Genomic DNA, 72,089 nt, shown 5'->3' on the forward strand with positions numbered 1-72,089 from the left:
TGTGAGCATAAAATAGAAGAATATATGTAAGTGACCAAGTACAGTGTCCACCCCGTCCATGCTCTCTGCTCAACAGCCTCACCATTATTATTACTGTTACTCTGACTCCTGCCTTGTGCCCCTCCTTGTGCAGGGCACGGAGCTAAGCATTGTGGAAAGAAGCATGAAAGACCGTCCAGGGCCTACCCCTGGGAGAGATCAGTGGAGTATGTGGAAGGAGGGATCTCAAATCCAGGGTGGGAAGGTGAGCCTGGAAGCCTGCCCTGGGGACGAGGAATCAGAGGAAGCCTCCTGGTGGGGGAGGGGCTGGGCCTTCGTCCTTCTCTTCCAGGAGCCAATGGTGGGCTGGGCTTGGCTGGGGGTGCCAAAAGGTGGCCTTGTGGGTAAGTCCTTCCAGCTGCGGACAGGTAATCCTGGGCCTTGGAGCCGGAGAGATGATACCCCCCAAGGGCCAGGCCTGGTCCCGCTCAGGATGCTTGCCCTGTGAAAATGCTCAGCAGTCCTTGCGTTTAGGAGTGCTCGGGTCCAGCATGAATCATTCCTTTTTGAACTTGTCTAAATGTGTTTATAAAATAAAGCTGCGGCCCAGGGCTGCTCCGGGCGGAGCGGGAAGGTAATATGTTTTTAATTGGAGAGATTGGGGGAAGGAGGCAGCGGGCCAGAGTGAGCTCACCCCACATGAATGCGGCTGGGCGGAGAACAATGTACGTGCACATTCCTGGACTACAGCAGGACCCGCTCGGTGGGCAATCCTCGGTTGAGTGGCGGCCTCCACCAACGCAGGCAGTCTGAGGTTAGCCAGGAGCCTGCATCCTGGGCGGGGGGGGGGGGGGGAGGGGAGTGGGGGGGGGGGGGGGGGCAGTCAGAAACCCTGGATCTGATGTCAGCAGGGGTCGGAGCCGGGGCTGCAAACTCCAGTGCTCCCAGGAGCCAGGCAGGAACTGGCACCTTGCACACACCCACTGTCGACCTGGTGGATTGGAGGTGTGTGGCCATCGCCACTCCTACGGGCCCAGCCCCATCATCAGATCTAATGATTTCTCAAGAGAAACCAGAAATGTGGACATGAAATCTCATTCTCAATGTTGGCTTTATTTGATTTTATCCCATTTTCTTTCTTCAGCTATGTGGGCCAAATCAAACAGATGTGCAAACCATATTCAGCCGTGCAGCTGCCCCCTGAAACTCATCTTTGAGACGGTGGTGTGGACCTCACTTTGTCATTTACTAGCTATCATGACTTGAAGCAAGTTAATCAGTTTCTCTGGGCTTTGGTTTCCTCTACTAGGAATCTGGTATTTTAATGCTATTTTTGCTGATGTTTCCCATGGCTTCCAGTTGAGGATAAAGGAGGGAGCAGAGAAGGTAATATTCATGGGGCATTTGCTATGTGCGAGGCATGGTGCCAAGACTCATATGTTGTTGTTGTTTTGTTTTGTATTATTCTTTCAATCATCACAATGATTCTCCCAGCTAGATATTATTCCCCTTCTGAAGATGAGAGGACAGAAGCTTGGAGAGCTAACCTGGATTTTTAACCAGTATTTCCAACTCTTAGAACTTGGAAAATTCTCTGACCCTGTCATGGTAAGGATGGGGAAACTGAGTCAAAAGTTAATGTGACACAGCCACGCCTAGTAAAGACACTAGCTATTTTAGATTCTTGGTCAGTAATAACAATTCACTTATTTAATTAGCAACATTTTTTTTTTTACAATGCAAAATAGGCAGAGGGTTCGAGGGCATAGCAAGGGGGCTACTTGCCCACACTGCTCCCATTACAAAGTGCCAACGGACAACGTGGCAATACATAGTAAAAGATCCATACACTTTCAGCCTGTAACTCATCTTGAAGGACTCAGTCCTAAAGAAATCATAGAGCTGGGGCACCTGGGTGGCTCAGTCGTTAAGCATCTGCCTTCGGCTCCGGTCATGATCCCAGGGTCCTGGGATCGAGCCCCGCATCGGGCTCCCTGCTCCACGGGAACCCTGCTTCTCCCTCTCCCACCCCCCCTGCTTGTGTTCCCTCTCTAGCTGTCTCTCTCTCTCTGTCAAATAAATAAATAAATAATCTTAAAAAAAATCATAGAGCTGTGGGCAAGGATTTTAGAAAAAAAAGGACTCACAGAAAATCAAATGTTCATCATAAACGAAATCGTTATATAAGTTCTGTAATAGCCATACCAAGAAATATTAAGATAAATGTTTAGGAAGCATATACAATAACATGAGAAAAGGCTTATGATATAATGTTAAGAAAATAGAATGCAACGTTAGGTAAAAAAAAATCTATATTATACTTAAAGAAATGCAAAGAAAGAAGAGAAAAAGGAGATCCACCCCAATGTTAATTCTCCATATGGTAGGATTTTAATTTTCTTCATCCTTTTTTGGGGGAAATTGTTTTTGATTTTCCCTAATGAGCATATTGTATTTTATAGTTGGAAAGGTATATATTTGCAGGAGGTAATGGCCCTCATCTCAGCCAGTCTGAGAAGGGGAGAGATCTGGAGCCAGGTATCACATTTATTTTAAAAATAAAAGGCCAGAAAGAAACTCTAGAGAGAAAAATACCACAATGTAAAGTGGTTATTACTGGATGATAGGATTATGGGTGATTTTTTTTTTCCTGCTACTTCTTTATACTACTATGTGTTTTTCAAACTTTCTACATCAAGATTTCTTTGAAATTGGCCAACAAACAGACAAACAATAAAACACTCCCTTGCATTTCCAGCTGTTCCAGGCAGGGAGATATTCTTGGCAGTAGAGTTGTACCAGAATCCAGGCTTCCTTCGCTCACTGCTCTCTGTCCACTCGGTTTTGTACCTATGCCCTCAACCACCACCATCACCAATTCTGAAGGTTTTAATAACACTTGAATCCATTGAAACCTAAAGAAACATGGAATTAGGATTCTTTTTTAGTTGGTGGAAGAATGACTTGGCTCAGTTTGTTCTTGAAACCTGTTTTCTACCACCCTGCCAAGTGAATATGGCCTCTTGTTGAGTATATTTCATTGAGGCAAACATGCCTGTAATCAGGACATGACTGACCTAGAAGGCATATGTCCCTGACACAGCTTCAAGATCTGAACTGTGTTCTCACCTCCTATGCTTACCCTTTCGTGGAGCTGGTCCCTCTTCTGTCTCGGAAGGCCAGAACTTCTCTCCAAGTGTCCTTGCTGAGAGTGAAGGCCTCGTATCCTGTGGTCAGAGCTGCTTGAGGTCCTTTGTGGGATTCACCACCTGACGGAGTTTCGTCCCTGTCCAAGTCATCATCTTGCTAGTCCCCCCCTGCCCTGGGTCCCCGAGATCCACCAGTCTCTGGAGTCCGAAGACCTGGAACTGACCGATGTGGACTTGAGCCAATCACTGCCCTCCTCCTAGCCTTCCTTCCATGTCTGCAGAGGGAAGGTAGCAGCAACCAGGCCTCTTTAATCAGAGCATTAAAATAAGGCACCTTGTGATATAAAGCCTTGAACACAATATAGATGAACTTTCTTCTTCCCTGTCTAGCATCTAGCGTCTTCCCTCTTTCCTGATCCAAGAGCCTTTTCTAGTCTGCTTTCGAGCATGCACTTTGGCCCATTTCAGTGGGTCTCCAAACCCTCATTGGCCTTTCCTCATAGGACTACCATGGGAGTTCCCAGCAAGAACGCCGAGTGCACTCCTACTGGGGCCAGGCGCAGGGCATGCTTTTGTTCCATTTTACGTGGTCCTCACCATGGGGACTTCTGTGAATGGGACACAACCATCAGTCCCATTGTACAGGACACTGGGGCACAGACAGGTGATGTGACAGATGGAAGTCTGTTTATGGGGTTTTGTGTTTCTTTACGTTTTCCCACCTCCATTCTGTTCAGTCTTCCTTTCCCTCCCTTCACTGAAGACTCTTCCAAGTTCACAAAAATGGAAACCTTCCTAAAAGAAGAAGGCAAACAATTGAGAAACCGCATTCTGGCCCAAATCTCTGGCTATCACCCCACTTATTTAGACCCTAGTGAGTTTCTGAATACTGTGCCTAGAGTCAATTCCTCCAAAACCCAGTTAAGGTAAAGTGCATGTTTACCAGGGTAACAGTGGTTCTTGATCAATGGGATGGTGTCAACTCTTTTGGAAGTTTCTAGATCCTCTTTAATATCTTTTTCTGCTTGGGGAACTCTGGGACATTTTAATATTTTTCAAAGTTTTGCATTTGTTTTGTTAGTGTTTTTAAACTAATTCACCTGTCATTCTACCTTAATTTCAAGAAAACAAGCGCATTTTAAGTTAATAACTAGGAGGCGAAGTGATGAATAACCACGGGAAGTGAGGCTCCTGGGGAAAAATGACAACCACCCTAGTGTATGACCTTGGGCAAGTTTTTGCTTAAGCCTCAGTTTCCCTCATCTGTAAAATAGGGGTAATAATTTCAAACTCATGAAGAAGTCTGATGACTAACTTCAGTGACACAATTTGTGCAAAGCACAGGGAACTCTAGTATGTAGTAAATGTTCAATTATACAACAATGAGAATCTCTTTCATTAGGAGAAAACGATCACAGCCTGGTACGTTTTACTGCCACTTCTGGTATCTTTGCTTCTGTTTGGCCTGGAGAAGAGAAAAGAAGCTCAGAATGGGGAGTGAAGGGAACTTGGACGTGTAAATGAGGCCCCTCCTTCCACAAATTACAAACCTGCAGTTGGACCCTTCCGTATCATTCCGTGCATTGTAATGCATTCCAGATGCACTGAGGAATTGAACATTTTTAAAAATTCAAACCATAGAGGGAGAAAGACTTGAATATTTATCAGACCTCTGGGGAGAAAATGCTGGTTAAACTTAGAAGCATAAGAAAACATCACAAAGAGATGGACAGAATTGACTACAGAAAATTTAGCACATTTGAACATTAAAAAAGAAAGGGGAATGTATGTCGCAACAGCCAAATGACAGGCAAAGGCATCGTATCTTTATTATAGAGATTGTCGCGTGCACATGCACATATATATGAAAAGGGATGAGAACATTATCCAGACCCTTCTCGATCGATGAACAAAGAGGCAAATAAATAATTCACAAACAAATAAATATATTTGGGGAGAAAAAGGGAGAAAGCAATCTCATTGGCAATCTGAGAAATGAGTTACCATTTTCCTACCATCAGATAGTACTGATTTTCAAAATAATAAAACCTAGTGCTAAAGAGGGTGAGGTGAAATAGGCACACTCGTACACTCGTAGTAGGGATGTAAGTCAGCCTCTTTGGAAAAAAAAAAATTATAACATCAGGTGTTGTAAAAAAAATTCTCTAGTATATGGTTTGGGGGAAACTGGAGAAAAATAAAACTGGACCCCCACCTTAAAGCATACCCAAAGGTGGACTTCAAGTGGATTACACACCTACACATAAAAGATGAAGTATAAAGCTAATTACAGAAGATGTAGGAGATATTCTCACCCTGACGTTTATTAGCCGTGTGGCCTTGGCAGGACATTTTACGCCTCTGAGCCTCCGTTTTCTTGTCTGTGAAATTAAATATTTAAGACCCACCTTACAAGGTAATGTATATAAAACACCAGGCACAGGTAGGTGTCTTTGACAAAGGTCACTGATCATTCCTTACCGCCAGGTACACGGCTTGATCACCACTCCTGGCCTCTCTTGTGCTGGAATGGCCATGTGAGTGAGCTCTGGGTGCTGGAAAGCTAGTAAAAGTAATGAGTGCACTTCTAGGCCTCCCATGCATAATCCCATATTCACTTTCCCCATCCACTGGCTAAATAGGGAGAATCTGGGGCCATAGAAGAGGGTAGTGTATCAGGATGAAAGGAACCCGGGTCCCTGAATCACCACTAAGATGGCTGCTTGGCCAAAGACCCCGGATGAAACCTTATGCATAAGATACCAACTTCCATCAGGTTAAGCCACTGCAACTTGAAGATTCTCCATTAGAACAGCTAGCAATACCTATCATAACTAACAGGGTGCCGATAATTATTATGCGGTTTGACCAACAAATTCCACTTCTGGGAATCTAATGATTGGGGTTCATTAAATCTGGTTCCTGCTGTAGCCCCAGGTGGGCAGCAGTGGATTTCCTTAATCCAGTCACTAATCAAAAGTGCACATTGGAAGATTTCCAGAGAAGTGGCTAATAGAAAAATGGATTCTGTTGGTTGACTTAAGGTTTTGTTCTAAATTGTTAAAGTTGGATTTTGCCCGTTCTGAGGTTGGGATTGGCGAGAATGTTTTGACTAGACTAGACTAGAGCTCAAAAAATAGTCAAAGGATAAGCCAAAAGAAAAGTAGAAAGGGGAAAATATGGAAGTAATCAGATTGTCTGTATCAGCTGATAATAGTCTGTCCCTGGGCACAAAGCCAGCCAACGTTAACCTTGGCCGGCCACTCACCCACTCCAGGTGATGTGCTGTAACAGAGGATGGTGACAGCCAGCCCCATGGGGGGGGGGGGGGGCGGGCAGCTTGAGGGGCAGTGATTCAGAAAACTCCCCTGACTCCCAGGACAGCACGGGGGGGGTGTGTATCCACCCACCTCCCTGAGGAGATCTTTTAAATGTAGAAAAATCTTTATGCCAAAGAATATTTAAGGCAGTATTATTTACAGAGGGAAAGCTTCAGAAGCAGCTGCATTGCATGTGGCAGATGCGGCTGGTCTCCTACCCAGCAACCAATCATTCCCCCTTCTTTCCTAGAAAACACAATCCTAATTTTGTGCTGACTCCAGAAGTTGAGTCAGGATTGTTCCAATCCAGTCTTGGTCCTTCCTTTCCTTCTCGACAGTGGTTGGTGGAGGACTGATCATATGATCCTGGCCAATAAAGCATAAGAGGTAAGGGAAAGTTTGCCAGGAGCTTTTCAGAAGGACAAAAGACAGAGGCATTCACACTCACATGCCTTTTGCACTTTGGACTCTGCTGATGAAGAGGTGATCTCCCGAGATGCTGCAGCCATCTTGTCATCTTTGGTCAAAGAGACTCCTATAGAGACATCAATCCAGAGCTACTGAGCCTCTGGACCAACCTGGAAGCGTATTATGTGAAATAATTATGTCTTCACTATGCACTTTTACTTAGATGATCTGCTACAGGTTCACCCTGTGATGCCATTGGAGTGAAGGTGGTAGAAAAATTGTTGGAAAAATGAAACCGGCACACCTGGAGTTCCCTAGACATGGTACCTGACTCTCCTCAGGGCAGTCTGAAAGCAAAGCTTGGGGGTCTGCTCTTGAGAACTAACAGAAAAGAAAATGTTTCAGTAGGAGTGGCCTGCCCTTCCAGGGTCTGGTGGGGCAAAGAATGTGCAGTTTTCCCATGGGCTAAGTGAGCACGATGGAACCTTCTGGAAAGGACCCCACTTAAAAAGAAGACCTAACAGGGCAGGACAACCCCAGCAGGAACTCTGTATGTGGCTTATATCACAAGATCTCCAAATAAGTTCACATTCACAGGTACCAAGGATTAGGGCTTCAATCTCTCTTTTGTTGGGGGGCACACATCACCTGCCTGTCATACATGGGGCTTATGGATCACTGTTGAAGAGTGTTCCTATAGCCAGGAATGATGTTTTCTGTCTATCTGCAATGAGGCCTCACTGATCCAGATCCCTATACATACATCCTAGGTGGCCCTTCAGGGCGGACCATCATCTCTCTGCTGCTAGGTGCTTCAGCTCCAGACACCAGCCTTTCCATTGATGCTCATGGGCTCAGCTCTTGTCACCCTGTGCCTTCTTTTGCCGTGGCTTTTCTCTCTCTGATTTTGTGGTCTGCTTCTTGCTAATCTCCTTGTCTGTGAGTGCCTCGAGATCAGGGGCCTCCCCTGATGCATTTCTGAGCTCTCAGTGCCTGGCATAGGGCCTGACACCCTGTGGGTGAGTTGATGCGTCAATTGGATGAATCGATAAATGTGTAAGTGGAGAGCCAACGTGTATCATATTCAAAGTCATGAAAGACAAAGAAAGACTGGGGAGCTTTCACAGAGGGGAGGAGGCCAAGGAGACATAATGACTAAATGTGACATGGTATCCTGGATGGGAGAAAGGACCTTAGGGAAAAAACTGGTGAAATTCAAATAAGGTCAATGCACTTGGAGCAGATTCATAGTGTCACATGGATGTTCTTAGTTGAGACGAATGTCACAGATGTTACCATTAGGGGAAGCTGGTTAAGGGTACGTGGAAACTTTCTGACTACCTTCATAACTCTCTTATAAATCTAAAATTATTTTGAAAATAAACAAATAAAATAAAATAATTTCAAAATAAAAACCTAAATAAATAAATGTTGATGAAATGCAGACACTAGGATCACCCAGGGATTTACTAAGTTGGTGAATAAGTTAGGTCTTGAAGGAGAAGATGGAAAGATGGGATCAGGGATCCATGAGCAACAAATATCTCAGTGGAAAAATATCAGTCAGTTTTGCTCAATTTTGACAAACCCTCTTGGCTGCCCGTCTGCAAAATGGGTAAAAACCCACGTGTCAGACGAGGCCATGATAGCACTGAGGTCTAGCTAGGATTGCCTGAAGACCTCAATCCCGCAGACAGGAGCAGCTTAGAACCTTCTAAGACTCCTGCAAATTTTCAGAGGTTTGAGGTCTCAGCATCTGCCATGCTTCTTGGCGCCTACTACACTAAAAATATATGTGCTGTCCAACAGCCCCGTTCACTGGATTCATATCATACACACACACACACACACACACACACACACACACCCCACTGGGGGAGTTTAGGAGAGTATCTCAAAGTTTGGGTATCCCAGGGCAGAGAGACATCCAACACAGCAGAGCCTTCCATTCATTCCCTTGTTGGCCCCTCCCTCCCCTCCCTCCCCTCCCCTCTTCCTCTTCCCCCCTTCCCTTCTTCTCTCTCCTCCCCTCTCCTCTCCCCTCCTTTTTCCTGGGCTGTCTCTGTGCTGGACACTGCCCCCAGGGCCCCCAGCGTCCTACCTCCTTCAGTTCAATCCATATTAAAATACGATTCCCTTCTTAGGAGGAATTTTGACACCAGCTATTAAAATACCATTTGCTTTAGTTCCTTACACGAGTCTGAAGCCAGTGCTGTCTCCTCTCGGGCTCATTGCAAACATGGCTTTGATCCACTGTGTCTAGACAACCCTGTGGGTCAGAATCAGTTGGGAGAAGCCTGGCAATGTAATTATTTGCTAATGTCAAAGCACTAATATTTCCAATATTTTGGGTTAAAATCATTCCATTGAGAGTATCTCCAAGGTTAGCCCTGTGACAATGTCAGTCTTCCTCACCTGCATTCTGATATGCTCACCTGACTCAGAGGGAAGAGGATAAAATGTGATAGTAGCCCGTGGGAATTCTGCACTGGACAATGCCACGTGTGTGATGAGCTCGGCACAGGCATGCCAAACAGAAGACTAGGTTGAGAAGGGCCCGGTCAGAGGATCAGATGAGATCTCTGCGAACTGTAAAATACTGAAGCAGAGTTAGTGACTGAGGTTCATGTTTGGTCCAGAAAAGCCTTAAAGAGAGCTGGCCCCGTCATTTTCAAGATGAGGAAACTGAGGCCATGGGACAAAGGTGACATGCCCAAGGTCATACCGTGAGCCCATGACAGCCTGGGTCCCCTCCAGCACTTTGCAGCCTCTCTTAGACCTGGAGATGCTCAAACGAAACTGGGAGGGCCACGGGGAGAGATCAGTGGCTGACCACACGGCCCTCTGTTTTCCCCACGAATTTCTAAGAATTCCAGGAGGTGAGCACTGATCTTGGTCACCCAGGGATAGCATTGCTCTGTAACAATGGCAGTAATTGTAATAATTGCTCTCTCTTCTCAGAGCGCGTCTTATTTGGCACGTGAGGGATAATTAGGACCAAACAGGAGGAGTCCCAGGAGTGGCTCCAAGGGGGAAAGGGTGCCACAAGTGGGGAAGGTTGGGATCTTGGCCCTGCGGTGCCCTCCTGCCTGACCTCGTCCGAGTGAGTCAACCTAAGCAGGCCTTCCTTTTCCCCTCTGGAAAACCAGGACAGCCGCAGCTCTCCCACAGGCTGATGGGGAAAGGGAGCGTTCCTGGCACATGGTGGTGCTTCCTGAGACTTCCCAGGGTGCCTGGCCCAGCCCAGAACTCACAACTTCGCTGCTTAGGAGTGAGGAATGTTTCTATCCCTCTTCTTCCACTTCTGCAGGTATATGGGGCTGCTTTTCTTCCCTCTTTCTACTCCCAAACAGCTCTCCCATAGGAGTGAGGGTAAGTGTCCAGAGTGGAGAGGAAGGGCCCAAGAATGAATTAGAATCTTGCTTTTGTGAGAGACAGAAGCCTGGTTTGGACCACAGTGTTCGTCTCTTCAAGGACATCCCTCCCCCAACCCCAGTTTCTCATCATGCCTTGCAAGCCACTGACGGTTCATTGGGACATTAAATAAGGGTGCATCTATAAGTGATGGCATATCAGATTCTAGGAAGCCTAGCACCTGAAGCAACTAAGGGGATCCATTCACTCATGTAACTCAGCCACAGAAGCGAGTGATTATCAGGAGAAGGGAGTGGTGGTGGTGGTGGGGGTGGACTTCAAGACCTGGGAGTCCCTTCTCCCTCTCCTCTCACCTCGACTTCCCTGTGTTGTCTTGGCTTTGTCCCCTCAGATCAGCTCCCCAACAAAGCTGGGGGCATGGCCCATGCAGCTCCAGTCTTATGGAGAAGACAGCTCTCCCCTACCACCTCCAGGAAGAAAAGCCCCAGCGAAAGGCGCTGGCTGGATCTCGAGCCCTTCCTGAACCAATCACTTCTGAGCCTTGGCCATGACACCCCTGGGGCTGGGAAAGCGGGGTGCTCTGAGTGCCAGCCTCCACCAGACCTACAGGGCTGAAATGGAGGAGGCGCGCTGGGCTTCTGGTCAGACTGCCCAAGAACAGTCCACTGCCTTGAGGCCTGGATCCACGTGCTCCATGGCCACCAGGAGCCTGCTCCCAGAGCTTATGGTACTTTCCATTTTTGCTCCTGGCTAAGTCAAAGTAATGTGGTCACTTCTTTCAAACTCAGTAGCGGTCATTGTTATTTATCACTGTGGCCCCAATTTAGACTATATGCTTACCGAGGCCAGGCATGTTTTCCTCTGTTTCTTTTGAGATAAAAATCTCCTACTGTCATAGGCAGTCACTAAATTATGCCAGGAATTACTAATAGCAAATATTTATTGAACACTTATGATGGGTCAGGCGCAATGCCAAGTGTATTGATTTTGTATTAGTCGTTTAATCCTCAAGACATGAGGTAGATACTATTATTACCCCCATTGTACAGGTGAGATAACTGAGGCACAGGAAGTGACTTGCAGAGTAAGTAAAGAGGAGAGCCAGATTTCAAAGGCAGGCAACTGGACTTCAACATCATGTTCTCTACCCGCACAGCACTCAGGGGCAGGGCTGGATTTGTCCATGGAATCCCGCGGTGCAGAGGCATATCCCGGAGCTCAAGCTCCTCCTAGCCTCCAAATGACCAGTGGGTGCCAGGACAACAAGGAGTTGGAATCCTCAGAGATTTTATTTTAATCTTTGATAATACTAGCGAGCATTTGTTGGCACTGGTCTAAGAGCTTAAATTACATGATCTCATTCTTTCTTCTAAACAACTCATTTTGAAGATAAAGAATCAGAGGTTCAGGGAGGGTAAGTAACTTGCTTAGAGACACACAGCTCGGAAAGTGGGGAGCCAAGGTTTTAACCTAGGACTGCCTGACTCCAACACCCGAACTCCTAACCGTGCACTTCTCTGCCCCAGTGTGAGCCTGCGGTGAGGATGTGCGAGCTGGTCAGAAAGGGCCTTGGGAAGTTAGACCCTCCTCCTCTGCCCACATTCCCGTGCCCATTTCCACCCTGAGAACTGCTCTGGCCTCAGCGGCAGGGCTGGGAGGAGCTGCTCAATTCCTCCCGTGCTCTTCAACCTATCCCAGCGCTGAGTCTCCAGAAGTCCAGGAACGATTCCAGGCAGCGGTGACTGTGAGCGCTTGTGAACACTTCCCACCCCCGAAACACACCACAGCTGCCTTATCTCTGATTTACATAAGACTACCTCCCCTGGACCAGGAACATGCAATCATAATCATAGCTTCCACTTATTAAGTGCCTGGAATCGGCAGGGCCCTGTGCTAAGGGCAGTGAAAATTTCCTCCCTCATTCTTCCTAATGGCCCTTTATAACGAGCGTTCCGGAAATTGAGACGAGAAAGGAGGTAGAGTAAGGAATGTGGCCAAGGCTGCACAGCCATCAGGTGGCAGAGCTGGAACTTGAACCTGGGTCTGATTGACTTCAAAGTCCATGACCTTAATGCCAACTCTGGGCTGTGTCTTAGCCTGTGCCAAAAGAACAGAGGCCAAGAAGGCACAGTCTTTGTTCCCAAGAAGCTCAGAGTCCAGTAGCAGGCACACGTGAATGCACAAATTGCAACTGGGCCAAAGTACGGGGACTGACGGATGCCTGTGCTGAGTCCTGAGGTTGCCAGGGGGAGAGAGGTGTCGTCCTCGATGAGATGTTCTCCACAACTCGATGGCAAGTGACAGGAATCCAACTCAAACTGGCTTAAGAGGGGAAGAGGCAGGGATGGGGCAGAGACTGATTGGCTCCTATTTCCAAAAAATTAAGAGCACCGGCTTCAAGTCTGGCTTGATCCAGGAAATGAAGAAGGTTAACAGGAGTCTCTTCACAGTTTCAACCTGTGCTTTCAGTCATGTTGACTTTAGTTTTAAGAAGGGTCCTTGACAGGCGAGATGTCCACCAGAGAGAGGTACCTGGTCCATACTTTGTTGAGTCAATGTGCTTAGCAACCCCAATGAGAAAAGAGTCTGTTTACTTTTAACTTCAGTCAAATGCCCATGACTGAGCATCATTGGATTTGCTCAGGTCCCGTGTAACTTGCTCTGGTCTCACTCAATCACTGGGGCCAGAGAGGTGAGGTCATTGATCGGTTCTCAGCCAGGTCTGGGTCCCCCGCTCACGGCTGAAATTGCACATCAGGGTGCTGGCACTGGGAGAAGGGGAAAGGATGCTGGGAGGGCGAAGACAGTCAGTGCCCACCCAAGGCCAGCTGAGTAAGGAAGACGTCACAGAAGAGGATCCCAGGAGCTGGGTTCTGAGGGACGAACAGGAGTATGCTGGGCCCAGCTGGGGCTGAGGAGAAGGGCGTTTCCTATCAGAGGGAACAGTCTGTGCCCGGCCACGGAAGTGTGAACTAATTGTTTGGCATAGCTGGAGGCCAGAGCACACGTAGGAGAAGAGTGTGAGATGTGGCTGGAGGGGGACAGGTGAGGGACTGCGGGCCTGGGGCCTGTGCTCAGCAGTTTGAACTTACTCCTGCAGAGAGGTAGAGCCTGAGGGTCAAGGGCAAAGACTCTGGGCTGGACCTCATGTCCTGTCCCTCTTCTCAGGTGACTCTGTTTCTCTGATCCTCAGCCTCCCCATCTGTGAAATGGGGAGAATATGGTACAGCTGTCACAGAACTGAAGCGAGGGCAAAAGGAGGCAAATCCATGAGGAACACAGAGACTGTAGTCAGTACTCACACACAAACCATTACCGTGGACAGATTTTAAGCATCAGAGGGACATGCTCTGATCTATACTCTAGAAAGCTCCTTCTGGGATCGGGTGGAAGATAGAAGCCAAGAGACCCCCCGGGAAAGGTGAATGTGATGGTTCAGGTCCTGGTGAGAGATGTAAAGAGCTGCCGTGAGGAGGTGGAGAACACGGGGCTGACGGGAGGGGGCTTGTGAAGAAAAAATTCCACGGCATTTGGCAGAAGATCGGATGTGGGGAGCAGGAAGAATACAGGATAAAAATAAACAGGAAGACAAAAATCTATCTTTGATTTTGGATCCCTTAACTTTTCACTTTTGAACAAATAAATTTTCTCAGATAAAATCCAACCAATTTCTCCGGATTTTTTTTCTTTTCCTCTTCAAAGATGTCAAAAAATATCCTTAGACCATTTTATTCCCAGTTTTGAAACCTTAGTGTTTTGTTTTCCGCCTGAACATGCTTTGAATTTCCACCTGCTCTCATTTGCCTCACCTGAGAAGCTTGCCCACTTTTCCAGGCCATGGTGCCCCGTGTGATGGAAACAGGCTGGTTTGGGTGGGTTTACAAACAACTGTTCACCACGATGAGTCTAAATCACAAACAAGTTATCAGGACTCAAGTTCCAATGAATCCTCACCAAAAATAAATTAAGAAGAGGAAGAGGAGGAGAAGGAGAAAGAGGAAGGGGGGTGAGGAGAAAAAGAAACAGCAATAGCCATCACAAATTCAAAAGAAAACAGAAATTTGACCAGAAAAGTCCCTCAGCCACTTCACAAAATCTTTCACAAGAGCTATTTGATGTCTAAGTGTAAATAATAATGAAGCTGAGACTTTGTACTAAACTTTGTCATTTCAAAGTCACTTTTACAATCATTAGTTAATCAGTAAATGAATCAAAAACATATGGATCATATTTCAGTGGAATCACATGACTTTAAATCAGAGGAAAATGGCTGTAGGGAAAACAAACAATAAAAAGGCTTTTTTTCCCCTTAACTTTTTATTTTTTGGTTTTGTTAAGACCCAGCACTTGATAACTGGATGAAATGAAGTTGGACACAGATAGGATCAGGTTGCTCATTGAGTTTAATGAGAATATAAACCTCGGATTTCCATTGCAGCACCCAAGTGTCCCGGGGTGGAAATGCTGGAGGGAAGGAAGGAATAAACAGTATATTTACCTGTCCATGTACCCAATAAATCTCGGCGAGAATTTCCCTGGGGAACCAGCTGCTGGGTACAAGAAACCAAACGCACCTTGGACACTCTCCGGAGTCCAACTGCGGTGGGCATTTCAGAAGGACTTTGACGCTTGTGGCCTTTTAGTGCATCACTCCCTGCTGGCCGGATGTGGGCAGTTTCCCAGGCTACCTGAGGCCTGGTTATGAATAATAAAAATAATAAGAGTTGGAGCCCATTGAACAGCTACTATGCGCCAGGTACCATTCAAGTTCTTGATGTTCATTAACTCATTTAATCTCATGCCTACTCTGTGTTCTATTTTCTCCTTTATGGAAACAGGAGAGGGGGTGGAAGATGGTCAAGGAAGTTATCCAAGATTACCAGCAGTTACACTGTGAAATGAATCTTCAACCCAGGCAGCTTAGCTCTTAACCACTAAGCTAGACTTCCAGGCATGATGAAGGTCTGAGGTGCTTCCCTCCCCTTCTCACCCAGCACCCAAGGGGAGGCTTAAAGCATTTCTTTGCAGTGTTCCCCAGGCTGGTGGTGTGCTTACCTTTCTCCCAAAGATGTGATCTCAGAATAGACCAAATTCAGAGCCAGACCTGGCATTCTCTTGGTCCTTCTGGGCCCTGGAGAATGAACTCCCCACCGGTCTTGCATCCCTCCCTCCTCCCCCACACAGGCCAACAGAATGGACAGCCCCTCGTGGGAGTAGGGGAAGCCAGGGGCCAGCACACACTTCCCCAAGAAAGCATCATTTCTGCTCAAAGACCAGGATCTTTTGGGGCAAGAGGGCCTGAGCTTCAGGGAGGCTGGAAGAAGAGGCCTCCAGATTGCCCTTCACATGTCCTCCACTCCTCCCTCACCCCACTCCAATGACACCCACTCCCCTTCCGTCCTTTGAAAGCACCAGGCTCTTTCCCACCTCCCAGCCTTTGTCAACGCTGGTCCGGCAGCCTGGAGGGCCCTTCCTCAGGCCTCCAGGCCTCGGCTTAGATGCCTTCCTCTCCAAACACTTTCTGACCACATTGTCCAAGCAGGCCCCTCTACTCTTTCACTTGGCTTTTCCCCTTCAGTGTCTTACCCCAGTTTGTAATTGCACTTCTGTTTGCTCACTGACATGTGGACTCTCTCTCGCCTTCTCATCTGTGCTCTCTAGGGAAGGAAGCCTTGTATACAGTATCCAACAAAACAAGATCTAGCCCAGAGCCCTGTACTGAGCCTGGACCACACACAATGTGCTCAAGAAATATTTAATTGGGGGCACCTGGGTGACTCAGTCGGTTAAGCATCCAACTCTTGATTTCAGTTCAGGTCATGATCTCGGGGTCATGAGGTCGAACCCCACATCGGGCTCTGTGCTCAGCAGGGAGTCTGCTCAAGATTCTCTCTCTCCCTCTCCCTCTGCCCCTACCCCGCCAAAAGAAATATTTAGTTGAACAGGCAGTACTAATCAGAGTCTGATCTAGGATTAGAGCTCTAATGAGAGAATTTTCACTTTTTCATTTCCTATTGCCGGGATTTGAAGCTCCCAGAGAGCTGGACTCAAGTCCTGGGAGGTGCACAAAACTGGATTTTCATTCTATTGTAATTTGACAGATTCGTGGAGCTGGGAACCTGGGACATGGAATGTGGAAGTATTAGTCACTGCCCTCAAGGAGCTGTGAGTCCAGTGCAAGAGACCAAGTCAAATTTCTCCCAGCTTGCGGTTGGCATCAAGGATGATGGCCAGTGGAATTTGGACAGGTGACCTTGACCTTGTCGGGCACAGAAGGGGGGACGGTGTCCCAGGCAGAGACGCAGAAGAGGCAAAGGCACCAGGGTGGGAGAGAGGGTGGCATATTTGGGGAACCTCCCATGGTTTGGCATGACCGGCATGGAAAAGGTGGCAGAGGACCAGGCTGGAGAGCCAGGCCACAGCCCAATCCTCAACTGCGCCAAATTTATGCAGTGGGTACCCCTGAAGGTTTTGCACCCAGAAGTCTGGTCGGGTCCTCCTGTTGGCACAGTGACCAGTGTGGAGGGGGCAAGACTGGGGGCAGGAAGACCAAGAGGTGAGTGAACAGATCTGAGGGCTATTGAGTGGTAGGCCTGCCAGGACTGGGCTTCAGGGGCAAGTGCAGGGAGAGGAAGAAGAAAGTTCGAGAGACTTGGTAGTCCTGCAGAAGCAGTACCTCTAGCATGAATTCCCCTGGCTCCTGCTGCAGACTCTTGTCTGAATAAGGCCCTGCCTGACCTCACCATCTACTGGCAAATACCCCACAGCACATAGCTCCGCCCTGCTCCTGGATAGTTTCTGAAAATCCCAGAATATTGAGGCCTTTCAAATTGACCAGCACTCAAGGGCACCTGGCTCTCACCCACAGCAATAAGTCTTGGGTTCAAGGGCTGCAAGGGGGATGATCTACTCTTTGGCAACTGAAACTTGTTTCTCTCACAATATAGAACCCCCAATCTACGAGGACGAGTGAGTAGGACTCCAAGAGCAGAATATCACTTCTTGGCTCTCGGTCCAGAGCCAAGATTTAATTTTTAATTTTCAAAAACATAAGTGGTCAGACCACGGCTCAAAAATTGAAACCATCCTCTCAGCCGTTCTGAGGCTCCCACATGAACCTTCCCAACTGCAGAGCCTGATGTAACTGGGCTGGGGCAGCACTTCAGTTTCCCAGCTCACAAAAAAGCAGAGCTTTAGGTATCCTTCTTGGGCTAAAAACAATGATACCTTCCCAGCTTCTAATTTTCTAACTCATGTGACCTTGGCCATTGTTCTGAGCTGCTTCAAACCTCAGTTTTCGAGCTGTTGTGAGAAATGAATGAGATATGCATGTTAACCTTTAAGACAGTGCCATCATATATTAGGTCTATCATAGGAAAACGTCTAGATTTCTCTGAGTTATAAACTGAGCCAATGCTTGTACTTTAGAGGATTGAAAATTATATCAGTGAAATCTTTGCTGATTGATGCTCCCATTTCCTTCCTTCTCTGGCCAGGTCTATGAAAACTTTGAGGAGAGTGGAAGCTGGGAAGCTGTGTGATCTTTAGCTAGTCTCTGAACCTCTCTGGGCCTTAGCTTATTCATCTGTAAAACAGGAACGATAATGCCTGCCACCCTCAGGCTGTGTGAATCCAGGAGTTACCACTTACCAAGAACTCAGGGAATTTTCCCTGATGGAGGGATAAGCTGTGTGAGGGGTTCAAGGAGGCTGGCCTCAAAAAGAGTAAGAGGGTTTCCCCCCTTTTCCCTTTGAAGAAGGAAGTTGGAGTGGGGGCTTGTGCCCTAAAAGAACAAGGTTTCCCTTGCCCATGCAAGAGGTAAGGGGCTTAGCTCTTTTCACAATTTTAGATTCAGAGACACAAAGAACTGGTTTGTCTGATTCCAAGAGATGAAAAAGAGGTGAGATTTCTAAGGGTGGGCATGTGGTGGAGGGTGGTGGGCTCCATGTGCAGCAGATAGGGCCCTCCTACTCCCATGAAGTGCCCTGGAGGAGTAGAATGTCCAAGGAGGATGACCCATGGCTGGACCCTCAGTGCAGGACCAGCTACATAATATGCAGGGCCCAGTGCAAAAGGCAAATGGTAATCCCTTGTTCAAAAATTATTCAGAATTGCCAGACAGTAAGAGAGAGCATTAAACCAAGCATTAGGCCCTTTGAGCACAGGGCTCTGTGCAGCTGCATAGGATAGACACTCCTGAGGCTGGCCTTGACTTGCTTTGTCCTCCGGAGCCCAGTGAAGTTTCCATAGCTCCAAAGGGCACCGAGGGAGTGGATGCCATGAGCAGAGAAGCCCTGGCCCTCTGATGGATTTTGAGACCTTGGACAAGTGAGGAAGACCAGACGTGCAGCCCTGAGTTTCGGTCTGCATTGGGTTTCCAGAATTCTTGTACAACTTTAGGAAAAGCAAGCCTGTCCCTACTCCGCACCCTTAAAGAACCGAGCCTGAATATCCTGCCAGCCAGGTGCGTATGGAGCCAGATTTAATGTGACTTAGAAGAATGGAGAAATGTGACTATCCTTCGGTCTGAATTCCAGGCAGCAAATGCATCCAGCTGCTCAGGCCGAATCTCATTTCATCCTCAGAACGGTCCCACTGGCCCCGGGTCCAGGGCTGTGCAAGCCTGTGTCGACTCAGTAATCGTACACTTGAAGCCAAGCCCTGAGCTCATTGCTTTAGATCAGGTAACCCTCACAACCACGACCCTAACGGGTAGTTTCTACCAGCGGTTTCATTTTGCAGATGGGGACACAGAGACTTAGGGAGGTTAAGTCATTTGCCCAAAGTCCAAGAACCAGTAAGTGATGGGGCTGAGATCTGGCCTCAGGAATTCTGCCTCCAAAGGCCGCTGTTTAACTGCCCCATCACACTGCCAATTAAGCCACAAGGGCTATCTTTTCTAGGCCTCCTGATGGGACTTTTCTCCTCTTTCTCCAGTTAGTTTTTGTCTTTTCCTCTGCCTTCCTGGATCTTGGTCTACATCACACTAGTGTTCTTACTGCCAGTGCCCCCAGTCCTGTGTGGAAGCTGATGGTGATGGCAGGAAGAATAGCAGCTCCCCTGCATTGCTTGCTCCCTGTCCCCGCAAGCCACTGTCCCCAGGCCCTTTGCCCCTCTCACCCCCACAAATACACGAGAAAGGGAGTGCTGGTGTCATGTCACACGTGAGGAATGCGAGGCTCCAAGGGATCAAGTCGCTTGGCCAACATCACTCAGCTGGGATTGAACCTACGGCCAGGTGACCACAGAGTCGAACTAACAAAAGGCAGGTGTATTTTCCGCAACACTTAAGTGAGGCAGGAAAGGACCTGGGCTTTTTCACATCATGGGATATATGTTCTCTGCTGTCCTGATGCATGGGACAAGCTCTTCTTCCCCCTCTCTGGCATCAGCTTCCCCATCTATAAAATGGGAAGCATTAAGCCACTTACAAGAGCACATGTTCAATTGTCCAACTTCCCAGTTCAAATTCCAGCACTGCTGGCTGTATGATCTTGGGCAAGTTACTTAACCTCTCTGTGCCTCAGTTTTCTCATCAGTAAAATGGCGATGGAGATAGTCACTGTCTCTGATTCTTAGAGCTGTAAAGTTAAATGAGATTAAAGTATGTATAGCATTCAGCCCAGAACCTGGCCCATAGTAGGCACTGAGTAGATTTTAGATATTCTTACCAGCATGAAAGGCTTTAGCTGGGTCCTTCCGTACCCTAGCTATGCCCTCAAACACACAGACATACACACAGAGACATACACATGCATGTGCCTGACTCCCAGAAGCCTGGACTGGGTCCCCTACAGCCCTGGGGCAGGAGCCCAGAGGGGGTCAATGCACCCCCAATCTCGCTGCCCACCCCCCGCCCCGTGTGGAGGCATCGGTGGGCAGGGCAGCTGACTCCTTGCACATGAGCCTGGCCAGTGACCGAGGGGCTATTGCCTGGGCATGAGGTAATGGAAGAAGGCTGGAGCTCACAGCAAGTGTGATGGCACACGTTATCACTCCAGCAGCCAGAAGTGGGAGTCACTAATGTGCTTCAGGGCGTCCTGCCTAGGGGCGGGGGGCAGCCTCGCCCAGTTCTGGCTGAGCATGCACACTGTGTCTTTGTGTCCATCCTCTTGCCGGAGGACCCAAACTGGCCCCCAGGGTTCACAGAGTCACCAAACAAGGGCCCAGTTCTGTATGGCCACATCCCTGTCCCCACCCCGAGAAAGAGAAATGGGAATGGAATCAAGCCGGGCTACATGGGTGGAGTGAGCCTCAGCGTTCTCATCTGTCACGTTGGAGGGTGTCCGGCTCCGTGCCAGGCCCTTGAGATTCCAGACGTGAGAGGACCTGACTCGGAACTACCAGGTGTTTGGGGCATGGAGGGGAGACAGACCTCAGAAAGCGTGACAGCGCTATTTATGATTTGGGGACCCTTGAAAAGCATGGCAAGGAGTTTGGATTTTATCCTGAGAGCCATGGGGGTCTGTAGGGGAAAGAACTGGTCACATTAGCAACTAGCAGGCTCACCAAGGGGTAGAGCCGAGAATGGGTGCGGAGGATCCAAAATGGAGTAAGGTCAAGAAATCACCGGCCCAGGGACCAGCAGCCCCGGTGTCGCCCCCTGACCCAAGGACCACAGCCCCAGGACCTGGCCCCTGATGATCTCTCCAGCCCCTTCTCCTCACATCTGCTCCCACCGCACTGAGCCCTTTCCGCTCTGCCTTGCTCCGGGCTTCTCCTATCTTTCCTCATCTGTAGTTTCCTCCGCCCAGAACTCTCTTTCTGCCGCTCTGTGCCTGACTGTCATCCACTCCACCTTCAGGTTCCTGCTTACAGGTAATTTCCTTCAGAAAACCTTCCTCAATGACTTGCCTCTTCCAACTAGGCCACATGGCCATGTTCTGTGTTTCCCACTAACCCTTCCCCTCTCCTTTGACCAGGCTCATAGTTCTCCCCTTTAAGAAAGGGGACAGAGCTTGGCCTTCCCACCTGATGCTCCAACGCCCAGCACATGGAGCAGCCCCTGGACATCCAAGAGGTTCCGGCTTGGGGTTCTGAGGTAGAAATGTCTCCTTAGAAAACCCTCAGTCCCACTCACCTCCCCCACGCTCACGCTAGATGTCCCTCCCCACCGCCATTCACCGAGTCCCTCTTAGTCTTAGAGACGTTATCTAATGAAGTAGGCACCTGCCAACAGTTTCAAAGGGAAGTTTCTGATCATTAGGTAGGTGCAATTGTGTTGTCTTGACACTGGGAGAAAAGGGAGCCAGTTCAGGGCTCTTGTACTCTGAAAAGACTCATTCGTCCACTTCCGTCCTGTTCAGCCCCTGCTGGGCTGGATCAGGGTTCCTCCTGGGCTCCTCCTGGGCTCCTCCTGGGCTCCTCCAGCACGTGAGCTGTCCTTTTGGATTTGCATGCCCACCTCTCCCACTAGACTGGGTCTGACTGAGCTCCATCTCTGCAGCCTGGCACATGGCAGGTGCTCAGCGCCTGGTGAATTACTGATTGAATGAATGGCCTAATAAACATAAAACATCATAATGAACAGCTCAAAGTGAATGATGCCCAAGGCTGGACTCTGGACATGGAGGCTGCCTTGGCTCAGCTTGGATGAACCAGAGGGACCTGCACATGAGCCATGTCCACCTCTGATCGGGGCCTGGGATAGGCAATGCTTGCAGATGACAGAAATATCCTGGGATAATGTGGGGCCTCATTTCCTGAATGTCCCTTCCTCCTGGGGAGTGGTTACTTCCATCCTTGATTCCCATCTGAGTGGGTCATACCGTGTCAGCCTCCTGGTTGGCCTACTATAGGCCCCTGCTAACCCAGGGAGCTGATCCCTATCTCAAGAGACCCCCAGACCCACCCTCCTTCATCTTGGGAGGTGGGGAAAGCAGGGGAAGCCCAGTGTGACCCATACCCAACGCTTAGAGTGGAGAGAGTGGGCCCTGAGGCACAGCAGTGAGTTTTTCCAGATTAGCAAGGAGATGGGTAATTAAAATCTGTCAACACCTCCCACATGCTGAACACTTTACACATTCTGTGTCTGACCTCTACACCAGACTTATAGATGGCTGTTTATCCGCCTCCCCCATTTGACAGATGAGAAAACTGAGGCTCGCAGGGGCAAAGCGGCAGGCCAGAGGTAACACACTGAATCGGTGGAGGAGCCAGGGCTCAAACCAGGCTCTCCTTGGCCCCACCGTGCTCCCAGCACCCCTCCCCTCCAGTGTCCTGTGCCCCTCTCCCGCGGCCGGGACTGGGAGCTTGGCCTCCACCCACACTCGGCTCATGCTGCCCAGTTCTTGCTGCCGCTGCCAAGTACTGGGACCTGATTTGAATTTGGGGTTCTCTCCACTGCAGCCTAACAAAGGTTTTTATTGGAATGTCCCTCAGATTTGCAGACTTTGAAGATGTTTCAGCAATGCAGTAAAAGGCAGGTCTTTGCCACAACAAAAGGCAGAAATATCACCGAGGAGTAAACAGAATTCCTTGGCCTCCTCCGAGCATGTGTCAACATCTTTTTCTTCCCCTTCCCCCGCTCTTCTTTTTTTTTTTTTTTCCTGCAGATTCAGGGCTTGTCGGGGAGGGCGCCTCCCAGGCACTGATGGGGTGGGCCATGGGCCGCCCCGAACTCGGCAGCTCCGCCTCAGAACAGATGCTGGGGCTTTGGTAAACTGAGAAAGCGTAACTGCTGCAAGCCGCCCTCCTGACGGCCACAATTACCCACATGGAAAAGCCATTCCACGCTCCCAGCCCCCTCGCCCTGCCCCTGGCACACACATGTGGCGTGCCGCGGCTCCACAAGCAGGCCTTCCCAGAACGAAAATGTATGTGACATGTACAAAACGGCTTGATTTCCACTGATGGCTGGAAATTGAATGGATTTGAAATGTACATGCTTAAAAACAATTTCGGCGGAAAGCATACCCATTTAATATTGCGTCTCCAAATGAGGCCTCACTCCCCAGGCAGGCTTGTAACGTGATGAAAACCAGCAGTCAGACCCCACCTGGGACCCCCACTCACCAAGGACACGGGACCCGGGGGCAGGGTGTGTATGTAAGTGTGTGTGAGTGTGTGAGTCGGCAAGTCCGTGTGTGTGTACGAGTGTACAGCAGTATGAGTGCATGTGCCAGTGTGTGTGTGTATGGGGGTAATGAATATGTGTGAGCCTGTGTGTGTGTGCATGTGTGTGAGAGAGAGAGAGAGAGTATGGGAATGGTTAATGTGTGTTTGCGTGTGTGTGGTGTTTGTGTGAGCCTGTGTGTGTGTGTGTGTGTGTGTGAAGGGATAGAAGGAGGGGCAAGATGTTGCCCTTCCATACTTTTTCAAGTCAGCCAATGTCACCTGAGCACTTACTTTGTGCCTGCAAGGGGGAGCGGGGAGAGTGTTGATCACAGGAAAGGAGAGGTCATGGCCTTTCAGAGCTTATAGGCTATTTGAGACACTGAAACCAAGTCAAGGAAATCATTGAAGAGCATGCCAAGACCATTTTTAAATGTTGAACTGGAGAGGGGAAAGGGAAATTAATGGATTAAGCATAAACTGGGCATTGGTTTGGAATCACGAAGAACATCTGAGCTGAAACTGTCATGGGTATGGATTCATTCCTACCATTTCCTGACTGTGAGACCTTGAGCAAGTCACTTCTCTCTGGGCCTCAGTTTTCTCGCTGGTAAAATGGGTCTAATAAGACATACTGCATTCATGGAAAGATTAAAAAGATTGTGCATTAACGGGGCCCCTGGGTGGCACAGTCAAGCATCTGACTCGGTTTTGGCTCAGGTCGTGATCTCAGGGTCTTGGGATCGAGCCCCACATCAGGTTCTGCGTTCAGTGGGGAAGCTGCTTGTCCCTCTCCCTCCCCCTCTGTCCCTTCCCCTCTGCTCCTCCCCCTGCTCACATGCTCTCTCTTTCTCTAAAATAAATAAAATCTTAAACAAAACAAAACAATGTACACTAACCAACTCATTGTGCCCACTGTATGCCAAGTACCCAATAAATAACAACTCTTATTTGTATTACAATATGAATACTATTATCGGATGTGACCTGCGCAGTAGGCATCATTCCCATTTTGGAGGTGAGAAAACTGAGGCCCAATGGCCTCAGAGTCACACAGTGACTGAGTCAGAACCTGAACCAGAGCCACCTGGCTTCAAAGCCCACTATGTCACCTCTCCCTCTGAGGCTCTGACTGACCTCTAGAAATACTGGTTTCAAAGGTGGGAGAGCTGACACAGTGGGGTAGGAAGGAGAGGTCTAGCAGAGATAAAACTTTCCTTATGGGAGAGCATCGTGGACACAGACACTGAGACAGGAAGTGGCCCCGAAGGAACATCCACTCTTTTTCAGAGTGAGAGGGGGAAGTAGCTCTTCTCCTGCTGGACTTGGTAATGGCCCTGGGGTTGAGAGGTGATCAAGACACAGCCCTACTCCCTAGTAAATATCACCTCACCGCCATTTTGTCCCCCCCAACCAATGATCGTTCAACAGCAACTACTGGCCCCTTCCCAAAAAGAGAGGCTCCAGATCAGAATTAGAAGCCATTGTCCTTTCTCATGTTTGCAGCCATCCAAAACCAGAATGAGCCCCCTTGTGAGGTAGTGAGGTTCCCATCAGTGGCTGGTCCGGGATACTGTTGTAGAATTGAACAGATCACAGGACATGCAGCAATTCGATGGCTGACACAGTTTAGTGTGACAAGATGGTTCATTCAGTCAAATACCTGGCAAGCATTCATTAAGCACTGACTGTGTGCTAAGACCTGTGCTAGGCACAGTGGATTCAGAATTAATAGAACATAATCCTTGCCCTCAAGAAGCTCCTGTTCTAGCTTAATTCCCTCTCAGCCTTACTGATTCTCAGTTTGTTTTAGTTAAGGACTAAGCCTGATGGACTATGGTTTTAACTTTCTAAGCAAATATATTGAATGTTTGGTATTTACAGTTCCTTTAAAAAAGTCTTTAAAACGAGTCATTTCGATTGTTTTTACTAGCACGGGGCCATGCCTGGCCTGACTGCCTTTCTTCTACAGCAGGGTTTCTCTACGTCAACACTAGTGACATTTGGGGCTGGATAATCCTTTGTTGTAGGGGGCTGACCTGTGTTAGCAGCATCCCTGGCCTCTACCCACGAGATGCCAGGAACACCCCTCTGCCCAATTGTGACAACCAAAATGTCTCCAGATATTGCCAAATGTCCTCTGTGGGACAGAACTGTCACCAGTTGAGACTGACTGCCCTAAAGGATTATCTCCACTGACACAAGGCCCAAAGAGGTGAATAAGGTTAATAAAGGAATTTCAGGGTCCCTGTACCTCAAGAATTTATAATCCCATAGGGCCTACACAAACTAACCACATGGAAAATAAGCCTCACTAAGCACCTACTGTGCACTAGGCACTGGGCAAAGTGCTGTTAGAGAGGGCAGAGCCCAAGTTCTAGGTCAGACAGCCAGATCATCAAATCCCATAGGAAATCTGCAGGGTTTGAATACCGGTTTCCTCCTCAATCAATGGTATGATTGTGAGCATTTGAGTGAAATACAATCTGAACAAAGCATAAAGTAGGTTCAGTGTCCAACTGATGTGAACCTGTCTCTTTTTTCCAACTCCGGCCCCATTCTCCAGACCCTGGGGTCAGCTTCTGGAAGTGCTGCCCGCCCCCACCCTCCACACCCAGACAAAGTGGCAAGGTCATGCAGTCTTACCTTGGGGATGTGGGCAAACAGGTGCCTGAGCATCTCCAAGTCGGAACCTCCAGGGTCTGGAGTAAACTCATTGCTCTCTCCGGCCTGTCTGTCCATCCTTAATCCCCTCACGGGCATTCCAAAAACAGGTTTCCAAAAGGCCAGGCTTTGAAAACATAAAATTAGCTTCAGAAAAGTCCTGAACTTTAGCTAGCATGTTATTGGGCAAACTTTGAGTGCCATTTGCGTTCATTTCAAACAGCTCTTGGAGGGGTTCTGGGAAATCTGTTGGGCAGTGATTGTAGATTTCATTAGGCACCAGTCACTAGACGCACGGGCATTGTAGGCCTCTGTGCGCCATGGTCTGTAAGCAGCTGAAAACCTGAGATCAAGTGCAAGGAGGACTCTGGCTGCCAAATTTCAGAGCAGGAGGAAAAAAAAGAAATCTGGAATGTGTTTCTACTTACTGTCCATTCCAGTAAAATGAAACGGTCTCTCCTCCAAACATGTGTTACTGCTTAGGCCAGAAACTGTATATATTGGTCTAAATCCAGAATGGTCTATGTGACATATTACTCCATATGACAAAATTACTACAACCTGCATTCTCTGTAGAAACGCCTGTTGCAACAGTATAGGATGATAATTTGTTGTACAACAAAAGTACATAATAATTTCATGTCAGTGTGGGCCAGGCCTCGGTATTTTCAAAGGGAAATCTTGGATGCATGTGGACCAGTACTGAATATACATCCCCAATTCCTCCACCTCCACCCCCCCCCACATGCTCATATGGTATGTGATCAGGATGGGAGAAAGTGGGGCTTTATTTATAACATACCATATTCCACTTGAAAGTGACAAGAACACACACACACACACACACCCCTAAAAATAAAGCCAAATGGAAATCTGGTGTTCTCATGCCTGAGGCATTAGTGGCCAGAGCTGGTTCACCTACGAAAGGGTAAAGGAAGGTAATGAAGCCAAAAGACAGGAATGTTTCATCTTTCAGCACTGAGCTGTTTCGAAGCCATCCAGAGCGAAGCCACGTGAATTCCCCGAGACCCCCCAAACCACAGCCTCCTCTTTGGCCCTTGTCTGGGCTAAGGTTTCATTACGAACCCCGGGCCCCGTTCCAATCCTCTCATCTGTCCCTCTAAGCGGCTCCGACAGATCACTCTGCAGTACACGGATTCTTGTTGCGATAATGTCTTGGAGAGTAACAACCTGAAATATGATCCAGTCAGAGTGCGTTAACGGTAAAGCATTTCTTTATGACACTTTTCACAAAGCAAGGTTGCAAACCAGGGAGAAATATATGACTAGAAAAATTGAATGCAGAACATAAAACTGCTCAATTGCTAATACACTTTAGCGTGACACCATTTTTCCTGATGTGGAAACTTTGATTATAGGGAAACATTAAAACATTCTTTCCCCCCCCCCTCCTTCCTTCCTTCTTTCTTTTCTTTTCTTTTCCCTTTTCTCTCCTCCCTTTCTCTCTCCTTCCATCTTTCTTTCCATTTTCCCTCCCATTGGATATGGTTTCAGAGTGGAAAACAAGAGATGTTTCTGGGGAGGTTTCTCGAAGTCTCCTTTCTTGGATGCTCCCCCCAGAGACTGAGAATCTCCAAATGCCACCGACTCCCCCCAGAGCACAACTAAATTTCGAACCTACTGCTCTCCCAGCAAATTAGCTGGGCTCTTCTTAGACATGCTTAAAATATTTCTATAAAGAAAAAGATCCTGTAAAGGCATTTTATATCTCAATTACATCAAAATCTGACTTAATTTGTCTCTGCTATCAAGGGCCATGGTTTAAGCTACTGTGGCTTAAGGGAACTAAGTTTTCTTCACAGTCTGCCTGAGTAGCCTGACCTGTCTTCTGGGTTTGGTGACCGTCGAAAATCCATCTTCTTAGAGTTTTTTGGTTCAATAAAACCTGAAACATATTTTGCCTGGCATTTTTCCTGAGGATTTTTAAACCCGTGTGCACTTTATGGCAAATGAGATCCATATGTCCCTGATTCATTGATACTTAAGCCATTAGGATGCTGTTTTGTAAGAACACTTTGATGTCTAAGGGCCGTCGAGCTATTTGGAGGGCTTTTTTTCTTCGCAAACAGGAAGTTTTCCCTTCTCGAGGAGTACACAAAGTGAGAGGCCAGCTGCCCCAGATTGTGGGACAGTGAGCAGGAAGTGGTTCCAGCCTGTTGGGATGTGTCTGTCCTGCTTGGCCACAGGGACAGCCCCCAGACCCTGCCCCTGGGGGTTGGGGTGGGAAGGGGTCTTGTGTAAGGAGCCTCGGAGCTGGCATCGGGCCTGGCCCGGCGCCTAGGTCATTAATGCCCTACCCACACCCCTGGGACTCAGACCCATCTCCCAGAGTGGACTCAGCATGCCTTGGCATGTTTATTGCTTTTATGCGACATCAAAATAACATGTGACAAAACAAACAGCCAAACGCCATGGCTGGGGAGGTGGGTGGGGATGTCACTTGCCTTCCTTTCTCTAGGATGGCTGTGGAGATGGTGACCAGGACTTGGGTCCGCAGATGGGTAGGACTCAAGCAAGGAAGTTTGGAGACCAGTTCCAGGTGTGGCAGAGGCCATTCCCAGGGCATCTGAAGAGCTGGGGTATTTAAGTGTCGTGATCAGGGACCAGCCGGCACCCTATGAGGTCCAGGTGGACCCCACCACCAGGGAGGGGAAAGAGAAAGAACCAGGGCTTTGGACACAGGCAAGACTGAGTTTGGAATACCAGCTCTGCCACCCACCAACTTGAGTGAGTGACGTCACCCATTGGAGCCTCAGTTTCCCCCTCAGTAAACAGTAATACCCAGACTAAGCATTATGAGAAATAATGTCCAGAGATGGAGAAACTGGACCACCACACCCCATGGGCACTCCCACCTACAATAGACATTGGTCGCTTGTTTGACTTTCCAGCATTGGATCTGCTCTTTCTGGTCTACCCACTGCTCTCTCTCGGGTGTCTCTTGGGTGGGAGGTGTGAGCTCTCTTCCAGTTCCGAGAGGCCAGATTCTCCCCTCCTCACGCCAGTGCAGCCAGGGGACCAACACACAACACTGGCCCAGCTGGTAGGATGCTTTCATCGTGATTTTGAATCTTGAGCTTATGACTTCAGCACATGAGGACAGCTGGAGGTCAGGCTTGCCACAGCACCAGTGGCGCAGGGGACCATTTGTCTCTGCTGCATGTTCCTGCCTCCCTACCCTGGGACATCCTTGGTTCCCACTCACAGTCCACGCCTAGCTCTCCAGGCCCCTGTCAATTCTGGGAGTGCCCAGACTTCTTCTAGTGAGGACCCTTGTACTCAGGACAGAGGAAGTTTTTGTCTTGCAGCCAACAGCCCTGACAGATCCATAACCCTAAGCTGAGTCCTCACATTCCTCCTGATGTTTACCCCATTGATAATTCTTACTCATTGCTAGCTCCTCATCTAAGCCAACTCTCTGACCACAGCCTCCCACTCTTTTTGCTCCTTCACTTCCAACACATTGTCCCACATCTTCTTCCTTTCCTACCTATGTGTAGAGAACATCTGCACCTGTCTGTCTCTTAAGTGGGATTGACTCCAGGGGTGAGCATGTGACCCAGACCTGGTCAGTCAAGGAATTTCATTTCCCTGGAAAGTGATAGTTGGTTCAGGAATGGGCACCTACCCTGAGTTGGTCCAATATGACTAAATCTTATATGACATTTGCTGGAATGCTTGGGAAAGTGGAGCTCCCTTCCAGCTGGGATTGCTAAACTAGTTGGTTATGGACGTGGAGCTGCATGGGGCGAAGGTAGACATTGTGAAGGGAGAAACTACCAGAATGTGAAGCCAACATGGGAAAGCAGAGCCCAGAGAGAAAGACAGCATCTTGATGACATTGTTTAAACCCTTGGTCCCAGCCATGCCTGAAACTATCACTTCCCTAGACTTGCTGGATATGACAGCTAATCTACTAAAGCCAGCTAAAGTTGGGGTTTTGTCACTTACAATGGAAAGAAACCCTATCAGTACACCACCTTAAACCCCATGATTGTTCACTTGAACCAATCCTTTGCCAGTTCCCTTGGCTCCTTTGTCTTTCTACCACTCCCACCTAGCAAAACCCCAACCCCAGATCAGTCCAACTGTTGATCTTCCTGGCTCTAGCTCCCACACCAGACATACTGGAGTCACTTCAAATTCATGGGCTCCAAACTCAACCTACTCCTCAGGGGTGTCCTATGATACTGCTGGTGAGGTCCCTCACCCCAGCCCAATGCAGGTGTCCCAAACATTAAATTCCTCTTCCAAATTTCTAGTCTCACTAGTAGTGCCTTCCTCTCTCAGCAGATGTTCTTACCTATATTCATTAGCTTAATAGCAGTGATCACCCCCAATATATGTGTATATCAAAGTGCCAAGCTGTACACCTCAAATATATATACATTTTTTTTAAATTATACCTCTAAAAAGTTGGGAAAAAAAAGACCCCCGTCAACTTTCTGCCCTCTCTGTCCACACACCCACACACTAGCCCCACAAAATTGTAACCGCAGACACAATATCCTTTCCTTCTTGGCTCCTGTAACAGCAGGACAGGTGGCCTGCCTCTTGTCCAAGGCCACATCTCCATCCTTTCACCTTTGGCTTTGGACCAAGACACACCTGAGTTTAACATCAGCTCTGCCATGAAACTAACTGCATGTGGTTATGGGCGTGGTGGCTTGGCTCCCTGTGAACAGTCCCTCCTGGGCTTTTGTGGCATTGCAGAGGACAGCGCATGTCCCCAGAGGGTTGTGGTTGCATAACTGTAATGGGACTGTTCATAAGTGCTGTCATATCACTACTCTATGATCTGTAGATCATGCAGCAATATGGTCCTTCTGGTATGGGAACCAATGATTCCTGTAATCCAGTTTTTATAACTATACAAAGTATTCCTGTCAGGGTTCCTGGGGAATGGAGCTGGGCGTAGGGTGGGGGACAAGATGTCTGAAAGGTGTCCACCACCTGGCGTGACCCTATGCTGGAGAGGCAGGAAACTACCCCTGCCGTGGCTGAAGGGAATCTCTTGGAAGGGAGCTAGGAGGAGCCTGAGAAGGCAGGCCTCCTGAACCTCCTGACCCAACCTCACACCGCTCTTCACTACGACAGACCAGTCCAATTTGGGCTGATCGCCACGAGCAATTTTGAATCGATGCCTGTATGCCAGAGTCCTCGTTTTCACCAACACTCAACTGCAGTTTTTCCAAGGAAGGTTTCACCCTCTGTCCAGGGCAAGTGACTGCACCTCTTTGAGTTTGGTTGCCCGGTCTGCAGCAGATGGCTGCTGTGAGCCTCCCCTCTGAGGGCTGCCGGGAAGACCTGGGTGGGAGGGTGGAATGTAGGCCTCACGGGACACCTGGCGAGCGGTCAGCACACAGTGAATAGTGCTGGGTGTCGCTCCCCTCATTCTCCACCCACCCGACTGGAATGTGAAGCCTCCTCCATCCCATTAATTCCTCTTCCTCACCCTACAAACCCATTCCAGTTTCTCGTCTCTTAAATTAAAATAAAACAGAAACCTCTCCTCAGCCCACATCCAGTCACCACCCATCTCTTTCTTCCCTCTACAACCGAATTTCTGGAATTCCTACCTTGGTAAGTTCTAGACGACCGCATTCCCCACTCACACCTTACAGCTTGCTGCCTTCTCATTTCTGACGCAGCCTGCCCGCCACAAGGGCTCTCCTCAGGTTTACCAACGACCCCGTGGCAAGGTCCTTTTCTGTATATACCTCAATGGCACAAAGATGGGAGAAGCTGACTCAAGAAGAAACTTCAGTCGGTTCGGGACCAGAGTGTGCCGAGCCAAGGCGCCAAGCATACAGTTGTAGGTGGTTGTGCAAGTGCGACACCCCCCGAAATTGTGTGTCCCAGGCACCGCACTCCCCTCCCCCGAGCCTTGGCCCTGCTTTCCAAGACAATCCACAGCGTAGTTTATTTTCAATCCAAAAGGCCTCAAGAGTCACGCAGACAACAGAAAGGGGCGGTCACTAAGAGGAATAAAATGGGGACAGTGACTTCCTGCAGCTATTCATTGCCATAGAAACGCAGGCCCAGGGTTGCCAGACTCTAACGTATCAAGAAGTTGAAAAGCTGGATTTTTTTGGTGTGAAAGCTCATGACTTCAAAACATCAACATCGGGGCGCCTGGGTGGCTCACTCGTTGAGCGTCTGCCTTCGGCTCGGGTCATGATCCCAGGGTCCTGGGATCGAGCCCTGTATCAGGCTCCCTGCTCAGCCGGGAGCCTGCTTCTCCTGCTCCCCTTGCTTGTGTTCCCTCTCTAGCTGTCTCTCTCTCTGTGTCAAATAAATAAATAAAATCTTAAAAAAAAAAATAAAACATCAGCATCAAAGTCAAATTAAAACTGGAACTTTGCGTGGGTACAAATAAAATATATCATTAGGCTAGGTTCAGCCCTGGCGTTCTGGGGCACAGACCTCTGGCCTGAGCTGGCTTGGAGACGATGCTCACGGTCTGGAAGGTGTCGATGTGTGTTGGGGGTGATGTATGAAAGGGAGGGTCCGAAGGGGTAAGGAGGCAGAGAGTGAGGAAAGGGATATCTCCGGGTCCAGGGAGGACAAGGATCCACACCCCCAGCTCCAGCAGGACCTAGAGGATGGCAAGACCACTGAGGTGGCTCTGTGGTATGACCGCATACACCGGGGTTTCTCGTCTCTGCGAAGACTCCCTCTCCATGTTTGAGGAGAACATGCTGGCCGGCGTAATGGATGTCCTCCTGGCAACCAGCATGAACTGAGGTGACCGAGGCACTGAAATCCCTCCTGTGACATCACCCAGAGGTGGGGGAGTCCCAGCACTGACCAGAGCTGAGTTTCCTGCTAAATCATTAGGATGGGACCTTCAGGTCACATTGAAAGCTGGTCAAAAGAAAATAGGAAATGTTCATTTCTTGCCCACCCTGGGATTCACCTCCTCCATGCTTTTCAGTACACTTTTCCATTTCTGTCGACATTCAGCCTTTTTGAGAATGTTCTCAGAGCCACTCGCTAACGAAGAACTGCCGTTCCTTACGTCTGTTCTCACCCCTGTATTTCAGTGCCTACACAGCACCATCCAATGGAAACAGAATGCGAGCCCCATCTAGAATTCTAAATTTTCTAATATTTAAATAATCTAAGGAAACACGTAAATTAATTTCAATAACATATTTTACTTCATCCTATATATCAAAAATAAATCACTTAAACATGTAATCAAGATAAAAAACTAATGAGATACCTTATATTCTCTTATTTGTACTAAGTCTTCAGAGTCCACTGTGTGTTTGTCCATACAGTACCTACGCATCCACGTGGACTAGTCTCATTTCAAGTGTTCGGGGAGCGCTGCTTGGTGCCGTGACCACCGGCTGGGTGTTCAGCAGTGCAGGCTGAGCATGTCGTGAGTGCCCAGTGAATGAATAATTTGGGGGCCGTGAGACAGTTTTGAGTCTCCCTAAGCCTCGGGCTTCTCAGCAGGGGTGGTGCAGAGCTTACGGGCTGGTCTGAAGGTCCAACCCGAGAGGCGGAGGCCGTGTCTGGGGGACCACACTACCTTCCCAGTGCCTCACTCAGTGGGCACAAAGTGTGTATTCGTAGAGTGAAGAAATGAAAAAAATGTTAGCTATTGCATTGTTATACTTGTCTAAAGTGGTAATTCTTAAACTTGTGGGGGTTGCGGGCCCTCCGTGTTGAAAATCTGATAAATACTGTGGACATTACCACCTCCCAAATAGATCCAAACTAAAAAGATTTGGATAACATTTCTTATTTACAGAGTCTCTAAAAACAATCCCCAGACTTCCTAGTGTATGGCCCCAGTAAGAAACGTGTGGTCTAGACGACTATTTCTATTTCCAACAAGTGCTTATCAAGTTTATAATACATGATGTAATGAGCACTGGGTGTTACATAAGACTGATGGATCACTGAACTCTACCCATGAAACTAATAATACACTATATGTTAATTAATTGAAATTAAATAAATTTTTAAAAATACTCCTGCCTTTAATTGGTGGTTTTCTCTTTTTGCAGATTCATTTTTAAAAATAGGAAAATTGCTCATCTCCATTGCAATTGAGTGCTATGTGATGATTGTGCCAGTAGGGGAAAGATTTTGGATAGATCCAACAAGAATTCACTTTTTGCTATTGAACTGGATTTTTTTGCAGCATCTAAATCATGTGCCAGCACTGTATCACCAAATACGAATTTGGTGGACACAAATTGTTTGCATGACTTGTTCAAATAAAATAGGCTTATTAAATAAAAGGAGAAATACATAAAAAAAGGAAGAGGTAAAAAGACACTAATAGTGTTTACCACTCATTCATATTTTGATTTATTTTTCCAACACCTTTTTTCTGTGCATAGTTTCCTGATAATTATTATAGATATATTTTATTTACATTCGTATATCATATTTACATTATATGTATATTCAATTATTATACTTATTTTTATATCTTGACATTTATATATTTTTTATTTTATATATGTGTGTCTACGTTATATATATATATATTTCCCACTTTTAAAAACTTACCATTCTTTCTTTCTTTTATTGAGATATAATTGCCATATAACATTGCATTAGTTTCAGGTGTACAATATAATGACTTGAGATATATAGGTATACAGATATCAAAATGATCTTAGTTAACATCCATCACCACACATACTTATAATTTTTTTATTGTAATGAGTTATTATTTCTTAAGCATTTCCTTGGATTTTTCTAAACTCTTCTTAAACATTATTTTAAATGGCTGTATAATATTCTATAGAATGGAGGCACCATGCTTTCCCTAACCACCCTCTACTGCTAGAATTTTGTTTCCAATTAATTGTTCTTATAAATAGCACCAGAATGAATATCTTTCCACATAAAGGTTTCTAAGCTGAAGGGTCTGAGCATTTATAATTTATTTATTTTTAAAAGATTCTATTTATTTATTTGAGAGAGAGAAAGCATGAGCTGGGGGTGGTGGGAGGCAGCAGCAGAGGGAGATGGAGAAGCAGGCTCTCCACTGTGCAGGGAGCCCCATGCGGGGCTCGATCCCAGGACCCTGGGATCATTACCTGAGCCGAAGGCAGACACTTAACTGACCCAGGCACCCCAGGTCTGACCACTAAAAACATGTCATATGCATTGCCATACCCTTTCCTATTTCTCCCTCTTCTGAATTATACTCCCATGAGCAACACCAAAACCTGCCAGGCCCACCCCACTGCAGAGCCAGCCCAGAACAGACATCATGGCATGAGGAGGTTGCCTGTCCCTCATGGGCTCTGGCTGACCTTGTACTTCCTGTCATTCTTGAGGTTCTGGGGCACCAGCACGCATCTGGGCAGCCTGGGCACACCCTGAAAGTACAGGGAAGGGAAAGCAGCAAACACACAGAGCCACGTGCATCCAGAATCACCTTCTTTCCTTTGAGCAAATGTGTACTGAAGGACCACTGTGTGCCAGCATGCTCCAGGAGCTGGTCCTACAGTGGAGAGAAAAGCATACATGCTCCTCCCTCTGGGAGTTTACATGCGACTGGAGATACATTATGATCATATACATTATGATCTGTGCAATGGAAGAAAGCAACGGGACTGTGTCCAATTTAACTTGAGGACTCACTGGCCTCTCTTTAAACAAAATCTGAAAGCATTAAGGAGGATGGGAGTGCTAGATAGGCAAAGAGCTGCTGGAAAGGGGCTTTCTGGCTGAGGGAGCTGCGCTTGGAAGCTTCCTGGGGCAAAAAGAGTTTGATGTATTCCCAGAACTCAGAGGTCAGCCTGATGGAAGCATCCCAGAAAGAAAGCAGGAGTTTCAGATGAGACTGGAGACACTGATGGGGCTGCACCCCACTGGGCCTTGGGGAGCCCGGCCAAGGGAGTGAGCTTTGTCTCAAGGACAAGGAGAAACAAGTGACTAGGCTGGGTGATGACATAGTTTGACTCACCTTTGCCAGACTGGCTGCTACATGGGAAAGGCATTGGTACAGGTAAGACTGGAGGCCAAGAGAATTACTTAGGGGGCCATTGTTATCCAGGAGAGAGACAGCAAAGGCTTGGACAAAGGGATGGAGACATAGTTGATTAGATGGAGGGGTGGGTGTCATCACTGACTCCCAGGATCCTGCTAGATGTCAGCACCGTTCACCAAAATGGCAAAGGCTGAATGCACGCACACTGGACACAGAAGAGAAAGCATTCTTCTTGTGTCCCTGCAGGGTTTCTATTGAGTTGCCGCTGACACATAAGTGGGACTGGAAGATTTGACTCCAACGGAGGAAATGCATTCCAGCCTTTCCAAAAATATGTTGCACCAATGACCCAATACTCCTATGGTGTGTGGTTTTAAAAGTTTGGGAATGTTGTCGACCAAATATCTCCCAATTAGGGCTTCACAATTCACTTTGGCAGATACGGTTTTCCTTGCAGAGAGGAAACCTGTTTAACTTTGTCTAAACCTGTGCTGCCTACATTCTTTGATCAAGGGATTGTGTGCATGTCTGTCTATAGCGCCTATTCATATTCCCTGGCTCTGAAATGCTGTGGAAAGCCCTTTAGGAAATATTGATCTAACTATAAAATTATTGGTTAAAAAAAATGCAGTGGACTCCTCGCCACAATGAAACACAGAGTGGTGCAATTTGTGAGAGCCCTTCAAACACGCTACCCAAGGACATTGCTTCTTCCCATAGTCACCAAGGTAGAAATTCCGTGGGTAACTTCCTTTCAAGGCTTGGTATTTCCTTCAGGCATTGCCTATGGAAATGAAAATGCTCCTGGGAGAGGTTCAATAACATCTATTCATTCAACTCCCTTGCCCTGGGCTTGATCCCGAAAGACACAGAGAGGAAGACAACCTTTTTCCCTCTCAAGGAGTTCACGGTTTAATGAGAAAGACGAGCACCTTAGCCAATGACTACCACACAGAAGGAAAAGTGCTGTCACAGAGGCATGTTGAACACACCATAGAAGCACTGGGGCTGGCCTGATTAGTGCAGTCAGGAGGGCCCAGGCAGATCGCCCTGATGAGATGCCATCTGAGTGGGCTCTGACTGCCAAATGGGTGGTTTGCAGGGAGGAGGTTAGAGGAGGGAGCAAGGCAAGGGTGTTTTGGAGGTAAAGCCCATCAGATCTGGGTTTGGCATGGCCACAGCTTCCTTTGATCAAACTGCTCTCCCTCATCTACTGTGGGGCTCTCCAATCTTTTCTGCCACGGCAGCCCAGGCATCTGTCAAGGGGGATACCTTCTAAGGGTTCTTCACTGGCTTCCCAGAGCTTTTAAGGTGAAGACCCAAAACCTTATGGGCTGGCCCACCCCCAGCCTGCATCCTGCTTCTTGCCATCCTTTTGCTGTGCTCAGCTCTCTGTCCTTTCCAGATTGATCTCCATTCTCAAACCTGCCACTCTCCCCCCAGCTCAACTCCTTTGTCCACACTGCTACCCCTGCCCAGAACACTCTTCCCAAGCCATGCCCACACTCCTTAGTTGAGTGTGCTCCTACTCCTCCTGCAGAGCTTGGCTCCAAATGTCGCTCATCAGGGAAGCTGTCCTGACCCTTCAGATGATACAGGTCTCGTCGCAGTCCTCTGGACTTCTTTATGTCACAGTGTTTATTGTAAGGTGACACTGTATATTTGCTTGTCTGATTATCTGACTAAAGCCTGCCTCTCCCACGAGGAGAGCCTCCCTAGTTCCATGAGGTCAGGGACCATGTTTAACTAGTTCACTGCACTGTGTCTACTATAAAGTAAGTGTCCAAAAAATATTTGTTGCACACATTAATGAATATCAGTGGGAGATCAGGATCTGTTACAGGGAGGGAAGCAACGAGTATAGTCAGAGGGTAAATGACATTATTCAACCAGCAGAGTAGAACCAGTAGGAGATTAAGAGATGTATTGCAAGGAATTGGCTTGCACAATTGAGGGGCCTGGCTAGACAAGTCTGAAATCTATAGGGCAGGCCATCAGGAAGGACAGGCTGGAAGCCACTGGGCATACATGGGCATTGCTGTCCATAGAGGGAATTTCTCCTTCATCAGGAAAGCCTCAGTTTTGCAATTAAGGCTGTTCAACTGGATAAATCAAGCCCACCCAGATCATCTAGGATAATCTCCCCTACTTAAAGTCAACTGATTATGGACTTTAATCACATCTATGAAATAACTTCATGGCAACACCTAGATTAGTGTTTGAATGAATCCTGGAGACTGAGGCCTAGCCAAGTTGACCCACCAAAAGACCAATGCAGACATCAAACCCAGGAGGCAACAGAGAGAAACTAAAAGACACCGAGGTTCAGAATCAGGCTGACGCATCCCCCTCCTGCAGCTTCTAGCTGAGTGACACCATTGTGGCAGAGACTAGCTGACTCTTCCTTTGTCAGCCTCCCTTACAGTTAGATTCACCATGTGACTGAGTTCTAGCCAATGAAAGTGACAAAGACCTGTGCCACTTCCGGACCTGGCCCATGAAATTCCCCCGTCCTTCTCCATGCTTTGCTCCCCTCCCAACTGGCTGGAAGGGAGGTGACCTCTGGGACAGCTTCGGAATTCACATGTCGAAGACGGAAGCACTTCCATTATCCTGGGTCTCTGATGACTGAAAAGAAAAGGTTGCCTCACTGACTTTTTCACCTACCTACTACTGTTAGGTGAGCAGAAAATAAACATCATAGTGTTTAAGACTACATATGTCTGGCATTGGCTCTGTCACAGTAAGTAGTGTTAACACTAACACGCTTTGCACAAACTTCTAAACCTTTCTGAGCTTTGTTTTACTCATCTCAACAAAGGATGGAAGCATGTTCTCCTAAAGATGCATGTGGGTCTCTTTTACAACAACAGAACTCATATTAAACCATAAGAGCCCCGATCGTCTCACATAAAGCACTTCGGGGCTGATAAGAGGACTCCATCGTGCCAGGAACCTAGGCTCCTTCTCTCTTGCGGCTCTGCTATCCTCAAGGCATTGCTCTGTGCACATGGTCCCAGATGGTTCACCACTATGTTTCCACGCCAGCCAGCACGTAGAGGAGAAAGGACATGCCTTTTCCTTGTATGGCTAAGATACTGAAATTGCACATCTCGTCCTGTTCACATCTCGCCCTGTTCACTGACCAGAATAGGCTCCTACCTAGCTATAAGGGAGGGGGTGGGACATGCCTTTATTCTGGATGATGATGTGCACAGCTTAAAACCAGGGGTCCTGATCCTATGAGAGAGAAGGAAGAATGGATGCCAGGAGACACCCCATAGTCTCTGCATGGGTGTGAAGCATTTAACACAGGCCTGACCCGCAGTAAGAGCTTGATAGAAGGCAGTGGTAATGATTCAACTCATCACTACCCTGACTCTTCAATTTTCCTCACACTTCCTCACCCTTCATCTCCCAGTCTCTGTACATCCTTCGATGTGCATTTAGATAAGATCGTTACTGGTGTGCTCAGGCTTTATTTAACAAGTCACCAGACACCAGGCTGGACAGAGGCCTGCCCCACCCTCCCCCATGCAGATGCTTGGCAGGGGCAGCCTGTGGCCTGAGCCCCATCGAACTGTGTCCCTGTGGTCTAGGTGACAGCAACACATCCTCAATACTTGCTTCTCTGAGCCCAGATGTCAGCCACATGAAGCCTAATGATCTGCAGCTGGTCCTTGGGCCTCCATAGACTCCCAGAGGCCCAAGCCAGGGAATGATAATAATTATAATAATAATTGCTACCATTAGTGCCCCATGGCCTGGGTGGCAAATGGAGCCCTTTACATGATTGCTCACTTGCACACAGACTGTAAGTGAGTAGGTATGTTCTCCACTTCATAATTGAGGCTCAACTAAGCAAACTTGCCTGGGTCCACCCAACAAGTGAGTGGCCAAGCCAGTCAGGATTCGAACCCAGAGCTTTTCTTTTTCTTTTTTTTTTTTATCACTTCTCCCCGTTTTCTAAAATACGGATAGCAGAGGGCTTGCAGCAACCTCTAAGAGGCATCTGCTTCCATCGCATCCATTCCTTTTCCCCTCAGAAGAGCTCTTGGTTCCCTTATGTGGCTGTGGGAGGGGAGGGCCACACACCCCCACTTGTAGTCCACAGAGCCTAGGCCCCAAAAGCAGAGGACACCAGGCCTAAGCTCGTTGGTGTGTTGCACCCAAGGCCACACTTACTGGTTCAGGTATGGGCTTGGGACCCAACTGACAGGTCTCTGGCTGGGAAGGTGACACTGAACCAGAGAGCATGTGAGGCTTGGCCCTGAGGCTGCCACCTTGGGAGATTCAGGGAGAGAGAGGGACAAGGCATGTTCTGGGAGTATCCTCGATTCCCTACACCAAGCCCTGCCTGAGCTGGAATTACCTGGGCCATTCAGTGATGTGAGCTCAAGGCTGCACATCCAGGAAGCGGCTGAATTGGGATTTGAAGTGGGCCTGGAGCCCTTGCCGTGCACCAGAAGAAAGATGGTGGCCACACTACAGCCTGATAAAGTGGTTTCCACTCTTCCCTGCGATCCTCTCTCCACTGACCTGGCCCTTTTACTGTCCCTCAACCTCACCTGGAACCCACAAGGCTTATTCATTTATGACCAGTATAGCCTTGATCAGATGGCTAGAAATTCCTGCCCTGAATGCTTTTACTAGATTGTACTTAGGTATTTTACCCATAAAAGGCTGGTGGTGCCATCCTAAGCTGCTGGGGATAGGGAGGAGTGCTGATGGTGCCTGATGCTACTGTGGGATTTCCAGTGTGCCCAGGTTTGCTCTGTGTCAGGTACTCTCCTGTGTGCTGGAGAGCCAAGGGTGAGCAAACACAGAAACCTGTCCTGCCCGTGAGGATCTACCAGTCTAGTGCCCCATGGAAACCACTAGGCCTCCTTCCAGGAAGGAGTTCAGGAATTACCAATAAATGCTACATTCAGGTCTGCATTCTTAGATTAGGGCATGCCGTGGAAGCCTGCAGCTTTAGCCCATTTTGGGCTGATTCAATGCCTATCTGTTGTGTGCCTGGATGTTGAACATGAGGGAGAATAATAAGGGATGTTACTTTTCATAATTGGGTATCAGTCGGAGTCTCAGGAGGAAACAGATGGCACGTTCAAAAGGGGTGTTAGAAGAGAATTTAAAGGTGTGAAAGCCAACACGGGGGTGTAAAGCCCCCAGTGGGAAGCTGCCACCACCCATCGGCAAAAGAGCCAGGGGAAGCAAGGTGGGGCTGGAGAATCCAGAAAGAGCCTAACTGCGGCTTTCCCACGGATCTGCTGTTGCGTGACTACAGCCATGAGCAGTGTATGTCCCCATTCTGTACCTATAGCTCAGCCTTTCTCCTGGGCTCCAGCCCACCCGTGCCTGACAGAGGTCTCCACCTGAGTCTGCCACAGGCAAGGCAAATACAACTTGTGAAAATCAGAACTCAAAGCTGGATGGCTACGTGGGTTAGTGACGCATGTGCCCAGCAAACCAGGGGGACCAAAATATGAGGAGAATGGAAAGTATTTTAATACATTGCTATTTCTAAAAAGGTGTCTAAGTGTGCAAGGTGGTTATAGCAGCACCGGGATGATTAGATGGTTATAAGGACAAAAGTGGACCTGCCTCTTATGTCACACCATGCACAAAATAAAACTCTTGTAACTGCTAAAAGTTCTAAATTTCTAGAAGAAAACATAAGAGAAAATCTTTACAAACTTAGGCTAAGCAAAGGTTTCTTAGGTGGGACAAAAACTATGAGCCCAAAGCAAAACTATGAACTGACTCTATCAAAATTTAAATCCTCTCTTCTTCAAAAGACACAACTAAGAAAATAAAAGGCAGACTACAGACCTGAGAGGTTATTTTCAAAACAATTATTTGACAGAGGACTTGTATCCAGAATATAAGAAAACTCCTACAATTTGATAATAAGAGAAATAACCTAATTCTTTCAAATGGTCAAAAAGCTTCGTTTCTCAAAAGAGGGCATATGGATCTCCAATAAGCATATATGAAGATGGTGGTCATCAGCAAAATACAAATTTAAACCACGATGACAAATGATTTCATATCCACTGAAATGGCTGAAATCTTAAAAAAAAAGAAAAGAAAAGAAAAGAAAAAAACTCTGACCATTCCAAGTCTGATGAAGTGATAGAATGGTATAACCACTTTGGAAAACAATCCGGCAGCTTCTTTAATAACTTAACTATATACTGAGCATATGATCAAGCCATTCCACTTCTAGGTATTTACCAGAAATAAATGAAAATATAGGCTTGGGGGCACCTGGGTAGTGCAGTCGGTTAAGTGTCTGACTCTTGGTTTCAGCTCAGGTCATGATCTCAGGGTCCCAGGTCTTCGGGGCTCCATGCTCAGCAGGGAGTCTGCTTGTCCCCTTCACCCGCCCCCCACCCCTCCCCACTGTTTGCGCTCTCTTACTCTTTCTCTCTCTCTCAAATAAAACCGTTTTTTATTTATTTTTTTAAGATTTTATTTATTTATTTATTTGAGAGAGAGAGAAACAGCATGAGAGGGGAGAGGGTCAGAGGGAGAAGCAGGCTCCCCGCTGAGCCGGGAGCCTGATGTGGGACTCCATCCCAGGACTCCGGGATCATGACCGGAGCCAAAGGCAGTCGCTTAACCAACTGAGCCACCCAGGCGCCCTAAAATCGTTTCTTAAAAAAAGAAAATATAGGCTTGTACACAAATGCACGTAAGAGTCTTTTCATAATAGCCAAAACCTGAAGGCAATCCAAATATCCAACAACACATGAATGGATAAACAAAGTGTATTATTATTATACAATGGAATACTACCTGGAATTAAAAATAAACACACTACTGATACAACAGCATGATGAATCTAAGAAGCATGATGCAGAGTAAAAGAAGCCAGACATAAAAGGGTATTTTCTCAATTATTCCATTTATATGATGTTCCAAACAAGGCAAACTAGTTTTAGTGTGACAGAAATCAGAACCGTGTTTGCCTGGGCTAGCGGGTGTAGGGACTGAGCGTGAAGGTGCACCAGGGAAATTTCTGCATTGATGGGAACATTCTCTATCTTGACTGGGGTGGTGGTTACCTGAAAGGCATACACAGCTGACGAAACTCATTGAAATGTGCACTTAAAATGTATGCGTTTATTGTTTAAAATGTGTGTAAAAAGTTACAGCTCAATAAAGTTGACCTTTGAAAATTTATTTAAGCAGTCGCAGGAAAAATCAGAATGCTGTTGGGCTTCATGTAAGGTAGACCGAAAGCATTGTTATCTTGTCAGCGCTCAGGCTCCCTCAGTCTCAACCAGGCGCTGCTGGAAGTCGTGATCTACTTCCCACTCCCCAAGACTCCTTCCCACCACCCCACCCCACCCCCGGGTTGGCTCCGTGGATGTATTCCCGATGACATCCTCTCACTCATCACCAATTCCAATGTGTGTGTTTTCTTCACACCACAAAGCAAGTCACCACACCAGCTCGGGGTCCTAGCATTTGACTCAATTCTGACACTATCTGCCTGAGAGAGTGTCAGATTCCACAGAAGGGCTCAGTCCCACAGGACTGCCTCCGCCACACACACACACACACACACACACACACACACACACACACACTTCAGCCATCAGTTGCAAGTCCAGGTCGTCACCTGGGCTTCTGACTTACTGGCTATTGATTGGAGAGTCCCACGATCCCCTCCTTGGGTTCCATTAATTTGTTAGAGTGGCTCACAGAACTCAGAAAAACACTTAACTAGATCACTGGTTTATTATCAAAGGCTCTTACTCAGGAACAGTCAGATGAAAGAGATGCACAGGGCAAGGTATGGGGGGAAAAGACAGGAGCTTCCATGCCTTGTCCTAGCACCCGAGTCTCCCCACATCGCACCATGTGTTCTCAACCTCAAAGCTCTTGGAACCTCATCCTTTTGGGTTTTTACGGAGGCTTCATTATATAGGCATGATTGATTAAGTCATTGACCATTGCTGATTGAATTAAATTGCCAGCATCTTCCTTCCCTTCTCCCTCCAGAAGTCAGGGGGCAGGACTGTAAGTTCCAACCCTCCAATCTCAGGGCTGGTTCTGGCAACTACCCCCATTCATAGGTGGGGGTCCTAAAGCCACCTCACTAACATAACAAAAGACAACTTCATTGCTCTCTTAGGAAATCCTAAGGGTTTTAGGAGCTCTGGGCCTGAAAAGGGGACAAAGACCAAATACATACTTCTTATCATTAAGTCACAACATCACACTCCCTCTCTTCTGCCCTCATACCCCATCACCACTAAGTCCTGCTGCTCCCCACGCTCCTCCACTTGGACTTCTCTCCATCCCCACAGCCTCCACGCTCATTCAGCCTCCTTCACAATCTCTGTTTCCTGTTTCCCTTGCTCCTCCCCGGCTGCAACCCACAGTGCTAGCAACATGACTTGCAACATCTCTGCTTCCAATCCTCCTACCGCCCCTCAGATGGAGAGGGCTCCCTGCCCACCCAGTACCCACTCTCCTCTCCTCCCTTAGAGAAAGAGCCAATTTTGGTGGGATTGGCAATGGGCCCAACTGAGAAACTACATCGCCAAGCACTTTCAGATACATGTCTAAGTTTTGCACAACAGTATGGGGGTGGGAGTTACTTGACGGGGCTTCCAGAAAAGCACATTTACTAAAGAACTGACTCAGCTGGGAGACCCATTTGACCTTCTTCGTAGGCCCTCTTTCTTATTGGCTGGGATGCTAACATGTTGCCCAGGGCAGCCGTAGCTGTCTGGTGACCAGGAAGGGATTCTGGGATGTTAACAACTGTGAACAGCCAACTTCTGGATTCCTTTACAAGAGAGAGAAATACTATCTTGCTTAGGCCACTATTGTTCTGTGTCTCCCTTACAAAGAGCTGAAAGTAATTCCTAGCTATTATAGTATCCTAACTGCCCTCCACATAAAGTCTTGGATTCAACATGGTGTGCAAGGCTCTTCGTGCCCTAACCCTCTAGATTTTTATGGATGAACTCCGGTGGGTTTATTAAATTATAAGCAAAAGTGTGGGAGTGTGTGTGTGTGTGTGTGTGTGTGTGCATTTTTCCCTAGAAAGGGGATCACCAGTTTCCATCAGATTCTCAAAGGGACCTGGGACGCATGTCCCCCACAAAATGTTTTCAACCTTATATAGCCAGCTTGCTTAGTATGCATAATTATCCCCTTTTTACACAGTAGGAAACAGATTCTGAATGTTTAAGCACCTTGTAAAGTGCTACACTCTGGGCAAGTGAAGGGAGAAGAAGTAATGGATGAATTTGGGAGGAAAAGATGCCAGGAAAGAAGCAGCGTGTTTCTCATGGTTGGAAGCCAGAGCAGAGTGTCTGCATTTGCACTCTGGTCCTGGGATGTGCCAGGACTTTCCCGAGGCCTGCTGGGTCTCTATACCAGTATGGCTTTCATTACCGAGGGCAATCTTTTTAATGAGTTGTCTGCCTTCAGTTCTGCTCCACTGTAATGTTCTCCAGCTGATTTCTCAGTAATTGAGAGGCTCTGGCTTTTGAAGTCATCTCATCAACCCAGTATGTTGCTCTGTTCAATTTTGGGGTTACCCCTGAGAGGGGCAAGTGCCCATATTTCCCAGATGCATTAGAGCATGCACTCAGAGCCTTGTTCAGTGGCCAGAGGAGGGCTTACCGGGCCCAGCTGACTTCACTAACCCCTGTCTTCACTCAGTTCCAGGAGAGAGTTAATGCAACTTATGAAAAATCGCAAGGTTTGCTGAGCACCTGGTTTGCTAAGCCCCCTACCAAACCTCATAGACTCCCTTTGCAAGCCTTCTCATATCCTTGGAACAATATTATGAAGGATTTCGTGTAGTGGATACTTTTCCCCCTATATTTAGGTGCCCAGTGTCTGAACCTCCATACTGTGTTTGGGGTACTCCCTACTACATGAGTCCTTGAGAAAGGCAGGGTCCACCTCCCCTACTTTCCAGCCTCCCTTGCAGGCCACTGCCAGCCATTATTTCATGTCACATGAGAGCTGGAGACGCCAAGATGAGGGACAATGGAGAAACCAGCCTGGTAGAAGCAGAAACATCTCACTCCTGGCACCAACCCCTAGTGACCAGTACGGGAGCATAGCAAAGGCCATTTGTGGCATCTGGGACCTCCGTGGTTACCGTGCTAACAGAGTCCTTGCAGGACAGGTTCAGTGGCTTCATGGTGGCCAACGTTCTGGCTGCCCCTTCTTCCAAGCCCAGTTGTCCTCTTCACATCATAGGTGGGGAAACCGAGGTGCCTAGAGGAAAGTGACACATGGAACATACCAGCTGGTCTGGGACTACTGTCCACGTCTCCTAAGCTCGAGTCCAGTGCACTTCTCTCTGAGCGACAGTCCCTCCTTAACCTTGGAGGTCAACCAGGAAATATACGAAAGCCACATAAAAATGTAGGTGGCATGTGAGTATCTCACTCCACAAAACAGGCATTTACGTAGCACTTAGTATGTACGCGGTAACTGTGCAGGGACTGGCAGAGGGTGTTAGCTATTGTTCTGTAACAGAGGATCCTTCAACTTAGTAGCTGAAAACAACAGGCATTGATCATTGCTCACGAGTCTTCGGGTCAGCTGAGTGGCTCTACTCGTCTCAGCTGGCTTATGTATGCATCTGCCGTCAGCTGCGTGTCATCCAGGCCGCTCTGCTGATCTTGGCTGGGATCTCTCCCATGCTCGCAGGTCAGTGGGCTGTAGGATGGCTCTCCTCCACATGGACGTCACGCTGTGGCAGGCTAGCCTAGGACTGTTCTCAGAGCGATGGTGGGGCCCAAGAGAGCAAGTGGAGGTATTCAAGGCTTTCTGAGGCCAAGGCTTGGGACTGGCACTCCTTCACTTTTACTGAATCCTACTGACCAAAGACAAGTCAACATGGCAGACCAGCTTCAAGAGGTGGGGAAATAGACTCCACTTCTTGTGGGAAGAGCTGCAAAAGTCACCTTACAAAGGACACACGATCCCAGGATAATACAAGAGACAGAAGTTATTTTACTTATATGCTGTCTATACCTCTACCTCATTGTCCAAAGGATTTAGGGGAGCTTGCAAAACAAAAAATAGAATTGAAAATGTAAGTAAGGAAACCAAAAGCTAGAGGAAAATCATAAGTTCTAGGAGGAAGTCAAGACTCTGAGGGAACAAATAATTCCCAGGGCCCCTGGGCTTCCCACGGCACACTCTCCTCCCATCTGACATGGACTCTCGGGACTGTGAATATCTCAAGTCAGGGAGTGTAGCTTATGCGCCCTTGACTGGTGCAGAGGTGGGTGTTCAGCTGAAGTCACTGATCTGCTCGTGGTACACTCTGAGTTTCCCAGCAGCCAATGTAGAGGGAGGGGCATTTTGTTGTTGTTAGAGAGAAATTTTGTTGTTGTTAGAGAGAAAATAATTCCCAACAAAGCTTTCCCTTAACACCTACTGCTGGAAAAAAGTAATCCTCATGTAGGGCTTCCTCCAAGTGACACTAAATCTATAAAGGGGCAAGTACACCCCCCCACACACCCACCGTATCCTGACAGGAATAAAATACACAGGATACATGGAGCTGGCTCCTGGGCTGGCTCCAGGTGAAGGTGAGGGGCAAAGATTGACAGACATAAGACAGAGGGGAAACTAACATGATGTGGAAGTCATGTCAGATGTGTTGCTCTGCAAGATGGCAGAGGTATCTGGTACAAGAAGCAAGGGATGGTGCCCTGCAAGAGGGAGACATGGCCACCTTGGGGAGCCTCAGTCTGCCAGGCACTGTAGCATGCATCTGGAATCCCCTTCTCTCTCCGACAACTCCTCATGATGGGCATTTCCTCCAGTACAGGAGAGAAAGCTGGGGCTCAAAAAAGGTAACGTGACTTGCCCAAGGTCCCATGGCTAGGAAGCGGCCAAAGCCTGTTTGTTTCAGCCAATTTTCTTTCCCTAGGCCATATGGAGAAGCAATCCACCTCTTCAGGGGCCTCACCCTATTATATCAGAAATAGGAAGCTGTGTGGGTCAGGAGAATGAAATGCATGGCTCCTATAATTCACATTAATACCTGGATTTCAGAGTGTTTGCCTCATTTTTCAGGCTTCAACTTAGAGGAAACATATAGCATAATTACAAATTCTTTTTTTCCTATAATCACTTTTATAACTTGGGCATGTTTTATTTGTTTATAATGTTCTTCTTCCATTAAGGAATTTGGGGTGGTGTAAAACAAAAGCATATATAATGTATGATACATGGAACACAAGAACCACAGAAAAGGGAAATGTACTGGTCACAAGGTGGTATAGAATACCTGAGATTGAGCTTTGAATGTGGTTCTGAGCTTCCTGTCAACCAAAGCAAAAAAAAATACTAAGTTAGTTTTTCATATATTTTCAGAAGGGGAGGAGGGTATACCTTTTCCTCAGGTTTCTCCTAACACTGAATTCTGAAGGAAATTTATTTATGAAGGCATCACTGAGTGATAAAAAGATAGGATCTTCAGCGCTATTTTTTTTGTAATGAATGCATTCATGAATTTTATATGGCTATCAATAATTTAATGACCAGAAAATAAAATTCCAAGACAGGAATTCTGATGGATATTATAGGAAACTGTTAGCAATGCGCTCTTTATATATTTCTAGAGGTTTCCACAGAATTGTCTCTTTGGGTATTCAGGCACAGCATTGTGGTTCTTACTAGATTATTTCACTCCATATCAACCTTTTCAGCTGCAAGTGGTAGAAAACCCAACCCTAAAGTGGTTTATCAAAAAAAGAATTTTTGATTCATGTTATTGAAAAGTTCTGGCTTCAGGCACAGCTAGATCCAGGGGCTCAAATAAGGGGGTTCTCTCAACAACTCTCAGCACTATGTTGGCATCACTCTCATGATTCTTGTGGTGGCAAAATGGTTCCTATAACTTTGAACCTTATATCTGATCTACATCATGCCCGGGGGGAGGAGGGGAAGAGTTCTCCCAGCGGAGAACTGTGCCAATGGCCTCAGGAAAAAAAGAATCTATTTTGTTTTCACCATCTCAGTTTTGTCATGAGAACATCCCGCAGCCAATGATGGTGGTGAGAGGAACGTGACATCCACCTGGCTTAATTTGCAATCCCTTAACCTGACCACACACCTTGAGAGCTGCCAGAAAAGAGGAAGCGGATGGAGCAGAGAGAAACAGCAATGGTTATGGTGCATGTCTTCTCCAGTCATGGATCTGCTTGCAAGAAAAGGGGGCTTGGTCTATGAAATCAGATTGTTTTCAAAGGGCCTGAGAGATTACTGATTCCTTCCAGAATTTCATTCTGATACTTTTAAGGACCATTCAAATTTATGATCATTAAATTATTGGTAGAGAACTACCTAATCCACTTTCTAGAGGGGTAGAGAGGGTGACTTGGCTATCCCCCTTACCATGCAGCAATATTACCATATCTCTTTCTCCTCCTATTTTATTGGTCCCAAGATGTACATTTCTTTGTGCATGTTAGCAATTCCAAAATTAGGCTGTGTGGTAGCTGTGAAGCCATCCAAAAATTAGGCCAGTTCGCTTCACTCTGGGAGCACGGGAGCCCTGCATTACTCCTGTTGCCCAGCCCTTTGAAGTTAGATGTGCCCACGTGACTTACTCGGGCTAACGGTATGGTTTCTGAGGAGCCTTAAAGAGCCAGCATGGTTTGCCATGTATCTTTGTCCCTGCCAAATGATCATGGAGCCTCTATTAGTCTGGGTTCCTGTTATGGGCTGAATTGCACCTCCCTCAAAACTCATATGTTGGGAGTCCTAAGTCCCAGTACCTCAGAATGGAGCTATATTTAGAAATAGGGCCTTTAAAGAGATAATGAAGTGAAAATGAGGTCATTAAGGTGCACCCTAATCCAATATGACTGGTGTCCTGACTAGAAGAAGACATTAGGACGCACACACCTGGGGAAGCCCATGTGAAGACACAGGGAGAAAACCGCCATCTATAAGCCAAAGCATGAGGCCTCAGAAGAAACTAGCCCTGCTGACATCTTGATCTTGGACTTCTAGCCTCCAGGACTGCGAGACAATACACTTCTGTTGTAGAAGCCCCCCAGTCTGTGGTACGTTGCTATGACAGCCCAAACAAATGAATAGAGTCCCCAGGCGACCACAGTGACATGTAACATCCCCTGCATTTGATATGTAACATAAGCTAGAAATAAACATTGGTTGGATGAGCCACTAGAGCTTTGTGGCTGTTTGTTACTACAGCATAACCTCTTCCATCCTACTGAGAAGGATGCGCCTTGCTGCTGATGTAACAGGAATTCAATGTACCCTAGTTTAATGGGCAGCCTTTCTTCTTTCTTAGAAGCAATACAACAATCATCTTGCAACCAGTATCATTTTCTATTAGTTGAAACACGGTATGTGCAGCGTGTAATTGTTGATAAAACACGGGTACATCCATGACTACTTTGCCTCTCCACAATAACACAGTTGTAGCAGAAATAATAATAGTAATAGCAATAATAGCAGCTACCATATTCAAGCACTTACCTGGTGAAAGCTACAATGCTAAGCACTTCCCATACTTGTATTTTTAATCCTCTCTAAAAACCCATGAGGCATATCATCCCCATTTGAAGATGAGGAAATTTAAGGAAGTAAAATGAACCCAGTGCCCCACCCCCTAGTAAATTATAGAACCCAAACCAAGGTCTCTAAGCTTGGGGACTCTGCTACATTCCATGAAGCAGCCTATGGACAAAACCTTTTCTTTCATTCTGTACATATCACGTATCTTTCATCTTAGGCTATGCATTATACTTAATAGTAATAAAACTTTTATGTTTTAGTTTAGTAATTCAAGCTTTCCCATGAAACCTAGGAAGCTTTTCTCACACAGACTTCAAATATCTAAATATACGTAGTCAACCGCCGCATATAAATACGATGGAATTTTTTATGCGTAATATCCATAGCACATGATAAGCCATCTTTTTTGTGTGTGTTCTGGTTGGAAAAACAACCCTTCTCTACAAACTGTGTGATGATTTATTCAATTGTTGTTATTCATGGCTAGGAAAAACTTAGAATGCTCAAAATAAGCAAAAACATTTCTACAGCTGCTGCAGATGTTCTGCGCCCCCCCCCGATACAAATTTGGCCCCGAACACCGTTGATCACGCAGAAGTGCCAGCCTCATATTGAAGCTATTAGCACTTTAAAGGAGCATGTGCTAATGGGGATGTCCTTGTGAAAACTCTGATCACTGGTAGAGTGCCCAAGCTAATCTTTGACCCTGAAGTCAGTCCCAATCTCCAGGGCCTCTTGCAGGCAAGAGCACCCTTTCTCACGCAACTGGAGCTGTATGGAGCAGGGACGGATGAGGTGTTAAGAGAGTCCTAATGAGCCATGTTACAGATGTGCAAAACAGCTGGGGGGATGATGTCACTATGTTCACCCTGCTGCCTCTGCTACTTGCTGCGGTTATTAGAAACAGACACTGGAGGAGGGCACCTAGAATACGTGCCCGTCCCTTCGCGACCACTCTCTGGTCCTAATTAGGTAGGCTGGGCCCCAGCTGCTGCACATAAACCCCACCAGGTGACTGCACACCGCCTCGGTTTATAATCCAGATGAGCTCTGCTCCAGCTTGCACCAGAACGAGGCCATCTTCAGTGAGGGATTTATTGTCCTTGTTACATTGTAAGCCTGACCCCTGGCTGGGTGAGGAGAAAAACGAAATTCTCAGGGAAAAGATCTGAAAAGGACTACAATTAATCACAAACTTTGAACACGTTCAATTAAGAGAGTGATTCTTAAAGCGCCTTATGTCTCATGATGTCAGACTCTGTCACGGCTGTGAGTTTAAGACTTGTTTTCCAAAACAAACATGAGGAATCATCCTGTCTTGTTGCTAACTCCAAATATACATTTTTTTCCCCTCATTAAGCTGGAAAAGGAATCCCTTAAGTGCCTACTATGTGCCAAGTGGTTACATAGAGTGGCTTATTTAATACTTGAACAACCCTGGGAGAAATTATTGCAGATGAAATTGGGCTCAGAGAGGTGTAGTCATCTCTCCAAAATTACACAGCTAGGAAGTGGAGTGGAACTGGAATTCAAGCCAGCCATCACCCAGACCATGTTTCTGACACCCCCCCCCCCACATTCACCACCACCCCTCATCCTAGGTCAGTTTCCTCGTTACATGTTCTACAACTGGTTTTGCTTTCCTCTGTTGTAATTACATGTTTATCAGAGCGATTAGATAAATCTTCCCGACCAAACTGTAAGCTCCATGAAGACAGAACCCACATTTTGGCAACCATTTATATAAGTCACTATTGGTTGCCACCTATTGTTCATGTCACCCCCTTTCTCCTTACTAGCTGAGTCGAGATTTTGTTCCAGTATTTACTTCTCTTTCAAGTGACTCAAGGATAAATCCCAGTTAGTCTAAGCCAGTGATGGTTACCCCATTCCCCTTACCAGTAAATGCCTGGGGACATAGTCCTGAGGGCCAGTTCTGGCCAATGAGATATGAAGGGAAGCCAGCTGGAGGAATTCTGGGAAATTTTTCTCTGCTCTGAAAAGCAAAAGCATAGGAAGAAACAGTCTCTTCTCTTCCTCTTGGCATTGTCATCTGTGCATGAGATGCTTGGAACTGTAGCAGCTGTCGTGTGACTGTGGGAAGAGCCAGCCAAAGGGCAAAGCTGAGAACAGAGGGGGGAAATGGAAAGAACATAATGTGGAAATTGTGAGAATTCAATAACACATTCATTTATTCATCCCGCTATTATTTATTGAGTGACTACTAAATACCAAACAATGAGAATGTAATAGTAAACAAAGTGAAAATGGTCTGCTCTTACAGAGTTCCCTCTAGTGAGACATTAAATAATTTGTAAATATCATATACAAGTGCAGGGAGTTACGCTTCCAGGAATGGTAGAGTAACTTGCTTTGTAATAACCTTCTTGCAAATTAACAATATACAATCTGGACAAAACAACTATTTGAAGACAATGGAGAGTTACCAAAAGCAGATAGAAACTGGAGGGAAGTTGACTAGGTTCTAAGCTATAAATATGCTCCAATTAATGTAGCCCAGAGTGGCTACAACTCAAGCACAAACTCTTAGCTTTAGTGACTTAAAGAGTCAGAGAATGGAGTGAGGCTGCCAGAAGGGGAGAAAGCAAGGGGGAAAATACTTGAAAAGAGAGAGCCACAAAATATGAAATCTCAAAAATCTGCATAAAAACTCTACCTCAAATTCTCATTGACTCCTAAACTGTGTATATGTAGGGAAGATTCCAAAGTTCTCAGCAAAAAGCAACAGCCTGGAAGTTGAAGAAATTGAGCAGTTTCACCTGCTATCCATAGCAGAGGAGACTGAGTTTGGAGTTTAAACTCAACCGAGTCAACTACTTGGTGGAGCAAAACCCAACATTCTTCAAAGAAAGATAACTGAATACAGAAGTCATACAAGGTATTGTTCAAAATCTTTGGTATACTATAAAAAAAAATTATCAGACATGCAAAGAAACAAAAAAGTGTGACTCACAGTCAAGAGAAAATAACCATCAATAGAAACCAATTCTGAGACAATCCAAATGTTTGAATTAGCAGAAAAGCACTTCACAGCAGGTACTATAAATATGTTCAAGGGTTTTAAAGGAAAACATTGTCATAATTATAAAACAGATGAGGAATCTCAGCCAAGAAAGTAAAACTATTTAAAAAATAATAACACAATACATGCAAAGAAACAAATATACAAATGATTGTTAACTTCTCATCAAAAACAATAAAGTCCAGAAGACAATAAAAGGGCATCTTTAAAATGCTGAAAGAGGGTGCCTGGGTGGCTCAGTAGGTTAAGTGACCGACTTTTGGTTTTGGCTCAGGTCATGATCTCAGGGTTGTGGGATCAAGCCCCATGTAGGGCTCTGCGCTCAGCAGGGAGTCTGCTGCAGATTCTCTCTCTCCCTCTCCTCCTGCCCCTCCCCCTGCTCTCTCTCAAAATAAATAAATAAATAAAATCTTAAAAATAATGTTCTAAAATGCTGAAAGAAAAGAATACCAGCCTAGTCTATGTTATGTAAAAATAGCCTTTAAAAATGAAGGTAAAATAAAGATTTCTTTTTTCAGGTAAATAAAAATGTAGAGACTTTCTAAAGCTTTAATTTACAGAATGTACATAAAGAACTCCTACAACTCAAAAAACAAAATATTTAAATTATTTTACTGCCAAAAGACTTGCACAGACATTTCACAAAGGAAGACATACCAATAACTTCTGAGCACATGAAAAAGCCGTCACCATCATTAGTCATCAGAAGGATGTAAATTAAAACTACAATGAGATACCTCTACATACCCACTAGGATGGCTAAAATTTAAAACCCTGACAGCTTTAAATATTGGCTAGGATGTGAAACAGTAGAAATTCTCATATATTGTTGCTGGAAGTACAAAATGGTACAACCACTTTGGAAAACTATCTGGGTGTTTTTATAAAGTTAAATAAATATGAGTTGTAGTCAAAAGAACTGTTACCCAGCCCCCACCAAACCAAACAAAACAAAAAAGAAAGAAAAAAGAAAAAAATATACACCTACCCTATAATCTGATAATTCTATGCTTAGGTATTTATCCAGGAGAAATGAAAACTTAAGTTCACAAAAGCACATTTACATGAATCCTCATAGCAGCTTTACTCATTATAACCCCAGACTGGAAATAACCCAAATGTCCATCAACAGGAGAATGAATAAAGAAATCGTGATATATTCATAAAATGCAATACTGCTTAACAAAAAGAAGGAACAAACTCATGACACATGTAATAACATAAATGCCTCACATACACATGATATTAGTTGAAAGAACCCAGATACAAAAACAATACTTAATGTATAATTGAGTTTCTATGAAGTTCCAGGATAGGCAAAATCTAAATGATGAACCTACGCAAACAAAAAAAGAAGTTGTTACGGAAGTAAGTATACATGTAATTCCCAGTTTTGTCAGCTGAGAGGTTCTGGAAGCAATGACACATAGGTAGCAAGGCCCACACCCTGTACTCAGATCTTGCTTTCTAAATATCATTCCCCGCTAAAGGGAACTAACAGATGCTTCTGGGGAAAACGCTGATTTCAGGGCTGGGGCAGATGAGGCGGGAACTTGTGATTGTGCCCAAAAGCCAGAATGGTGGTAAGTCAAAAGGACACAGGAGCCAACATAGAGGGGCTTCCACCGCCAAATCTGAGACAACATAAATATCAAAATAAATATTTTACATCGAGTAAAATAAGAATCGGGGAGCCCATGATGATATAATATATTGTTAAAAAGAGTAAGTTCACAAATGGAGAAGAAAAAGTTCTTTCTTACAAGAGGATGCCAGTTAATTAACATAAAAGGAAAGACAGAATTAGGAAATCATTAATGGATGATAAAATTAGTGAATGTTTGGTGAAGAGCAAGATATTTACATAGTCACAAACTATCTCCCCACAGATGATTTATTGAGTCTGAAGGGGAAGAGCAACATTCTAATGAAGAAACTTGGTAGATAGCACTTTAACCAAATGAGCAAAACTAGCATCACCAAAACTTAGACAAAGCAACCCCCTGTGCGTCCTGACATGATGTCTTGAAAAAGACACAGTATCATTTTGCTGGTATTCCTGCCCCAAAATGCACAAGATGAATGTAATCATGAGGAAACACCAGTCGAATTCAAATTTAAGGATATTCTGCAAAATAACTAGCCTTTAGTCTTCAAAAGAGTTATGGCCATGAAAGATAAAGAAAGGCTGAGAGCCTATTCTATATTAAAGGAGGCTGAAAAACATGACAATGAACATAATCCTGGTCTTGAATTGGCTCCTGGGCTGGGGAAATGGCTAGTAAAGACAGGCTTACTGGGTCAACTGATAATATGTAAATAAGGTATGTAGATTACATAATAGGGATTGCATTAATGTTCATTTTCCTGATTTTGATCCTTGTAATAAAAGAGAATGTTTTTGTTCTTAGGCAAGACACACTGAAATATTTAGGGTTAAAGGGGCATCTATATATATGATTATATATATATGATTATATATATATATATATATGCAGAGAGAGAGGAGAACAAATGAATGAATAAGTGAATGAATGAATGATAAAGCAAATGAAGTAGGTAAATAACTGGAGAATCATGGTAAGGGATATTCCAGAATTCTTTATCCTGTCCTTGCAACTCTTCTGTAAGTTTGAATGGAAAACATTCCATTATACATTTTGATAAGTGCAATGAAGAGATAATGCACGTCGAGCACTTAGCCCAGGGTAAGTACCTATTAGAGAGTACCTATTGTTCTCATTTTCAGAGGCAGAAGAAAACTGGAAGAAAGGAGCTGAGTATCACAACAGTAGATACCTCAGCCAGATTTCACCCAGCTCTCTCCTTACAGATGAGGTGGATGGACGCAAAGGTAGGGATGTCCTGAGGAGTGCAGAGTTCAGGTATTTTTTGGTTTTTGTTGTTTTACCCTATATCAGGAATATACACAGTGTCCAGGGAAATGTGAGCTGCATGCTATCTGCATTGACAATAACGGAGAGATATTTTAAAATAGGGCTTGGCAGTTATTTAATGCAATCCAAAAATCCAAATTCATCCTGCAGTAAGAGCTCTAAAACAAGTGACTGTTCAGTCCTCAAAATGTGGCTGAGTCTACACTCGTGTGGTTCACACATCTGTCGCTTTCTCTGCTGTATTGGTCAGGATGCTGGTCAAGACCTGTGAGGTAGAAAGGAACAGAAAACACAACCTGGAATGGGCTAAGCTAGAAAGCAATATATGTAAATAAATAGTCCGGGATCAAACAGGGTTCAGGCCTGGCTTGATTCAGCACCTTAGGTACTAGAATCCAGTCTCTCTCTGTCTCTGCTTCCATGGTTCTGCGGGCTCCACAAGCTGGCAGAATGGCTGCTGTAGCTCCAGGCTCCTCTCTTCTCAGGTCCAAACTGAGCAGGAGAGAGTGGATACCTTTCCATGGTGCTTAAGATGCAGGCTTAGGGTTGTCTTTGATTGCCCCAGTTTGGCTTGGTTTGAAGCACATGCGCATTGCTAAACCAATGACTCTGGTTAGGAGCATAATAACATATGCTGACTGGCTTAGGCCAAAGGTAAGCAGCCTCTTGCCGGGGCTGTTGAAAGACTCACATCCAGTCTATGTAGCAACTGGTGTCCAAACTAAAATGGGGAGCTGTCTTAAGAGTAAACGGATGTTGAACATTTCTCAGTTACCCTGACCCAACAATAGCTACTGAAAGGAGTACCCCTATATCTCATGTGACCTTCCCCCTCTCTCCATATACACACACAACCAAGCCACAGAGAACTGAGCCTGGGAGCCTAAGGGAACCAATCCCTGGGTCTGGCTAAGAGCCAATCAGATGCCTTCTCTGTGACAGAGTAACTGCCAAAGGGGCCCCAATTCTTCAGCCCTTTGCAATGTGACGTTTCAGCTTTTCCCATCAAGAGGGAGAGCTTATTTCCCCTTTCCTTGAATCTGGGCTGGCCTGTGACTTACTGTGGACAATAGAATATAGTAGAAGTGATGGTGTACAAGTTCTCAGACTAGCGCTTAAGAGAGCTTGAGTACTTCTATTCTCTCTTGCTTGAGTCTTTGCTTCTCCATGAGGACATGACTGAGCTAGCCTGTAGGAGAATAAGACACAAGGAGCAAAGCCGAGTCGGTCCATGTGCCCCTGGTGAGGGCCAGACATGTGAGAAAACTTATCCAAGATTCACAAAGCCACCCAGCTAACCGAAAGCTGACCACAAATGCACATGACAGTCCCGCCAAGCTCCGCTCAGCCCAGCAACCCACAGACTAGCATGCAAAAATAAATGTTGATTGTTGTTTGCCTCTGAGATGTTCATGATTGTTACGCAGCACGACTGTGGCAATAGATAACTGATACACTCTCCCGAAAACCATCTGAGAATCTCAAAGATGGCAGCCATGGATGGATGGTGCTGAACTTGTAGAGTCATGTGGAGATGGGGTTGGAGGTGGTGCCAAAATCTTGGTGCAAGCCAAAGTGGTGGAGAGACAGAAACCACAAGGAAGCAGAGAGGCTGGTCTGCTGCCTCTCAGAAACAGATGCCAGGCGGCACCACAAAGGGAGAGACGGGAAAATGAGTTGCCAGACCACTTTCTAGTTCCCACAAGGCTGGGCTTAACTCTGCACTTTCTTGTCACAAGAATCCCTTTTATTATACCCCAATTAATCACCCTTTTATCTGAGTTATTTTAAATGGCTTTCTGTTCCTTACAACCATCCTTTACTACCGTGGAGGAGACAGATGTCCATGTTTGCAATCCTATTTAAAAAATAATGTGATTTCACATATATATGTGGGTTCAAACATTGCCCAGACCTTGGCCGCATAGCCAGAAATATCAGGATATAGTTGTAGGATCTATACCCACCTCTGTGATTCAAAGTCACTGGGACTTCTGGATGAACGTCATTATCATCCTGACCTAGCATGTCTTCTTAAGACAGAGCCACACGGAATGTACAGGTATCTGTTCCTCCAGACCCATCCCCAGGTGTGTGCAGCAAAGGCAGACACTTAAACCTTAACCAAGACTCTTGACCCCCCAGGAAAACTGAGATCCTGTCTGGAAAATGTGACCGTGTTCACAAAATGGTGTGGGCTCCTCCAAATCTGTGACCACAGAGTGGTCCGGGCAGTTTGGCCCTGAAATATGAACTCTGCTACTAGTTGTGGAACATGTGTGTCCAGTGTGAGTCTGGATTTCTGCATTTCCACTGACAGAAAAGCACATAATGTAGTTTCTGTGCCCTGCACTCTCAACTACCGGTTGACTCAGACGTCTCTTTGCATCTTGAGGAGTCACTTGGGGGTGGGGGTCAACAGGTCAGGTCTCTCCAAGGCCTTCAAATTCCCGAATTCTCAGGTCTGAGGAATCCCCAGGTTGCCCAGGAAGCTGCATGAAATTCAATGGTTCTTCATACACAACCCAAACTTCTTTCAAAGAACCCCCACACTGACAAGAGAAAAGGGAAAATTCCCGACTCCGTGGATTTCTTCCTCCCCCACAGCCTCCAGTGAATTTCAGCTGCTAAGTTCCCACCACAGACCTTCCTGATGGTTGAGGGATGAAAGGAGGGTGGGGCAGTCTCCTTTTCTGACTCAAGGAGAGGGTTAAAACCGTTTTCCCTTTCCCTGCAGGTGCCCCTCTGGGGTAAGTGAACTCAGCTTTTCCATGTTTAGACCAAACGCCTCAAATTCCTTCCTGGCAGGTGTTCATGGATGTGAGCAAATTAGATTTTGAAAGTATTTTCGCCACAAGTCTCCGGCCTACAAAGTCGGTTGCTGCTGGAAGTCCCAGGCTAGCCAGCACTGCCTTACTGAGGCGCTGGAAGCCGGGTCAGATGAAGAGGGGAAGTAATAAGGCATGGAATTCAGAATCAGAGAAGTCTGGGTTCGAATTCTCACACCGCCACTCATTGGCTGTGCAGCTTTGCACACGTCACTGCAGCTCCCTGAGCCGTGGGGTCCTCATTAGGAAAGCAGGTAGACTCACGCTTTCCTCACCAGGGCATTTGGGAATCCAACAAGACGTCACATGCAAAGCGCCTGGCTCATACTTAGTATTTAATAAATGGCTGTGCATTAGTCAGTGTTCTTGACTGCGAGCTGTGTGGTAATCAAATGGAATTTACTGGAAGGCTATCAGGGGCTCACAGAATTGGCAGAGAGTAGGGATAAAGTCTGGAAAATGGCCAGAAACCAAGAGACGGCTGGAGGGTTAAGCAACAGGACCTTCGTAAGGTCATGGGCCATGGCCAACATGCCACCGCTGACCCTGAATGGCTCACACAAGTTTCCAGGTCCTGGAGGGAACCTCTGGTTGCCCTCACCTGGATTATATGCTCACCACCTGCTTGTAGCTCGAGCAGAGAGAGAGAACTGGCTGTCTGGGTATCTGTGGAGGGGGCAGGCGCACCGCCTGCCCACCCATGACTACACACAATGGCAGAAGGATAGGTCTCCATGGGGAAATCAAGGTGTTGTTAGAAGGCAGGTTTGGATGCCAAATAGCCCCAAACCCTCAAATGCACACTGCAGATGTCACTATTTAAATCGGGGACAGAAGGCAAATACTTCTCCATGAAACCGGGGGCGGAGTTATGTGGCATGAAGGGAAAGGGTGGGCTTGGGCTTCTAGCAAGCTCCATTCCTTCCGGCGAAGGAAGCTAAGAGGGGCAGTGCCAAGCCTCCGTCTGTGTAACCTTGGGCAAGCAGCTTCACCTGTCTGTGTGAGCTTCTGTTCTGAGCAGGAGAATGACAGCTGTGAGGGTCCAGCAAGATGATCCACCTAGAACACACCCAGAACAAGAGCAGGCACATGGCAAACACAGTGAGAGTTAGCTACGGTGATCGCTGTGCCTCCTGCATGGAGAACCGGGCTGGGGGTCCCAAAACAGAGAAACAGGGGGGTGAGCATGTTCCCCTTGCGGGACAGGTATGTCGCACACGTGGGCCGGGAATAAACAGCTTTCTCAGACAGGGCACAGACACCCACTAAAGTTGCTGAGTCTGGGCTTTTCTGGGGCTTCCAGCAATAACACACAGTCATTAGCAACTTCAAGCGCTGGGGGTATGTGTTTCTCTCCTAATGTAAAATGCCTCCCCACCTACAACACTCCCCCAAATCACACTCAGTTCTGTCCTCGGAGGTTTTCCAGGGACATTGAGCAACTTACCTATTTCGCAGCCCAGAGCTTTCCATCCCACCCACTCATGACTCCGCCGAAATGTCAGAGGAACCCCGGCCCAGCTTCATGTAACCCGAGAGTTGCCACGGGCAGCCACCCCACGGAAAGAGCATCTGGTTCAGTGAAAACATTTGAGACAGAGCAGACATACACATCTCTCTTTTCCTTTTTTCTGGAAGATGATTTTCCACAGTTAGCCGCAAGATCCATTTCCTAAATGAGAAAATAATGGCTTGTATGTAGCTATTTGGAGGCAAAGCATTTATCATTGATTAACTGCACAGCCTTTTCGAAGCCCCTATTCAATACGAGCACTCTATTACATGCCCTTAAAGGATGACAGGGGGAAAGCAAAATAAACCTAGGATTTGCTTCACCACTTAGTTTCTCCTGGTTTCCAGGTTTCCCACCCTCATTGTTTGCTCGCAGTGTGGTACAGTTCTGACTTTGTCACACCTGTGCTTCAAATGCTTTATTGACTTTCCATTACCTTTCAGGAGCCTCGGCACAGTTTACGAAGTCTTTCAGGACCTGGCTGCTGCCCACTTCTCCAACCTTTGTTCCTTCCCCGTCCCTCGTGCCTTCTGCCTCCAGTCATTTACTCATTCATTTTCCATTCATTCATTCCCTAATACTTACTGGGCAGCCCCTCCAAATCGGATACTCTGTCAGCTGCTAGGGATACAGCAGGGGGGACAAGACAAATGAGGTCCCTTCTCTTAAGAAGCTTATATTCTAGCGGGATGTAAATGACAACAAGAGAAACAAAGAAACAGGAGCGTTCCAGACTGTGAAAAGTGCCAGAAGGAAAATGCAACAGGGGGATGTGGTAGTGACAGGGGAAAGGGCTAGACATCTTTAGAGGGGGTGGTCAAAGGAAGGCCGTGATAGGAGAACTGAGGACCAGCCCTTCCCAGTGACCGGCAATTCTGTGATCGTCCAATACGCGGTCTAGCCTCCGTGCATGCGCACATCCCACTGCCTCCTCCCAAATGCCCTCACCACCACCACCCCTGCCCCGGTGCCTCTTCTGCCTGTGAGGCTGGCTCCATATCATCTCCACAGGGAAGCCGGTCCCAATCTGCCAAGGGCCAGCTTGGGTACCCGCTCTGTGCGCCGCAGATGCCCTGAGCCTTTCCCCAGCCTAACCCCCACTGACTGCCGCACACCTACTCCACCCCACGATGCCCAGCGTCACCAGCAGAGCCCAGAAGTCACCTCTGCCTCGGGTGCAGAACCAGGGAAGGAGGAAAAAGCAGAGGGGGGCTGGGGCACCCAGATGGGGTCTGAGCTTGGTGAACATCCACAGTTTTTCCAGCATTTTTTGTTTGATTAAATCCCAAAGGACATGTTTTCCTCCAGCTCCTTTTTCCTTTAACTTTTAAGCCATATGGTTCTGATTCATTTATACTTAACTAATTACAACACTGGTTTTGTAAGAGCTATTTGATGTCCATGAGTCTTCTGAGCCCTTTCATACAATTTTCTAACCCTTTTTACTGTGAAACCCAAAGTGGTCTTTCGCCAGCAGTAAACAGCGTCCAGCGCCAGAAGGTTACGGTTTGGTCTTGGTTTGGTCACAGGGACCAAGCCTTGTGGTTACAAGGCCTTGGAATTTGGCAGAATGTGTTTTCTGACTCCCAGTGAAATTCTAAAAAGGTCCTCAGAAAAATGAGAAGAGGACACGTAAATAAGACAAGCAGCTCTTAAAAAGCAAGGCCCTTACCTCCGGAGAAGCCCTCCTGTAGTCATGGCTTCCTCCAGCCTTCCCCCAGGAAGAGCATCCAGGAGCTTGATTGCTCAATAAACTCCAAAAGCATTTTCACTTCACAATCCTGCTGTGCCTCTGAGGATCTTAGAAAGTGGCATTTGTGTAAACAGGTAGGATTTTATAAGGATGCCTGTGTTCCAGCCAACTTGGCAGCAAAGAAATTCTATTTTTGTTATAGGAGAGGAAAGGAACTAAACCCAGCTGAGGGCCCACTGTGGGCCAGGCGCTCTGTAAAGCCAAGGGCATACCGAAATGAGAAAGGCGCTCCTCACTCTTCACGAGTTTAGAGTCTAGTGTTGTAATAATGTACGGTAGCAACTACCATTGACTGACCACAGTATACCAGGCATGATACTGAATGCTTCCAGAATGCTATTTCAATTAATATTTGTGATCACTTCGAAGGTCAGAGTCCTCCCTATCTCCCACTAGCACATGAGGAAAGCGAGTCTCCAAGAACGGAGGTGACATAGTTGGTAAGCACCAGAGTTAGGATTGGAATCCACGTGAGTCTGACCCCCAAGACCATAGTCCATGAAAAGAAGCTTATAGGAAGGTCCATCTTCTGAGAATGCCAGGAATCAGGCCAAAGATCTTCATTATAAAGGTCAGAGAATGAGGCACAGGTAGAGGAGATGTGGACTAATATCATTGAACACCTACTATGTGCCAGGCACAACCACCCAGGAGCTAAGCCCTCATCATACTCTCATTCTGTGGATGAGGATGCTAAGGCTCAGGTTGGTGAGGTCACTTGCCCAAGGCCACATGGCCAGAATAAAGGACCGCTAGAGTTTGGACCCCATTCTGTTTGACTCCAAGGTTCTCTGAACACATCCTTACACACGAGATGACTCTCTTTCCCGCCGGGTCAGTGATAAAATCACCGTCTCCTGCATTCACCTAAAATCTATGTGAAGTGGGACAGTTCAGATGAAGTCAAGGTGAGGCCTATGTAAGCCAACTTCAGAGATAAGGAGTTCAGCCAGGAGGGAGGGCTTAGAGAATGGAAATGGGGTTTGGAATGTCAGACAATGGGAAAGGTGTATGAAATGCAGTCACCCCAATAGTAAATGTGCAAAGTTCTCAACACAATGAGGAGGGAGCAGACCACAGCCACATTTGGGTGGAAGCCGAAGGAATAGAAAAGTGAAACCATGACACCAAAATGTGTCTATATGTTGGTCAAGAGAGAAGGGAATTTGCAGGCGGATGACAATTTGCAGTCTCTTTTAAAAAGAAAAAGAAGAGAGGAAAACCTGTACAGAGAGATCTGCCAAGGCCCAGCCATGTTCAAATAGGTTTATCTCACTTAGCACATTTTCTCATTTCCTCTTTACAGGGTCCTTCAAAAATTGGCCTGATTCTCATCTGCATCATGCAGAGGAGAAAAAGAAAAGCTCAGAGACATAACATGATTTTCCCAAGGTCTTAGACCTTGAAGGCATATATTGCATCGTGTCAAGTGTCCTGCATAAAAGCCTCTGATGGCTTTCCATTGTTGTCAGAATAAAACATGAATGTCGTACCAGACCTGTAAGGCCCTGTGTGATCTGGCTCCTGCTGGCAGCTCCGACCACATCCTCAGCTCCAGCCCCCCTACCCTGAATATTCCAGTCCCGAGTTCATTTTTAGCTCGTTGAATCCACTGTTTTATTTCCAATTTGGGGCCTTCGTATATGCTGTTTCTCTGGCCATAAGAGCGTCCTTCCTCCAGCTCTTGATCCATCTGGATCCTTTGATTATTCAAGCTTTAGTTCAAATGACTTCTCCAAGGAGCTTTTCTTGACTGCACAATCCACAGTGGGCCCTCCCACTGCTCTCTCAGACTGCACCCCATCTTTTATCACAGACTGTGGTTAGTTTTATATTGCAGTGTTTTCTTGTCTATTGTCCATCTCCCCACCTAGGCTATAAGCTCCATGACAGCGGACTTTGTTCAAACCCTCACATGAAACATCCCTTACTATGACCCAATGCCAATTCAGGATATGTTCAAATAGAGCCTTTCTAACAGAGATGTCCACCCCAGCACTGCCCCACTCACAGCCCCTACTGTAGGGGGAGCCACAAGTAGGCCCCATGACACCAGGAGGGTTGGACACCAGATGGATGGAGAGCAGACCCTCACAAGAGCCCCCCCCCCCCCCGCCACAGCACAGCAATTTCGAGGGAGGATGGATATCTGACCTGAGACTCCACAAGCTGACGAGCAGCCTAAGATGTGTCATGAAACAGTGGACTGGCCTATCCTACTCCTCCTTCCAGACTTTCCAGTGAAACCTGAAGTTGGAAGGGTGTCATATGATGGAGTTGATGGGCCACCTGCTCATGGAGATTTGGGGAAGCAGAATCCTTGAGAAGGCAGGGGACTCTAGTGAATGAAGTTAGATCAGAGATGCCACAAGAGAAGAGATGCAGGAGCCTCCTGTCCCCAGGGCTGGGTTCTGCCTGGACCACGATGCCAGGTCCCACCAAGGGGGATCCTTCAATGAACCTCTTTTTCCAGAAGGCAACTAGCAGTTGCTTGCACCAAAAAGTCATCTCCAAACTGAAGCAATCTCCAAGCCAAAGTTATATACCAAAAATGTGTTTGAGCATGTGGTGAGAGGGTAGGGGTTGTCAATATCCTACATACAAGAAAAATCACAGAATTTTTTCAGGAAAGATGTGCCAATGAAAACTGTGCTAGAGGGATTGTCTCCCTGACCTCTTCCGTAAGTATATTGCCAGGACAGCAGATGTATCAGTCATGACTCTTCCCATTATAAGAGACAGAAACCCAACTCAGAGTGGCTTCAGGAACTGATGGATCCAGGTACTCAAGTGTGCCTTCCATCATCTCTCAGCTCTGCTTCCCTCTGCTTCAACTTCTTTCTCAAATATGCTCTGAGTTTCTCAGAGCCCAGCATCTTGATTTACATCCCTGCCAGCAGAAGAGAAACTTGTCTTTCCTAAGAGTTTTACAAAAGTAAACAGGATTGCAGACACTAGATGATTTGGGCACTCGGTCTTAAACTTTGGTCAGATGAAAGGAATGCTCTGATAGGTCAGAACCAGATCATGTGACCATCCCTGCCACATGGGAGGGGAATGAGGGAACAAGAGAAGATTCTGTCTTCCCTAACACATGGACTCAGTGGAGTTGAGGTAGTTCTCCCAAAGAAAAACTGGAATGTGTCACCAAAAGAAGAGAGACAGGATGCTAAGGAGGCAAATACTCCAGATGCCCCTCTAGGAAAGTACAATATACTCTAGGCAAAGGCCATTTGCTCTCTTCCTCCAAGGTCATTTGATTATTAGAGGAAACTTGTAGCAACTGAAGCTGCATGAAAGCTTCTCCTAGACCTGGTCCTTGGGATCACAGCCTTACTCGAGAGCACATTTATTTGAGGAACATGGCCTCCTTCTTGAGAAGCACCTGAAACAATCAAAGTGACAGAGTGGTTTCTAAGTAAGACAAATCCTAGGCTGGAGGTTCTGATCTTCACTCTGCCACCTACCTGCTGGGTGACCTTGAGCAAATCCTCTCCTTTCTCTGAGCCTCAGCCTCCTAACCTATGAGATGTCAGTGAAAATACCCACCTTGCAGATTTGCTATGAGGGTTCAGTGAGTTTATGCAGGTAGAGGACTCGAGCCAGGGCCTACTATAACATAACACTCAAGAAATGGTGATGATGGTGATGGTGATGATGATGATGGAAAAAAACACAGAGGAAGAAGAGATAATGATGATGTTAGGGCTGGACTTCAGCCTTCAGATTCAGAGGCTTCGAGCTGGAAAGGACCTTGGAAGGTCACCTGGGCCATCCAACTCCTATGATCTACAAAGACCATTAAGAGATAGGATTTCACTTTGTTCAAGTTGGGGAAACAGGCTTAGAAGGAAGAAGTTTGCCCAAGGTCTCTGAACCAAAGAGGTTGCAGAAATCCAGGTTGGTCAGTTCCAAAGCCAGGGCTCTCTAGCAGAGCCTGCAACTGACCCAGCACACTAATGAACTCTCTCAGTCCAGCAGAATTACACAGTGCCTCCAAGTGAGCACACCTATGATTTTGTGGCTTTGCACCCATGCACTGGAGGAGGGGCCACTGCATTCTAGGACCCTCACCTCTTTTTCTTTGGGCTTTCTTTCTACCCTCCGTGAATACCAGACCAAAAAATAAGGTAAAAGAAAAAAGAAAGAAAAGGAAAAAAAAAAAAAAAAACCTTCTATTTAAAAATTAAAAAAGAACACGAATTATAAGAGCCACCCATATTTCAAAAGCAATTTCACATCTGCACTGAAATTCCTCCACTGACAAACAGTCACAGATAAGAACAAAGCTATGCACTGAAGAAAAAGTAGGCCAACTCTGCCTACTTCCCACAGACGGTGTGAAGCAGTCATGCGCATCCATTTCAGTCTTGGCCATCACGTTATTCATTAGTGTTGGCCCATGAGCTGTTTAAAGAAGTGTCTTCTTACCATGAAAAGAAGAAAGTCAAAGTAAAAACATCTTTGGATACATCTTTGAAGAGTTGAAAAGAACCAAGTCGGGCCAGAATCAATGCCAGTACATCCCTGGTCCTTTACACAGACACGTACCCTGGAGCAGCATATATAGGATGTCTCTTCAGGCTCAGAAAGAAAGAGACTTCAACACAGCCTCCCAGACACATGTTTGTACATGGATATGTTCTTAATCTCTCTCAGCAGCAACAGCACTGAGCACCGACAGTTGAACCAGACAGTTCAGGGTATTGTCTAGAGATGACCGAACCTTACATCTCGCCCCGGCAGACACTGTTGGTTGCCCATACAACAGCCATTCCCCTCCTCTCTCTTCCTTCCTGGTGAAATCTCTCTCCAATAACAGAAACTGAAAATGGCAGACACTTCCTCAGATTCCCTTGAATCTATACTACCGACCAATGAAATGTAAGAAGGAAACTCTAAGGATTTAAGAAAAATAATAGATGCAGGGGGAGAGCTTGGTGCTCCCTGCTCTGGATAGGACCCCATGAAGGTGTGATGCCTGGAGCTGCCACGGCCATTTTGCAGTCATGAAGGGACAAGCTTGAGGACAAAAACAACAGGCTAAGGTTGGAAAGATGCCGGCTTCTGGATGACCAGGCTGAACCGCAAGCCAAGCCCAGCACCCCTACTTTGAAGACTACTTGATGTGTAAGAAAATAAAAGTATTAGATAGTTAAATCCCTGTTAGTTGAGTATTCTGTTACTTGCAACTGAAAATGTTCCAAGTGATACACTCGTGAGACTACGATGTATAGATCAGGAACCGAGACAGAGAGAAGGCGGCTCTGCCCCACTCCGGGGACTACACCTGATGGACAGTCCAACCCACATGTGTGGAGCCCGGGCAGCCGTGTCTGTACCACATGGCCCCACCTTCCGGCCACAGCTGACCGTAGCGGGCACGGACACCTCACCACCTGAGTCTCTCTGCTGGGACTTGAGAATTGGGGTTCAGAGGCAACTAGATAGTTTCTGTATATAAGTTTGGGGGAAATGTACACAGAGAGATATAGGAAGGCTGTGTGGGGACAAATAGAACCAGAGAAGACAGACTTAATGGCCCCAGAAAAGGAGAGCAAGGTGGAGTAAATGGTTGACTGGTGGCTTTGACCTTCCATTTCTTGGTTCCAGGTTCATTGTGATTTTCTGCCTTTGGGTTCTGTGAAAGACCCCCATTTCCTTTATTTAAGCTAGTTTGAAGTTGGAGTTTCCTTCCGTCTTCCTTCCTTCCTTCCTTCCCTCCTTCCCTCCTTCCCTCCTTCCTTCCTTCCTTCCTTCCTTCCTTTTTTTAGAGAAGGAGAGGAAGGGGGGAGGGGCAAAGGGAGGGGAAGAGAGAATCTCAAGCAGGCTCCATACCCAGTGCAGAGCCCAACATGGGGCTGGATCTCATGACCTGAGCCGAAATCCAGGGTTGGACACTTAACTGACTGAGCCACTCAGGCACCCCAGTAGGAGTTTATTTCTAATAGCCTAGCCAAGATCCCAAGATGTTGGTGGCAAAGCTGGGGCAGAACTCACATCTGACCTTTTGCTATATCCTGCCATCTCCAAAAGCCATACCTAATATTTACTGAGCATTTTCTAAATGCCAGGCACTCTTCTAAAGCACTTCACATGTGTTATATTTAAACTTCACAACAATCCTATGAGATAGGTCCTATTATCAACCCCATTTTCCAGAAGAGGAAACTGAGGCTCTGAGATTTTAAGTAACTTTCCTACAACCGCACAATCAGCCTGTGACTGAGCCAGGATTTGAACTCCAAAGCTCAAGCTCATAACCATTTGCTTTATGATCTCACCCTTCTAGTCCTTTTCCCCTTGCTACCATCTAGTAGACAAATTGTCCAAATGTTTTCAGTGGGTGCATCCAAACTGTCGCCTGTCTTGCTATGGTCCTCATAAAACCTTGAACACGCCTGGGAGCCCAGATGCTTGAGCTTCTACCTGCCTGTTACTTGCAACTGAAAGGTATCCAAGAAGGAATCCAAGAAGGCTTCCTGGAAGAGGCATTATTTGCATAGAGTGTTTAAAGATGAGTTGAAATTTGCCAAACAAATGGAATGGAGAGGGAGGGTGTACTAATCAGATTTCATGGTTGCCAGGAAAGATGCTGATTTTAGTTCTTTGAAACAGGAAAACGAATTCATTAAAAGGATAGTGGGAGCTCACAGCACTGCTGGGAGGAATGGAGTACCACATTCTAGGCAACACAGCCAGGAGCACTGCCCTCAATTATGTTACAGATCTGGTCCAACGAGGACCTCACAACCATGCCCCCCAGTGCCACAGCTCCCCCCACCAGCCCCAGAGCAGGTCCCCTCATTCTTTTCCACTCTGCTTCAACAGCTCCTGATCTCAAGGCTAGGCCAAGTACCCCTGATTGGCAGAGTATGGGTCACTGGCCATGCCCTAGCTGCAAAGGAGGATGGGAAAGTAGATGTTGGCATTCCTGTACCCTATTCTGAGGGATGAACTCTGTACCCACCAAGACTGATGGGAAGGGCATTCAGATGCTTGATGGCCAAAGACAATGTCAAGTGTCCACTGCAGGGGGCACTTGAGGTAAATGGACCAAATCGTGCAAAGGCATAGAAAGTGCTTGTCTTGGCTCAGAGCAATGAGATGGTAACTGCGCTCCTTAGAGTATATATTTAGTGCTGAAGTATGCCTCCTGAATTGTTGTTTGGACAGCTTGCCTTTGCATTTCAGTGTCTTCTGTCTGCAAGGGCAGACTGTTCATGTCGGACCTCAGAAGGCCTGGTGCAGTGCCAAGTGTTCCAGAAAGGTTCAACTGCTGTTGAGAAGAAGGAGGCGGTACCAGTGAGGGAAGGATAGAGCCACGACGCAGCATCCTTTTGTCCAAGGTCCGACTCCCCAGAGGAGCAAATTCACAAAGGATCCCAGCCTCTGTGGAAGGTCATCCTTGTGCACAAAAACTCCCTTTCAGAAAACACCAGAGCCCCGCACAAGTACAATTCTTCTTAGACGCTCAGCTGCCACCCGTCCAATCCTTCCTCCCAAGGCCTTCTCTGCTTGCACAAAACTCAGAGGGGCCCCAGTTTCTCTAGCTCCTTCTCCCTCTCCCAGCCATTAACGATGTAGGACTTCCTTCACCCTTTAGATACTGGCTAGAAACCCCGCTCCAGGCTCTGGTCCCAATAAAGCCAAATTGAACTAATGTCGGACAGTAGCAAGAACCCAGCCAGAGCCCGAGTTTTCTGTTGGGAAGATGGGAAACTTCTCTGGCCAGGGCGGTGACCGGTCCCGTCTCCACTCAATCTCCTGGCCTTAGAGAGCAGCAGCTGGGGGAGCCTATCGTTGGAGGTGCTGAGGAGACAATGTTTAGACAGGGCCAGAGAAGGTGGGAGGGACAGGAGAAGAAGGACTAAATTCAGGGGATTGGCCTTCACTCCCACTCCCCCAAAGCAACTCCTTTCCTGGCTCCTGGAACAGCAGTCTGCACAGTGACCCAAGCCAGACCCCTGGAAGGCACCCTGAACTCCTCCCTCTTTCAGGCTGCACATGAAGACAGCAGCTCCAGCATCTCTCAGAACCTCCCCCCTCTCAGAACAACCCCAAAGCTTCCCTTAAGGAGAGTCTGGCCTCTAGTTTTGCCCTCTCTTGAATTATTGCCCCTGGGGCACCGAGTGGTGGGCAATGTTTCTTGTGGTCCACTCTTGGAGAAGAGAGGTCCAAGATGCCTCTTTGCTCACCTTAAGGCCACGGTTCTCAATAGGAGGCAATTTTACCTCCTCAGCGAGAACTTTTGGTGGGGCGGGACACTGCTAGTGGCCTCTAGTGGGTAGAGGCCAGGGATGCTGCTAAACATCCCACCATGAACAGGACAGCCTCCACAGTGGAGGACTGTCCCACCCAAACTGCCAGTGGTGCCCAGGTTGAGAAACTCTGCATTAAGGTGAAGCTGTCTAACCCATGTGCTGGTGGCCTCCCCACACCCACCACAAAGACTCGTCCACCACCCCAGCTCCACTCTCTTTGACCTCTGTCCCCGAGTGTCCTACCTGTGCTGTTGCCCATGACTTTCAGGCCTGGACTCCGTCAGAGCAGGACCACAGATGCCCCAGCCCCCAGAGCCACTGCCTCCGCTCTAGAGATCTCCCTGGCAGGTCTTATACCACCTTGGCAGGCCTCCCAGCAGATCCGGGGAGACCCAATGACCCTCTGACTGTTCAGAAACTGGTCTTTCTCCAGAGAGACTGAGGAGGCACCCTCACTGGTGCTGAGAGGGAAAGATGGGTAGGGGCTTCTCTCTGGGAGTCACGCTGTTTGTGGGAAAAAGGAGTTAACCAGCTAAACAGCAGCGCAAGTCATTCCTTGTCCCCCAAGGCTCAGTGTCACACTCCATGCCTGGAAGTTTTGCCAAGCCCAGGGCTACAGATGTCTGTGGTTCAGTGGAGGGAGCTGGGACAAAGATGGCCTGATCCCCTGTCTGGCCTCAGCACTCTCCCAGCTTTGACTCCTGTGGCTTCCCCTCAGGTCACGTGCAGTCCCTGGCTCTGCTGTCCTGTGTCCATGCCTTTGCTCAAGCTGGGCATCCCACAAAATAAAGGTAAAGAGGGTTTGTGAAAATGGGTCTCAGTTCATAGTCTAAGCATGGGTAGGTGTGTGATACTGAATGAAAATGTAAATTGTATTTTTTTACTGTGCACTGAAGGTTTTGTGAAAGCAAAACTTAAAAGCTAGTTTTAGGTAAAGATTCTGTTACTTGCAACCAGATGCATCTTATCCCACACAGCCACTCTTCAGGGTGCCCTTGAGCTTAGTTCCTACAAGTTGAGTTGTTTATTGACCACAAGACCATTCTGTGTCTAAATTGTTTATGGCAGACATACGCAGTTCTATAATTACATAATTCAATTAAATTTCATGCAAATTAATGAAATGTGAGCATTAAAAAAATTGCTGTTTCTAAGTTGACTACTTTGAAAAGAATCAATAAAGGCAAGTCCCAGAAAACATAACTGTTAGATGGGGGTGAGGAGAAATCTCCAAACAATTGGAGGCAACAAGCACAAAATTCTAAGATTATACATTTGTATTAATTCACAAATTTCTTGTCT

This window comes from Phoca vitulina, unplaced genomic scaffold (assembly GCF_004348235.1).
Source record: "Phoca vitulina isolate PV1807 unplaced genomic scaffold, GSC_HSeal_1.0 scaffold6, whole genome shotgun sequence".
Lineage (NCBI taxonomy): Eukaryota > Metazoa > Chordata > Mammalia > Carnivora > Phocidae > Phoca > Phoca vitulina.